Genomic DNA, 72,089 nt, shown 5'->3' with positions numbered 1-72,089 from the left:
AATGCAGAGACCGACATTTGAGCGACATGTCATATGTGACATAGTTCAGCAAACTGGTTTTCATCACGTAACTTGAACGGACCTACTGGCACTGGGAAAGGTTAAGAATGATTGTCGCTGACAGATGTACTTCTGTTGCGAAGGTAATGCTCAGAGTCAACCAAATAAAACTTCACATTATATTCAAGTCTTGATAAAAAAATAAGTCAAGTTAGAAAGCTCCTCAGGTGGCCAAATAATAAATTACTTCACCATACTTTATGAAGAAGTAATTTGCAAATAAATAATGCAACCGCTGTTTCAATGACATTCAATGACGTGACCGCAATCAACGGTGTGTCGTCGCCATAAAACGGGAAAGTTATATGTGGACACGATCGGGCGAATGCGGCGGAGAACGAATATGTCACGTAATAAAAGCGATGTGATGTTGCACATTTTCATCTTTACAACTCCGTGCCCTTTCGCTTGCTCGTGATGTGTTCGAAGGAGCTAGCCAAGTCTTAGGTAGAAGTCAAGCAGAGTAGCCGGGGCTGATAAGAGCAACGTTTATGTTCACTATTTACACACTAAAGGTAGCATCATGGAAGCTTGATGAGAGCTTCTGAGAGCTGGTTCAGAGCGTCTGGGTGCTCGCATTTTAAGCCGTGGTCTTCCTAAAATTCTCTGCAGGAGAAAACAATAGACAGTTTGCAATAATCTGCAAGGCAGCTTTCTGTAAGGTTAGTTTTCCAACCATAAACTCTCGTTCACAGACGGCTTTTCTCGCTCATTTTGTTTTTGCCATTCACCTTTTTGAGATCTTGTGCTCGCGTGCCTTTGCTGGAATTCGGAGAGGTGATATTTGTTGTACTCGCGTGCTCGCGTGCACTCGCTGGAATTCGAAAAGGTAAAGGCACAATGAGGGAGAAAAGCAGTCTGTGAACGAGAGTTTTTGGTTAAAAAATAAACCTTTAGGAAAGCCGCCTTGCATATCACTGTAAACAGACAGACTGCATGTCCATTCAGTCAAGGGCAGTCCAAAGAAATTGCCGTCTTCATCTCCGTCCCCCAAATGGTGGGGGTAGTGGTTAGAAGAAGGCGCCTAATTTCTGCAGCCCAGCAGGGAGCACGGCGCAGCGAATAAAGATAAAAAAAAACGAGAAGGAGAAAGAGAGAGAAAGTCAAACACTGCCTTCTTTTCTACCCAGGAAATAGAAAGGATGCACGTTCAGTTCGTCACACGGCGAGAGAGAAACACAACGTAGGTCATAATGCAATAATACGCACAACACAGCACAGTGCAATAACGTTGCATCGCACGTGCAGAATAGGGCCTGCAGCGCTAGGCAGGCTAGGGCCTGGGGGAGTGGAAGACTTGAAAGCACCACAGAGTGTGGGAAACATACCTGACGATGAATCCCAACCTCTCGGCTAATTATTCAGCGCGTCTCGTGGCACGTCGAAAAAATCAAGCTGCCTCGATTTCCGGCAGCTCTTCCTAGGCCTTCAGTCAGCCAGGCGTGTCCAAAGAGTTTTTGACGAGGGGAGCCAACAGCCCTAAAGAATTCGAAGTATGACTTTCGTGTTGTCGCCTCTTTTGGCGCACCTCGAGAGCGTAGACGCGGAACAAATCAGGGTAGGTGAGGTGACTTTCCGCGAACCTTACCTGCTTTCCAAACCAGTTACTGCATGCAAGCTTCCCCTGAATGGATGAATGTGTGGTTGAAGAAAGAGAAAAAGACACTATCTTTCCTTGCTAGACCACGGCTCAGTCCCTTGAAGGGAAAAAGGAGAGTGGAGAAAATAGTTTAGAAGTAGGTAGGAGGAGAAGGTTTGGAAGAACGTGACAGTCATGGCTGCTAGAGCAGAAAGAGAATAGGGGCCGTCGGCAGGGCACTCCGAGTCTTACAACTTGGAAATGTGGAGTTGCAACCATGTACGCAGATACCTATGGTCATTCCCACGAGAGAAAAAAAAATCTGGATCACCTTTCTTGGGCTAGAATACAGAAAACTAGCTAAACGAGAAAACTAAAATAGGTAAAGAAATAACCGATAATCTAACCACCAATTGTCACCACAGCTGCGGAAGGAAAGAAGCAAAAACGTAATCCGCGACCTCGGCACCAGCGGCTACACAGAAGCATTTCTTCGTAGAACCCTGTGTATAAGAAAAGACACGGGAAACACGACACCAATGGCGCGGCAACGACGCCACGTGTCGACCAAACTTGAGCTCACGGAACAGGGAACGAAGCACAATGGCAGAACACTGCGAGACCACTCGCAACATATTTGCGTCATGAATACCAGTCCCGACGGCACGGTGTACAGCTGGTTGGGTTGTATTGTAGTCTTTCTGAATTCCTTGAAGTGCACAAAGAGCGCGAAAGGTTTGGTACAAGGAACATGAACATAGAAAACGACTTTGCCTTCAAGCCTTTTGCAGTGTGTACTGGAGGAACGTAGCGACGGGTGACGAACGACAGGAATTCAGTTCTTATGCGCTTCAGAAATGACTATGAATGGAAAAGTTTTTGAATGGGAATGAAAAAAAAATCATCAAAAACATGGGTGTTGCTATGTCCGTGCAACAGAACTGCAAGCCTGTTGGAAAAAGATGGCAGCAATATCTCATAAATAGACTGGAGAATTAAAAGCCTCTCTGATTGCCGAGAAGTAACAGAATTCTTCAATCACGTTACAGCTTGAATAAATTGATTTCCACGAGTGATGAAGGATCACGTATGGCATGAACGGTGCGTTTCTGCCTCCTTCCTTCTTGAAATATGGCCGCGACAATTTTCATGGTAACCTAAATTACGCAGCCACTGTTTAATTGGTAGCAAATGACATGACAAAACCCATGATCTGTGTCATCGCTACATTTTAACAAAACTTGAAATCCTGCCAGATGGCGCATTGCTATCGGGAAATTTCGAGCGCTAACTAATGCCTCCACGCGACGTTCACAAGCACCCGTCCTGTCTCTCTCATTCTTGTTAGCGCCTTGTTTGGCGCTCACAACTTTCCAGATCGCCACATTTATTCAAAAAGAAATTGAAGTGGCATCTCAGGGCACAAGCAGTTCAACGAAATAGAGAGAGAGAGAACGGGCGCTCGATTGCTCGCGAATCGGGCTGCTTTCTCGTCTTTGAAGCCACATTAATAATGAATCCGGAGCTTAGCTCTTATTCTCCATTGATTAGGTACATAATCATAGATCAAGCTCAGTGTGGATTCCGATGTCATGTATTAAAGGTGACCTGGAGTGGCACATGTGTCACAACATTCTGCAAAACCCAATTCCATGCCTTCGTACCGTCATGCTCGTTTAATACGAACGTTTGTAGATTGGACTACAGAAACAACATGAAAAGGCCGAGAAATATTTAATTCTTCCGTTCGTTAGTAATGTACTTCGTTATGCGTTTTTCTGTTCTCTGGGAGCATATCACGAGAGTTGTGTAGCATGAATGAACATAAATTGCTTTTTCTATTTCACCACAGTCGTTGAACGGTGTACTCTATAAACGCATCATCTACAATAAACTTCGTGCCAGCACAATGCATAAAATGCTCAATTACATCGCCCCCAAAAAAAACGCGGATTTCACCGAAAAAAACTCGTAAACCTCATTAGATATTCAAACGTCAAATTTAGAAATAGCACTGGCATGAACGAGATTAACTCCATGGTCTAATTTCACTGCAAAAAGCGCTTGAATAACTGCACCTTGCAGGTATGCAATATACATTGCATGAGGTTTTAGAAGTGTGGTGACATTATTAGTTAAGGTTACAATGTTTTAGCGTTGAATTAGCTTTTTAGGCACGTTTACTGTGCTTTTAGTGTTAATATTTCACCTCATCGGTAATTTAGTGACGTCATTTCATTTCCACATATTTAAAGGAGAGTTATGAATAGTTGATATCCAAGCATTTTTTTAAAGATATGTGAATGGTGTTATCAAAGGACCAACCCTAGAACGAGTGCCGGGGAGGAGAGGGGGGGGGAGATATGAACAGTTTATAATTTGAAAAATAAAATTTTCGGCTTTACAAGCCAGAACGCCAATACGACACCAAGGCACGCCATAGTGGGAGGTTTTAAATATTCGAAACCATAGGTCGGCAAAATAAATGGAGCCTATACATAGACTCTCTCAGTAAATAGGCTTTTATCTTAGGACTCAATATAGGGCCCAGCCTATAGCTGAAATTTCAGTGACATATAGGCCACCAAAAATATTTTTCTCTCGGAAGAATTTTCGCGATAGACTGATTTCAATGGAGTAAATCAGCCCGACTTTTTTTTTTTTTCGAATACACCTGAGATAGTCGATAAAACGTTTAGGACGTTTGGCGGGGAACGACCGATCAAACTTTACGTGGATACCTATCACTTTTCGTCTCCACTGTCTCTTTCTAAGTTCATGTTCTTCCTTTCTTGACATTCAACTTCACAGTACTTTAACAAATCCGCATCATATTGGTTCTATAGAGGAAAATAGCTTGTGGTATACGCATCTTAAACAAAACTTGGCCGTGCACTTACGCCCCATCTCACTGTTTTGTATCAATCATTTCACCGTTCTCATTTCACTTACGGTATTGCCGCGTGGTTGCGACGTCAAAGAAGATGGTACGTGGGTTGCTCAAGACGACACTTTTTATTGAGTGAACATGTGCATAGGGAAGTTCAAAGTGCTCGAAAATCGCGCTTTACACAGATAGCGGTAATCAGAGCATTTGTCGCTGGTAATATGATCTGCGCGAAGGTACGTTGCCATTTATACACGTAGCATCCATATCGTAGGTGTCTCAAGCTTATCAGAAAATTCTAAAATAATCTAGAGTGTTCGAAGACAGCCAAGCGTCCTTTGCGCAAGGCAACTGATTAATATGTGGTGTTTAACGTTTCAAAACCACCACATGATTATGAGAGATGCCATAGTGGAGGACTCCAGAAATTTTGACAACCTGGGTTTCTTTAACATGCACCCAAATCGCAGCACATAGGCCTACAGCATTTTCGCCTCTATCGAAAATAAAGCAGCCGCAGGTGGGACTTGATCCCGCGACCTGCGGGTCAGCAGCCGAGTACCTTAGCTACTGAACCACTACGGCAGTGCCTTTGCGCAAGACTGTGACATAAAAATACAAGCGAGCGTGGCAGTATAATAATATTGCGATAAAATTTCAGCAGATGCAACATGTTTCACTGTGGATGTCATTTTCATACAGAACCGTCATCGGGTGGCCACGCGTTGCACGGTGGATCGACGTCTTTGGGTATTTTGAGTAGGCTAAATTTCTACCTAAAACATACGGCGTGACGACAGCACTCACGTTGACTGTAAATATTAACGAAACGAAGTGCACTCTTCGGTGGGATGATATGCATATCATTAAGAAGCTGTTGTGTATTTCTCAAAGGTCGAGATCATCAATGGTCAAGCAACCCTTCTGGATGAAAGGAATATATTCATTTAATGTTTACAGCCAGCCTGTAGACCGCAACAACTGAAGGTGTGGGCCGACATCACTCCTGTATGTCTATTTAGTGATGTATCCGTTACAATAAAAAGTAACTAAATACCTCACTAGTTACTCAAATAAGAAAAAGGGGAACGTTTCACGGCTCCACGTTGTATAGATACATAAAAAGGTAACGCATTACCGTTACCGTAACCGAAAAAAAAACAGAATGAATGTTACCTCTGCCGTAGCTCCGGAATCATCAGTTTTAATCAATGTGTCTTTGCTGCAGAAACACACAATGATAATTTTAAATCTCAAATTTATGTTTCACACATACTAACCCAAGCAGGGATTATACTCGAAATGTTCAATTAACGAGAATTATTTGTACAAATGTACTGAACCTTAGCAATGTCATATAGAAGCTTATTGATGCCTGCACATGTGATGGCTTCTGACTCTGCAGTGACACAGGATGAAACCATTTTTTTTTTCATTGGAGCATTATACACAAAGTGAGGTCCAATAATCCACGCTATTCATGAAGAAACTATCACTGAACTCTCAAGAAATTTACAAATATCGGCCTTTTCTTGATCCTTCAGCACCTCCAATAAAGCAAGTCTAAATCGCCACTGTTGGATCTAGCCACCGGATTGGCCCGCCGCGCGCCAGTAGGCAAACACGGAGGCCTACATTGGTGCCTTTTTATTAGAGGGGGGGGGGGGGGATCGGGAGATGTCGTGGGGAAAAGGGGGGGGGGGACACTTACAAGTTTGTGACACCAGATGTGCCTTGCAGAGACTTAAGTCTAGAAAAATCACGTCTTGCAACACACATCTTGCAATAGCAGCCTTTTTTAATATGTTGCAGGTTTTATTTTTGATTATATAAGAATTCAAATCATGCCTAGAAATCAAATATACAAAAGAACAAAGGTTCCCAGAACTCGTAATTGCATTGTTCTATTGTGTCTTTTCCGGAACAAGACGAGAGTGGCAGTTGCTATTTCGATTTCTCACACATCTGATGGGTACTGAGCACGTGAACACGCTTCAAAAAAGCATTGAAAAGTTGAATGTTTTATACATACTTATCAAGCATTCTTATTTGTGACGTTTTTAAGAGAAATTTTAATGGGGCCCACTTGCAAGGGTGTTCCCCTCCCCTGACCAAACACCAAGGGGTCGGGGAGTCAACGTTCTATGCAGGCGTGGTCAACGGACGCCCAGCTCGTGACCAGTATGGGCTGTCTATCTGAGCAAATATTGCATTTGCTCTCATCTGCACATATGAACATCGACAGGTTTTTGTCTTGGGGGGGATGCAAACCCTTTTTTCAACTTGCATCACGACTGAGGGAGTAGGTCTTGTTGGTGTCGCTAGAGTGGGTAGCAACTGCTGGTGGAGCTTGAAGGGTTCAAGTGCCCTTTTTGCACCACCCGCCTCGCCCACGCCCATGTCTACACTTCATTCATTGAACACCGCGCTGAGAACTAGTTGAATAAATGTGCAGATTTGTTTCCTTCCGCATCCTATACCGCTGCATAAAAAATTCTCACATTGCGAAAAGTAGGTATTTTGATTCGTTTGAAGGAAAGTTACATTCAAAGCATGACAGATACTCAAAAAAGCGGTTTCATGCAATCGTAATAAGAAAACTCGAAGCAGAGGTGCTTCTTCTTTTGTGCAGCGTACAATGTAAAAGTAAGATCAGATCCGGAAAAAGCGAAATGAGTGACGTGTGTCACTGCTTGCTCATTGTTCAATAAAAAAAGGTTTCATGAAGTATGACGTTGCCAACAACAACAACAACAACTTAAAACAACATCTTAAATTAAAAAAAAGCAAAGTGCTGCACATTTACCGTAGAACATGGACATAGATTGAGATACGCGTTATTTTTTCATGAAAGCGAAATAAAAACTATTTTACAAAACGCTTTGCATTCATCGGGATGTCGACACATCTGTGTAGTGTCATTTATGCTATTTCGATTAAAATTCCCGAATTTCAACTAATTCAGTAACCTGTGGCAGAAGAGCCTTTTGAATTTTCAGTTTCGGTTTCTACGCCGCCGACGCCGCCGCCGCCGACGAAAATTGGCCGCACGCCGCCGCCGATGAAAAAACCGGCGTGCGCCGACAACGCCGCCGCCGCCGACTCTGTACGACCCCCACGCCGCCGCCGGTCAGAATCGCCTCGGCGCACATCTCTAAGTGCAGCCGCCAGTGCTGGCTGGGGCCACCGTTTATACGTGACACTACACAGATGTGCCAAAATCACGATGAATGCAAAGCGTTTTGTACAATAGTTTTTATTTCGCTTTCATAAAAAATAACGCTTATTTTAATCTATGGCCATGTTCTACCACGAGTGTGCAGCACTTTGCTTGTTTTTTTTTAATTTAAGATGCCGCAGTTTGTTGCTGTTGTTGGCTACGTCATACTTCATGAAACCTTCTTTCACAGAGGAAGGCCTTCTTTCATGGAACAATGAACATGCACCACACCGTGACATGCACCGACGCACGTCACTCACTCTAGGTATACGTTCGCTTGTTCCGAATCAGATCTTACGTTTACAATGTACGCTGCTCAAAAAAAGTAGCACCTCTGCTACGAGTTTTCTTATTGCGATTGCATGAAATCGTCTTTTTTTTTTTTTTGAGTACCTGTCATGCCTTGAATATAACTTTCCTACAAACGAATCAAAATACCTACTTTTCACAATGTGAGAATGTTTTATGCAGTGGTTTAAGATGCGGAAGAAAACAAATCTGTGCATTTTGTCAACTAGTTATCAACGCGGTGTTCAATAAATGAAGTGTAGACATGGGCGTGGGTGAGGCGGGTGGTGCAAAAGGATCATTTGACCCTTTCAAGCCACGCCAGCACTTGCTACCCACTCTAGCGACACCAACACGGCCCCCTCTCTCAGTCGTGATGCAAGTTGAATGAAGGGTTTGCATCCCCCCCCCCCCTCAAGACAAAATCCTGTCGACGGTCATATGTGCAAATGCAATATTTGTTCAGATGCACAGCTACTACTCAAAAATATTTTTCATGATGCACAACGTAGTTCAACTTCGGTGCAACTTTCTGTGTCAGTCATACCAGATTTTTTTACGTGTAAGGGAGAAAAGTCAAATCAAGCAGACCATGCTGTGGATAATGTGGAATATTTATTTGGGAACCAAAGAAACTTGGCAAACAGGCATCAAACGAGCAAACAAACCAACTGGGCAGAAAACGGTGCACATGCTTATATAAAAATGTCACTCATAGGCAAGATTTGCAGTGTTTATCTACAGTTAGCGGGTGCAAATTGGCTCTTCAAAATCGAAGGACAAGGCCAGCCACAAAAAAAGACTCTTTCGCTTGGGGTGCTCGTGACCGGGATGGACAGTATTTTCTTAGCCAGGTACGAGAGCCACGGCAGCTCGTTCTGAGTGTCTTTCCAAAACTTCAGCACGTCGTTCACTTGGGCGCAAGGCTTACTTAACAGTGCGAGACATTCTGAATTGATCTCATTTGACCAATGCTGTGGTGCATTCGAATGACGCCGGGCTAAGGACGTCAAAGCGTCACTGTTAGGGCGCATGTCACCTTCAGTTGTCCTTATGACATCACATCCCTTAATATGGCGACGCACCTGCTTCGCTATAAATTCACGTTTTGATGTGTTCTGTGCCAGATACTCTTCAACGGCACGTAGGTTCTGGAACCTGGGATCAATAAGTGATGCCGTGACCATAGTATCGGTAAGGGGAAACCTGTGTTCAAACCTCTGCAACATCTCTCTCTCCATTTCTTGCACGTCGCTACGTCCCGATGTGTCTTTCAATGAAGTGAGAAGCTCGCTTCTAATGACTATGAGCAAATTGAACGTGCTGTATTTTTGCTGCGAAAATAGTTCCAATGCGCATATAAATTGGCTCAGAAATTTTACAACTTCTTCAATAAGACACCAGTCTTCAATGCCCGGGAACGGGTGACTTAGTCTACCCAGCAATCTTCTAAGCGCAGCCTTATTGGCTACGAGGCTCTCGAACATCGCCAATATGCTATGCCACCTGATAGGCGTGTCAAGCTTCATGGTGACTGCTCCTCCCCGTGCCACTGGAGCGGCATTGTACGAGTGTTCGCTGTTTTGATAGCCTTCGTCAAGTACTGGATCGTATTCGTCGTGTTCGAGCGTTTCCGCAGTGCTTACCAACGATTGTATTGTGGCATTCAGTTCAGAGTCCGCAATCTCTCGAAGCTCCGAAGCTCGATAATGCATAGTCTTCACGATTTTACGACAGTTGATCAACAAGCTGTGATGTTCTGGGACGCTCCCGAAGTCCCAGAACCATAATTTGGTCTTTGATGACCAAATTATGCAAGGCATGCCCTATATATAAGTGGTGTTCTGTGCGAGTGAGAGTCGCTGCGCGCCTCATGTTGGAACCGGCGTCAGTAACTGCGTACACTTCTTTTACTTTTATACCAAACTCTTCTATGCACCTTTGAAATTGATTCATTATTGCAGTGCCTGTGTGCCTTTCATTCATATGCCTGGTGCTCAGAGTCAACGATACAAGCTCGACGTTCTCTGAAATAAAAGCAGCAACACGAAGTATTAAAAACCTGGTCCAAATAACTTAAATGAGGATTATCACAGGAAATATTCTGTTGTCATTTAATCATTCACGGTTTACACCTCTCTCCACAACCAAGTTAGGCACATTTTCGTGTTCAGTACGTCCAGTAGAAATTCTACACCTCATGTTTGCTTCAAGGCATGGTATAGGTGGAACACTAACACTCAGGCACCAGCTTTCCACTCGTGACGTTGCAGTACTTAGAAACCTTCAATCCAATATTCAGCTTTTTTTTTTTTGCTTTGTAGTAGCACTGAGGTGTGCAGCCACATGCGTGTATATGTTTACACTCTTCGTATTTTATCCTCTCATGCCGCCACCAGCCAGCTTCATAATAATAAAAATGGAATTGGGTCGTACAAGCCAGATTAAATGGAATATCATCAGGGAAGGGTCTTTGTCATGTTGCATCAAAATAGACTGTAGAAGATTAAGTTAAAGAACAAGGTGCTTACTGGAATATAAAACGATGCGTAACCACAAGAGAAGAACGAAAAGATAAAATTGCCGTGATCAACAAAACACAGGCAACGTGTTATTCCACGTAAAATTTCACGACCTGGTCATGGCCTGGTCACGACTGGGATGTGAATATACCACGCACAAAAACTAAAGGAAGCATTCAATACTGATAAGGCATTCATCAACGAAAACAATATATATATCAAGGCTGCTCTTGCGACAGCTACAGGCGGCGAGCCTGTATCTATCGGTCCACAAGTCGTACATGACGGCACAGAACCTCGGTCTCTGAACCACGGTCTTTTTTACCTGCCCTTGCATTGACTGGTACACGTCATCCAGCGCTGACCTCGGCAAGGTGGTCCAGTCAGGAAGCTCTTGGAGCTTCTTTATCGCCCCATATTTCATGAAGAAGTCCTATAGAGGAGAAATCACTCTTTGTTCACACCTATAATATCATGAAGAAAAACGAAATGCAGCCACGGCGCTATTGTCTATACACCCACCTGTAATAATCCTTCACCGTTGAACAAGTTAAAGGCAGCAGGTCTCTGGCAATCAAAAGGACCAGGTCCCTGGCGAGCAAATTCTTCCTAGACGATGATGTCGTGTTACGCCTCAGAGCCAATTGGAAGTAATCTTTTACGTTCATCCTAGATGTACCCTTGCTGCCATCCTGCAGTTTCTGCTAATCCACCAAGTGTCTCTGCATGTTCGACTTGCTCACCGTTGACGCGTAGCGTTTTTTCTTGCAGCTGCAGCAGAAACAAGCGAATAATGAACTCTCACTATGAAATTATCAAAGGGCTAAGCCCAAACATTTTAGCAAAATAAATAACCAAAGACGCTTTACTCACGATTCGAATGGCTTTGAGTCGTCGTCATTTGATGATTTCGTCAAGCACTTTTCACAATAATAGTCGGTTCCGATTTTCTTCTGCTTTCCCCTGGTGAGATACGTCAGCTGCCCGAAATGTTTCCAGACATAGCTAGTCTTCGCCTTCGAGTTTAACGGCATTATGCGGAAATTACCAATCGGCATCTTACTGGGGCCGGAAACACTGAGACCAGGAATTTCCTGGCGTCAGCAATTTCCATCTCGTCATTAGCTTCATCGCTCGGGACGGGTGCGCTTTCAGACATATCACCTGTATTATCCGCACAGGCAGTGCTCTCGAGACTGCAGAAATCGCGATTACTCCCACGCTGCGAGTTCGCTGTTCTTGCTGTGCCACACTGCGTTTTTAAAGCATAAGGCCATTGACTGAGAGAGAGAGAGAAAACTTGTTGAGCCGATTATTACTTTCGATGGTGTCCAATGAATGAAGCGGATGCTCGTTCGTCTTTCCTCAACCAGCTAATCAGCGCGAACTGGGAGTGACAATAAGGTCTTTTAGCAGTAACACCTGTATGGTATTACTGCACCACTCCTCCTTTCTCACTCACTAGACTTTAGTCGCATCTTTTACCAATCAGCGGCGTTTCCTCCTCAAAAGAGGGTGCACACACGCCTGCACCAATGGGCGTGTACTCCAGAGTCCATACTGGTCACGCCTGTTAACCAAGCCTGCAGAGAACGTTGACTCCCCGACACCTTTGTGCTTGGTCAGAAGAGAGAGACACCCCGTGCAAGTGCGCTCCCTTGAAATTTCTCTTACAAAACGTCACAAATAAATATGCTAGATAAGTGTGTATAAAACATTCAACTTTTCAATGCTTTTTTTTTGTAGCGTGTACACGTGCTCAATACTCATCAGATGTGTGAGACAATTGAAATCGCAACTACCCCTCTCGACTGGTTCCGGAAAAGACTCAATAGAAGAATGCAATTACGAGTGCTTGGGAACCTGTGTTCGTTTGTCAATTTCATTTCTAGGCATGATTTTAACTCTTATATAAACAAAAATAAAACCTGCAACATGTTAAAACAAAATGACTGCTATTGCAAGATGTGTGCCCCCCTTGGTGTTTTTTTTTTGTACTTACGCCCCTGCTAGGCACATCTGGTGTCACAAACTTGCAAATGTCGCCCTCCTCCACACGACATCTCCCAATCCCCCCCCCCCCCTTAAAAAGGCACCAATGTAGGCCTCCATATAGCCTCCGCGATTGCCAACTGGCGCGTGGCGGGCCATTTCGGTGGCTAGGACTGACAGTACTGTTTTCGACATGCTTTATTGGAGGTGCTGAAGGATAAACAAAAGGCCGATCGTTGTGAATTTCTTCAAAGTTCACAGATAGTTTCTTGGTGAATACCGTGGATACTTTGTGTATAATGCTCCAATGAAAAAAAAAAATAGTTTCACCCTGTGTCACTGCAGAGTCAGAAGCCATCACCTGTGCAGGCATCATTAAGCTTCTATATAACATTGCTAAGGTTCTGTACATTTCTACAAATAATTGTATTTTTATGTCACTGTCTTGCGCAAAGACACCGCCGTAGTGGTTCAGTGGCTAAGGTACTCAGCTGACGACCCGCAGGTCGCGGGATTGAATCCCGGCTGCGGCGGATACATTTTCGATAGAGGTGAAAATGCTGTAGGCCCATGTGCTCAGATTTGGGTGCACGTTAAAGAACCCCAGGTGGTCTAAATTTCCGGAGCCCTCCACTACGGCGTCTCTCATAATCATATAGTGGTTTTGGGACGTTAAACCCCACATATCAATCAATCAATCAAAGGCATCTCTCATAATAATATGGTGGTTTTGAGACGGTAAACACCACATATTAATCAATTGCCTTGCGCAAAACACGCTTGGCTGTCTGCGAAAATTCTAGATTATTTTAGAATCTTCTTATAAGCTTGAGAAACCTACAATGTGGATGATGTTCGATGCCACGTGTATAAATGACGACGTACCTTCGCGCAGATCGTATTACCGATGACCAATGCTTTGATTACCGCTATCTGCGCAAAGCGTGAATTCCTAGTTCTTTGTACTTTCCTAGGCACACGTTCACTCAATAAAAAGTGCCGTCTTGAGCAACCCAAGTACCATCTTCTTTGCCATCGCAACCACGAGGCAATACCGTAAGTGAAATGAGAACGGTGAAATGATTGATACAAAACAGTGAGATGGGGCGTAAGTGCACGCCCAAGTTTTATTTAAGATGCGTATACCACAAGCTATTTTCTTCTATAGAACCAATATGATGCGGATTTGTTAAATTACTGTGAAGTTGAATGTCAAGAAAGGAAGAACATGAACTTGGAAAAAGACAGTGGTGACGAAAAGTGATAGGTATCGACGTGAAGTTTGATCGGTCATCCCCCGCCAAACGTCCATCAGGCACTCACCGCATCGATGTCGCTGACGCCGGCCGATCCCGCAGCTGCCATACACTGTTACAAAGGCGCGCCGCCGACGAGATTACGAAGGGCGCCACAAAACCCGCTGCTACAAGGACACCGGCCACGCCGACAGCGAAAGTGCTCGAAGCGACGAGGTGTCTTCTCCGAAGCGTACGTCGGCTTCTCTCTGACGCATAGGCCAACTGCTGGCGACGCGCCACTTGGCTTTTTGTTATAGGCACCGGGTGGATCTTTGCGTCACCAACGTCCAACCAGAAACGCCGCTGGCAGTGATGTCAGAATCCTCCAGTGGGGACCCGCCACTGGGCTGCATCATGATCATCGAATCAGGAGCCGCTGCACTTGGTTGCAACCAAAAACGAGTGATTTGTCCACGCATTGCGTAAGACTCGCCAGACTGGAAGGCGCCGATTGCTTCATCGGGCTCGTGGGCTGAGGGAGCTCGCTGTGCGTTGCGTAAGACAGACCGGCGGCACCGCTTGATGACGTCGTTGAGTTGATCGCGTCCAGCGGGCTTGATCACTGGCCTTGACACAGATTGCCTTTGCAGAGGCATTGGCGTTCGGTGTGGACTCCCAGGCGTAACACAGCCCGCCCAACCACCTCGCCGCCCGTTCCAGCAAATCGGCATGAACCTACCGGGGCCGTTTCCAACCTTGTTTTCCGGAAACAAATGCATCATCGTCACCACCGACTACACCTCAGCTACTATGCCGAGAGAAGGGCCCTGCCCAGAGGTAGTGCATCCAAGGTAGCCAAATTCTTTGTTGAAAACAAATTCTTTGTTGAAGCCACCATGACGGTGAAGATGGTCTAGTCTCGAGTCGTTTCACCGCGAAGAAAGGGAGCCATTCAACGGTCATTGCCACGAATCAGCGTGATCACAATCTATGTGAGGAGTATAGGACTGGGAAGATGAAACTTTAAGTCAATGTACTGATATTTCCCCGCCATCCCCTGATATATTTCTGCACCAAACTTGGTGTTTCACTGATCGAAGTCATTGCAACTTCTCGTGCTGTTGCACTGCTATTAGCACTGCCCCCGTGAGCGACGTACCTTTGACCAACCGACGATGCCATGTGATGCTATCTTATGACATTACGTTATATGGTGACGTCACAAGTTTTTTTGACCTGTGACGTGATGATCGACACCGTCATGTTGTGATTTCTGTCTTATATGGCAAGACGTACTGGTAGCTTGCGCTCCGTCATGCGAAACTCCTCCGGTGAGTATGCACCACATGAATTGGCCAAGCCTACCAGTTACCATGCACAGCAGTTGCGGGTGTCAAATGAACACGTGAAAAGAAGACAGATAGAGATCGAAAAAGAAAGAGAAAGAGGAAAATAAACGATTTGGGACAAATGGATAGAAAAAGATATAATAACAAAGCAAGCCAAACAGAAAGAAAGGGAAGGAAGAGGAGTAAATGTACCGAAAGTGAAAAAGAGGAATAAAAAATTAAAAAGAAACGTACAAAAATGAAACACAAGGCACAGAGAAAAAGAAAAAAAAAACAAGGAATTCCATCCATCTGCGCTTTTTTTTTTGGTTCAGCTGTCTAAAAGCTGCCGTAATCTTTTTTTTTTTTTAGAGTGTAGGTATAAGCAGCATATGCAATAGCACATATGCCTCCATCTCGAACACAAGTGCAGGATATCGTACCGTGAACTATAGTTTTTGAAGAAATAACAAGTTGGCGCGATATCGTCGGCATGGAAGTGATAATAATCTGGCAGTGTTGGAACGAGATCCAGATTCATTTCTTAGGGAAACGATGATTGTAAATGCTGATGATTTTTGCTGGACTCGCTCAATGGCGTCATTATTATTTTTAATAATATATTATCAATAATATTACAGTATAAATGAATTATAATAAATAAAGTGGAAGGTAGCAGGTTTGTTCTCTACTAGCGCCAAGTCTTCTGTTCGTCCACTTTAGTTTCTTCAAATCATATGACCACAAACATAGCTAAAAGATGCAAACTGAGTGCCCCAATACTTTTCTTGGATTCATTGTCTGTTGGTTTCATAGGTTTGCGTTAACATGGAAATTTGACGCTTTAGCAACAGAACCAAACAGCGGAGTTTCCGTGAGGTCTTTGTTCTATATACAAGCACATGCATGTATGGTTATGGGCCACGAAACACAAACACACTCTCATTGCAGATATGAGTGTGCATGCAGTGGCTTTGTGCTTACGGTTCTCAGCTTCTTCTTGTTCCTGGAAGAGGCCCTCATGCTCGTTCATCGTGTGGTTGCCAAATGACCGGCACTTGTACGACGACACCGTCACTGGCAGTGTTCCGTCGATAGAGCGAGCCGCGTAGCAGTTCCTTCTTCTTTCTTCTCTCCTTATGATGTTTATATACTGATTATGACGACTATGATGATGATATTCAATTCCTGATGGCCCTCACCCACAAAGGGAGATGGGCCAAGAACTGGACGGCTGGATGTTTTAAGGTGCTATGAAGCTAAAAAGCACTGAAAATTTGACTAAAAGAATAAGACAGCTTCGCACTTGGGGGTGCAAAGCATAAAAAATTTGCGTTGCTGGGCAGTTCCTTTTTCATTTTTTCTGTTTCTTCTTTCTCATTTGCTGTTTTTGTCGTCTCTTTTTGTATTTATTTTTTCTTCCTCTCTCTTAATCTATTTTTTCCCTTTTCTATTTGTCTTCCTAATTTTTTCTTTCTCGTTCTATTTCGTGCTTGCTTCCAATCTTGTTGCTATTTTTATGTGTGGTTTTGCCTGCGTTACGCCAAGCCCAAATGTTGTTTTTCTGCTATTAATCATAAATGATGATGATCTCGAAGAACAAACTATGGACCATCTTGCTGAAGGGAACCCTGATAGGATGCGAAGTAGCAGCGATGCGCACGGCGTTGACCCGGTTGAAACAGGCGTCGCCACGGGTGATGGAAGAGCGGTTTGAAGCGAAACTCGGTGTAGCGTTTACTGGAGTACACGTTTGTTTGAAACGCAAAGACACGAGGCGGAACGTGTTGAAGACGCTTGCGCTCGGCTTCCTTGAGTCACGTCTCAATGGTGTTACCTGCACGCCGTCTGTATTCTCGAACGCGGTCGGTGTTCTTGATTCGAACCTCGTTGGTGTCGCTGGTCTTCCACTTCCCACGCCTGCGTTTTGCTTGTCTGGCTCGCACTTCGTCGGTGTTGTCATCGACATTCACGAATGCGATCGGCTTCGCTAACCATTGCAACGCCGGCGACAGCCGGGAAGGGTACGCGCACACAGGCGGAAAGCATGCCTCAACGGCATCCCGCCCGTCGACAGATGGAGAGAGGTGGCGCCGCTGAGATGATGCCCACTTGAGGAGTGGGCTCGAGTGTTGTGAGCGGTGGAGAGGGTGAAGCAGGGGAGAGCTTACACGTGGCGAGCGCGGCTGGCGAGGGTGAGAAACGTCACCGCACACTGCTAGGAGGGCATGAGCTACTTGGCGCAGCTCCAACAGCTGCGGCGAGGGGGATTGGTGCGGACGGAGGGACAGTGGTACACAAGCTAGTCAAAGAGCTGCTTCGCACCTAATTAGCAAGAATACTTCTCCATGGTGAGGGCACGCTCAACATTATACTGCACATGAATCGTTACCCCACGCGACGACTACGACACGACAGCATACAGCGCGGTCCCCTAAAGTGCAGCTCACATATATTAGAGCATCGTCCCCGGCAGTGGCATAGCGATTATGGTGCTCAGTTGCTGACGCAAACGTCGCGGGTTCAATTCCGGCTGCGGCGGTCGCATGTCGCCTCCATGTACTGTGCCATGTCGGGGCACATTACAGACCACCAAATGGTCGAAATGTCCGGAGCCCTTCACTGTGACATGCCTTGTGATCTTATCGTAGTTTAGAGACGTAAAGCCCCAACGTTTATATAAGTCGTATTAAAAAGAGAACATTGCATGAATGAAAATTCTTAACGAGCAAGCAGTCACACTACCGGATGAAATTTATGATGGAGCTAGTTACGGATTTGGAAACAACAAATCGAAAAAATACAAATAGACCAGCGTGGTGTCTTTCCATTTCATTTCAGTCGAAGACAGTATAGAACACATAACCATGCGGTCATAGCGTATATGGTGCTGTTAAATGAACAGTAAAGCAAGGTACATTGATGGTCTGCAGATGAAACCAATTAAATTTGCACTAGATTTTCTAGTAGATGCTCTTGCGCACGTCTTCAATATTTGCATGTCTACTGGTTTGTTCCCGAAAAATATGGAACAGGCAAAGGTAAATGCTTTGTTCAAATCAGGTGACCAAAATTATATGTCGAATTATCGGCCGGTGTCAGTCAGTCCTCCCTGTCATCTCAAAGGGTTTGGAAAAGATTATCTGTAAAAGGATTGTGTCATTTTGTGAAAATATTGGCTATTAACTCCATACTAATTCGGGTTCCGTAAGGGCCTATCGGCGAAATTGGCTCAACGCATAGATTTAATATTGAATTGCTTTGAAAAGAAAACATTAACATTAGGTAAATTCGTTGATGTTTCCTAAGCATCTGACAGGATCAACCATGTTAATTTACTAAGAAAAGCTAGAACATAATGGATTCCGTGGATTACCACTGGATCTTCTCAGGTCTTGCCTGATGGACAGAAAACAATGCGTTTGCATCTCAGGTGAATACTCAGACCCGCTAAAGCTGGAAGCTGATGTTCCTCAAGGAAGTATTTTAGGACTCGTAGTGTTCAATATCTATATAAATGATTTAGTGAACATGAGCAACTTACCACATTATATAGTATACGCAGATGACACTATAGCTTTTTCTTCCAGTAGCGTATTATTGATTATTTATTTTAACAAGCTAACTCTGTTCTCGAAACGCTGTATTTGTGGGGCAAAGCAAAGTCTTTGCAGGTTAATTCTAAAAAAACAAACAAAAAAGTTGTTCTTTTTGCATGAAACCAAAAACACGTATATTGTAATCCAAACATATTCTATCGATCAGAACGAATTGAAGTCACGGCTGACGTGAAAACGTTAGGTGTAATCGTTGATCAGCACTTATTGTGGGACAAACACATTGAACGCGTAGCAACACGTACGGCGAAAACATGTGGGGCACAGCTTCGGAATGTTCTTCCATCAAAAATATGGCTATTGTTGTATAATACAATATTTATCTCTCATGATAATCATTGTAATTTAGTATGGGGAACAACGTCAAACAAGAATTACAGGACATTATTTATCCTACAAAAAAAAGCGTTGCGGCATGTTGCGTGTGTTCCTTATGACAGCCATACAAGATCAATATTTGCTCAGTTTTATGTTCTCCCATTTCATTAGCATTATGAGTTTAACCTGGCCATGAAGTTCAAAGAAAGCGTTAAACGAGGACACAGTGCACTTGTTCATCTTTGCAACTTAAACAAACCACATCAACTCAATTATGACATTAGAGAGCGTGAAACTTGGGCTGTCCCCTTTTCGCGAACCAATCATGGAAGAGATCGGCTACCGTACCGTATATCATTACAGCTTAACAATCTTGAGGGGGAAAACATTAACTTAAATATTACTTCGCGTCGAATATTAAAGCAGTATTTTCTTAGCCGCGCGGCCTCATGTGAGTGATTTTATGTCACATATGTGCTTGCTTTTTCTTTCGTGTTTTCTAGGTATGGTATATCTTTTATTTTTGTGGTGTGTGTGAAAGTCTTCCTACATGCCTTTATGTATACTTGAAAATCTGTTTGGTTTGACCATGATACATATTTTCTATGACTGTGTTCGTAAATGTTGTGAACTGTTCACTAAAAAAAAATTGGCAGCATATCCACGCAGTGAATGATGGAGAGTGGGGTGAAGCATTCGTCCGTCCATTCGTTCTTGCTTCCGCACGTCCATGCGTCCGTCTGTGTGACCGTCCATGCGTCCATCCACCCGTCCGTGCGTGCGTCTGTTCGTGCGTCCGTCCCTGCGTTCGCCCATGCATCCGTTCATGCGTCCATCCATGCATCTGTCTGTGTGTCGGTTCGTCCATCTATTCACCACTCCAAGTACCACCATCTCGCATCTTTTCATCATATATTCCCCATATAGAAGCACCGCCATCCAGCGGACATTCCAAGGACTAAACGAGAGGTGGCACACGCACTCTTTCTTACGGCTTGCGCTTCGGGTCTACTTCCCTCCTTTAACCACCTCGAGTTCATGGTATATACTAATTCACTGTATTCATGGCACTGCGGCCCAACGCTCGCTAAACCTTTCTAAAACCAAGGAGGTTGCGCCCAGCGAGTATAACGTAGCAAACTTTTCCTGTCAGATAGTGCTCAATGTACATGCCAATGGCTGCTAACGGGAAATGAGAGACAGAAGAATTCGGATTTTAATTTCTTACGGCTTGCGCCTCGTATCTATTTCCCGCCTTTAACCACCTCGAGTTCATGGTATATACTAGTTCAATGTATTCATGGCACTGCGGCTCAACGCTCGCTAAACCTTTCTAAAACTAAGGAGGTTGCGCCCAGCGAGTATAACGTAGAAAACTTTTCCTGTCAGATAGTGCTCAATGTACATGCCAATGGCTGCTAATGGGAAATGAGAGACAGAAGAATTCGGCTTTTACTTTCTTACGGCTTGCGCCGCGTATCTACTTCCCGCCTTTAACCACCTCGAGTTCATGGTATATACTAGTTCAATGTATTCATGGCACTGCGGCTCAACGCTCGCTAAACCTTTCTAAAACTAAGGAGGTTGCGCCCAGCGAGTATAATGTAGCAAACTTTTCCTGTCAGATAGTGCTCAATGTACATGTCAATGGCTGCTAATGGGAAATGAGAGACAGAAGAATTCGGCTTTTACTTTTTTACGGCTTGCGCCGCGTATCTACTTCCCGCCTTTAACCACCTCGAGTTCATGGTATATACTAGTTCAATGTATTCATGGCACTGCGGCTCAACGCTCGCTAAACCTTTCTAAAACTAAGGAGGTTGCGCCCAGCGAGTATAACGTAGCAAACTTTTCCTGTCAGATAGTGCTCAATGTATACATGCCAATGGCTGCTAATGGGAAATGAGAGACAGAAGAATTCGGCTTTTACTTTCTTACGGCTTGCGCCGCGTATCTACTTCCCGCCTTATACCACCTCGAGTTCATGGTATATACTAGTTCAATGTATTCATGGCACTGCGGCTCAACGCTCGCTAAACCTTTCTAAAACTAAGGAGGTTGCGCCCAGCGAGTATAACGTAGCAAACTTTTCCTGTCAGATAGTGTTCAATATACATGCCAATGGCTGCTAATGGGACATGAGAGACAGAAGAATTCGGCTTTTACTTTCTTACGGCTTGTGCCGCGTATCTACTTCCCGCCTTTAACCACCTCGAGTTCATGGTATATACTAGTTCAATGTATTCATGGCACTGCGGCCCAACGCTCGCTAAACCTTTCTAAAACCAAGGAGGTTGCGCCCAGCGAGTATAACGTAGCAACCCTTTCTTGTCAGATAGTGCTCAATATACATGCCAATGGCTGCTAATGGGAAATGAGAGACAGAAGAATTCGGCTTTTACTTTCTTACGGCTTGCGCCGCGTATCTACTTCCCGCCTTTAACCACCTCGAGTTCATGGCATATACTAGTTCAATGTATTCATGGCACTGCGGCTCAACGCTCGCTCAACCTCTCTAAAACTAAGGAGGTTGCGCCCAGCGAGTATAACGTAGCAAACTTTTCCTGTCAGATAGTGCTCAATGTACATGCCAATGGCTGCTAATGGGAAATGAGAGACAGAAGAATTCGGCTTTTACTTTCTTACGGCTTGCGCCGCGTATCTACTTCCCGCCTTTAACCACCTCGAGTTCATGGTATATACTAGTTCAATGTATTCATTGCACTGCGGCTCAACGCTCGCTAAACCTTTCTAAAACTAAGGAGGTTGCGCCCAGCGAGTATAACATAGCAAACTTTTCCTGTCAGACAGTGCTCAATGTACATGCCAATGGCTGCTAATGGGAAATGAGAGACAGAAGAATTCGGCTTTTACTTTCTTACGGCTTGCGCCGCGTATCTACTTCCCGCCTTTAACCACCTCGAGTTCATGGTATATACTAGTTCAATGTATTCATGACACTGCGGCCCAACGCTCGCTAAACCTTTCTAAAACCAAGGCGGTTGCGCCCAGCGAGTATAACGTAGCAACCCTTCCTTGTCAGATAGTGCTCAATATACATGCCAATGGCTGCTAATGGGAAATGAGAGACAGAAGAATTCGGCTTTTACTTTCTTACGGCTTGCGCCGCGTATCTACTTCCCGCCTTTAACCACCTCGAGTTCATAGTATATACTAGTTCAATGTATTCATGGCACTGCGGCTCAACGCTCGCTAAACCTTTCTAAAACTAAGGAGGTTGCGCCCAGCGAGTATAACGTAGCAAACTTTTCCTATCAGATAGTGCTCAATGTACATGCCAATGGCTGCTAGTGGGAAATGAGAGACAGAAGAATTCGGCTTTTACTTTGTTACGGCTTGCACCGCGTATCTACTTCCCGCCTTTAACCACCTCGAGTTCATGGTATATACTAGTTCAATGTATTCATGGCACTGCGGCTCAACGCTCGCTAAACCTTTCTAAAACTAAGGAGGTTGCGCCCAGCGAGTATAACGTAGCAAACTTTTCCTGTCAGATAGTGCTCAATGTACATGCCAATGGCTACTAATGGGAAATGAGAGACAGAAGAATTCGGCTTTTACTTTCTTACGGCTTGCGCCGCGTATCTACTTCCCGCCTTTAACCACCTCGAGTTCATGGTATATACTAGTTCAATGTATTCATGGCACTGCGGCTCAACGCTCGCTAAACCTTTCTAAAACTAAGGAGGTTGCGCCCAGCGAGTATAACGTAGCAAACTTTTCCTGTCAGATAGTGCTCAATGTACATGCCAATGGCTGCTAATGGGAAATGAGAGACAGAAGAATTCGGCTTTTACTTTCTTACGGCTTGCGCCGCGTATCTACTTCCCGCCTTTAACCGCCTCGAGTTCATGGTATATACTAGGTCAATATATTCATTGCACTGCGGCTCAACGCTCGCTAAACCTTTCTAAAACTAAGGAGGTTGCGCCCAGCGAGTATAACGTAGCAAACTTTTCCTGTCAGATAGTGCTCAATGTACATGCCAATGGCTGCTAATGGGAAATGAGAGACAGAAGAATTCGGCTTTTACTTTCTTACGGCTTGCGCCGCGTATCTACTTCCCGCCTTTAACCACCTCGAGTTCATGGTATATACTAGTTCAATGTATTCATGGCACTGCGGCCCAACGCTCGCTAAACCTTTCTAAAACCAAGGCGGTTGCGCCCAGCGAGTATAACGTAGCAACCCTTCCTTGTCAGATAGTGCTCAATATACATGCCAATGGCTGCTAATGGGAAATGAGAGACAGAAGAATTCAGCTTTTACTTTCTTACGGCTTGCGCCGCGTATCTACTTCCCGCCTTTAATCACCTCGAGTTCATTGTATATACTAGTTCAATGTATTCATGGCACTGCGGCTCAACGCTCGCTAAACCTTTCTAAAACTAAGGAGGTTGCGCCCAGCGAGTATAACGTAGCAAACTTTTCCTGTCAGATAGTGCTCAATGTACATGCCAATGGCTGCTAATGGGAAATGAGAGACAGAAGAATTCGGCTTTTACTTTCTTACGGCTTGCGCCGCGTATCTACTTCCCGCCTTTAACCACCTCGAGTTCATGGTGTATACTAGTTCAATGTATTCATGGCACTGCGGCTCAACGCTCGCTAAACCTTTCTAAAACTAAGGAGGTTGCGCCCAGCGAGTATAACGTAGCAACCCTTCCTTGTCAGATAGTGCTCAATGTACATGCCAATGGCTGCTAATGGGAAATGAGAGACAGAAGAATTCGGCTTTTACTTTCTTACGGCTTGCGCCGCGTATCTACTTCCCCCCTTTTACCACCTCGAGTTCATGGTATATACTAGTTCAATGTATTCATGGCACTGCGGCCCAACGCTCGCTAAACCTTTCTAAAACCAAGGAGGTTGCGCCCAGCGAGTATAACGTAGCAACCCTTCCTTGTCAGATAGTGCTCAATATACATGCCAATGGCTGCTAATGGGAAATGAGAGACAGAAGAATTCGGCTTTTACTTTCTTACGGCTTGCGCCGCGTATCTACTTCCCGCCTTTAACCACCTCGAGTTCATTGTATATACTAGTTCAATGTATTCATGGCACTGCGGCTCAACGCTCGCTAAACCTTTCTAAAACTAAGGAGGTTGCGCCCAGCGAGTATAACGTAGCAAACTTTTCCTGTCAGATAGTGCTCAATGTACATGCCAATGGCTGCTAGTGGGAAATGAGAGACAGAAGAATTCGGCTTTTACTTTGTTACGGCTTGCGCCGCGTATCTACTTCCCGCCTTTAACCACCTCGAGTTCATGGTATATACTAGTTCAATGTATTCATGGCACTGCGGCTCAACGCTCGCTAAACCTTTCTAAAACTAAGGAGGTTGCGCCCAGCGAGTATAACGTAGCAAGCTTTTCCTGTCAGATAGTGCTCAATGTACATGCCAATGGCTACTAATGGGAAATGAGAGACAGAAGAATTCGGCTTTTACTTTCTTACGGCTTGCGCCGCGTATCTACTTCCCGCCTTTAACCACCTCGAGTTCATTGTATATACTAGTTCAATGTATTCATGGCACTGCGGCTCAACGCTCGCTAAACCTTTCTAAAACTAAGGAGGTTGCGCCCAGCGAGTATAACGTAGCAAACTTTTCCTGTCAGATAGTGCTCAATGTGCATGCCAATGGCTGCTAGTGGGAAATGAGAGACAGAAGAATTCGGCTTTTACTTTGTTACGGCTTGCGCCGCGTATCTACTTCCCGCTTTTAACCACCTCGAGTTCATGGTATATACTAGTTCAATGTATTCATGGCACTGCGGCTCAACGCTCGCTAAACCTTTCTAAAACTAAGGAGGTTGCGCCCAGCGAGTATAACGTAGCAAACTTTTCCTGTCAGATAGTGCTCAATGTACATGCCAATGGCTACTAATGGGAAATGAGAGACAGAAGAATTCGGCTTTTACTTTCTTACGGCTTGCGCCGCGTATCTACTTCCCGCCTTTAACCACCTCGAGTTCATGGTATATACTAGTTCAATGTATTCATGGCACTGCGGCTCAACGCTCGCTAAACCTTTCTTAAACTAAGGAGGTTGCGCCCAGCGAGTATAACGTAGCAAACTTTTCCTGTCAGATAGTGCTCAATGTACATGCCAATGGCTGCTAATGGGAAATGAGAGACAGAAGAATTCGGCTTTTTCTTTCTTACGGCTTGCGCCGCGTATCTACTTCCCGCCTTTAACCACCTCGAGTTCATGGTATATACTAGTTCAATGTATTCATGGCACTGCGGCCCAACGCTCGCTAAACCTTTATAAAACCAAGGAGGTTGCGCCCAGCGAGTATAACGTAGCAACCCTTCCTTGTCAGATAGTGCTCAATATACATGCCAATGGCTGCTAATGGGAAATGAGAGACAGAAGAATTCGGCTTTTACTTTCTTACGGCTTGCGCCGCGTATCTACTTCCCGCCTTTAACCACCTCGAGTTCATGGTATATACTAGTTCAATGTATTCATGGCACTGCGGCTCAACGCTCGCTAAACCTTTCTAAAACTAAGGAGGTTGCGCCCAGCGAGTATAACGTAGCAAGCTTTTCCTGTCAGATAGTGCTCAATGTACATGCCAATGGCTACTAATGGGAAATGAGAGACAGAAGAATTCGGCTTTTTCTTTCTTACGGCTTGCGCCGCGTATCTACTTCCCGCCTTTAACCACCTCGAGTTCATGGTATATACTAGTTCAATATGTTCATGGCACTGCGGCCCAACGCTCGCTAAACCTTTATAAAACCAAGGAGGTTGCGCCCAGCGAGTATAACGTAGCAACCCTTCCTTGTCAGATAGTGCTCAATATACATGCCAATGGCTGCTAATGGGAAATGAGAGACAGAAGAATTCGGCTTTTACTTTCTTACGGCTTGCGCCGCGTATCTACTTCCCGCCTTTAACCACCTCGAGTTCATGGTGTATACTAGTTCAATGTATTCATGGCACTGCGGCTCAACGCTCGCTAAACCTTTCTAAAACTAAGGAGGTTGCGCCCAGCGAGTATAACGTAGCAAACTTTTCCTGTCAGATAGTGCTCAATGTACATGCCAATGGCTGCTAATGGGAAATGAGAGACAGAAGAATTCGGCTTTTTCTTTCTTACGGCTTGCGCCGCGTATCTACTTCCCGCCTTTAACCACCTCGAGTTCATGGTATATACTAGTTCAATGTATTCATGGCACTGCGGCCCAACGCTCGCTAAACCTTTCTAAAACCAAGGAGGTTGCGCCCAGCGAGTATAAAGTAGCAACCCTTCCTTGTCAGATAGTGCTCAATATACATGCCAATGGCTGCTAATGGGAAATGAGAGACAGAAGAATTCGGCTTTTTCTTTCTTACGGCTTGCGCCGCGTATCTACTTCCCGCCTTTAACCACCTCGAGTTCATGGTATATACTAGTTCAATGTATTCATGGCACTGCGGCTCAACACTCGCTAAACCTTTCTAAAACTAAGGAGGTTTTACCCAGCGAGTATAACGTAGCAACCCTTCCTTGTCAGATAGTGCTCAATATACTTGCCAATGGCTGCTAAGGGGGATCACAGCGTGCGCGTTAATTAAAAGCAGAATGCTCCTGTCTCTCATTCCCCATTCGCAGCCATTGGCATGTACATTGAGCACAACTTTTTGTTGTTCAGCAACGCACAGAAGAAATCTCCAACCGGCACCACCTTGGAGGTCAAAATGTAACAATTGTTACACACTACAACTACGAGAGACGAACGGGTGCCGCTATATAAAAAGCTTTGCCCCTAAAAAGTGTCTCCTATGTAAGAAAAAAGGAAAATTTTTGTTGTGCTGTGAATTTGCGACACACATTTCAGTGTTTAATTCGTTTTTTTTCCTCGAAAGGTAATCTGTATATCGATGTATTGCAGTTTTTGTGTACGTCTTTTGTCTCCTGCCAAATTCTGTAGGGGCAGGGACATTCGTCAAGCCGTTATGATTGCGGCTTTTGCTCCTGTCCTAGCATTTGTTTCAATAAGAATGTTAAAATAAATATTCTGAATCTGAAAGGACGTCAGCGTTTGTTGCGAATCCTATCTTCTGAGGTGGAGGTATGAGATATTTCCGTAGATAAGAACTCAGCGACAGAACGAAAAGAAGTCGTCCCTGCTTCGATTATGTTGCAAAGCAGGCACGACGAGAACGCGTTATTTAACATTGCAAACAAGTATATGTAAAATTTTAATTGTGCAAGCCGTATCTAGTAAAACCATGACGAGCATGCACTCGAAGATATTATGGCTAATGAAAGCGATGCAAGAAGGTGAGTTTGTGGTTGGGAGTTGGATTCTGGAGTGCGGTAACCTCCGTCCCACTTTCGAAAAACGGGACAATCTGACTTGAAAAATAAAAAAAAAAGAGGTGGGGGAGGGCGTGACACAGCATGATTGGAGAATAACTACAAGAATTTACGTTTCAATTCTTACATTAAATCTTGCGTTTCGATACTTTGCATTTATGGAACTAGGAAATATGGTAACTTGTACAAGGGGAACACGTACCACCCTCTTCATGGGCATGCGTGTGGTATGTGTTCCTACGTGCGCAGAAGCATTCCTAGCTGCCAGGAACCACGCGACAAACTCACTTAGTCGGAAATGTAGTGTGTTTGCAGCTAAAGCCAGTCATCAAACAGGGTAGACAGATGCATCGAAACAGCAGCTATTCATTTTTAATTTAATTTCATTGACCCTAAGAGCATAAGAACGGGCATTAAATGAGTGGGGCGGGTTGACAACATCAAACTTTTCCTGCCAATAAAAAAAGTAATCAGTATGGAAAAAATATAAAAAATGGAAAATTGCAATACAAATGCAAACACACTGCATTAATGCGAGGGTCATTGCATGCCAAGTCATCCAGCGTTTTTCCCACCGTCACGAATATGGCTGAAAAAAATTCCACATCTTTCTAGAAAAGCGAAACTTGTCCTGGTCATTTATTTCCGCTGCCAAAAATCTTCCTCTCTATTTATGAAATTCTGTAGTTTGGCGCCGACTGAGCTGGAAGGCGTCAAACAACAGCTTTTTTTTTTCAAAAATCGTTTTTGGAATGGACTCGATAAAATGGTATTCGCGGCAAGGTAAACAAGTGATGATGCTGTAAAAGCTATGGCTTATTTATGTGTACCAATTATTCGAGGAATTTTTTCACGAGCAAAATTGAATAAAGTTGCCAAACTTGGGATTTTTTTCAGAGAACATGGCAAGCTCCAAGGCCACAAAAATATGTGATGGTGGCCTGTTTGACATTGTACAAATTAAAAATAATTCAAGCACTGAATTTATAGCAGATAATCTGTAAAAAAATTGTGATATTCAGTATTTTTGAAGAAAAGCTCTCTAGTCAGCATAAAAAAACTTGCCTCGGTGGTCAGACTAAAAATATGCACAATATCTAATTTGAAAGCTCTATGTAGTAGTTAAAAATAGATTAAATTACTAGACGGTATTATTTTTGGTCCTTGAGAAACATTTTTTGTGAAATTTTGTATCTCCACCAGCTTTTCGCTTACGTAACTCAAGTGGCATTGCGCGCTCGAGAGGACCATCTTCAGCAGAAACCCACTGACCTGGAATACAGATAGCAAACTCGGTGTTCTTTACAGAGCAATCGAAATGGGAGTGGGATTATCATCTGCCTTCCATTGTCTAAAGAAGTGCACTACAAAGAATGGGGTCAGTGTGGTGACTTCCAGATGAGCGATGCAGCTTTGGAGAGTTAAAGTAACAAATTCTACTTACCTGGGGAGTTCTGAAAATGCCGATGGTGTGTTTTATTTACTTAATGAAATATTTATTCATATTCAGTACATAGGTCTTACAGCCTGCTATTAGCATTGACGCAGTACACTGATAATCGCTATCGCAATCCAAATGCTCCATTTTTCCCGCCTTTCAGGAGAGCATCCTTCTCCCTGAGACCTAAAGTCTGCCATATGACTGCACAAGTGAACCGCAACTTTGTATTGAGAACTTGTAGCTTAGCCGACCGTCTCGTTTATATTGCGTGTAACGAATTATAGTTACCGTGTACTATTTTTAACTGCTTGATGGCTCATCTGGGAGTCATCAGCATTGGCGTAACCAGGAAGGCAGGAGAAGTTGCCTAATTCCTCCCCCCCCCGTCAGTCCTGGTATTTAGTCGTGCACACATACGCTCACACATACAAACACACATACGAACGGTATATAGTATGACTGAAATAACTTCCACCCTCGCACACCACCCCCACCCGAAAAAAAGATTTTTTTTTTTGCAGCGCTACTGGTCTTCCCAATCTGGCTACACTCATTGTAGCGTACCTCTGTTGGCAATGGAACGGAGATGATAACCCCATTTCCATTTTGATTGTTCTGTAGAGAGCACCAAGTTGGTTGTCTGTATACCAGGTCAGTGGGCTTCTGCTCAAGGTTGCCCTTGCGAGTGCGTCATGCCGCTTGAGTTACGTTGAATCTCCAACAGCTGGAAAAGATGGTGGAGATACATAACTTCAAGGAAAAGTAATTACCAAGTTTAAAAAATAATCCCCTCTGTAACTTCATCTATTCTTAGCTAATACATAAAGCTTTCAAATGAGATAGAGTGCATGAGATAACTTGCCTTGGTGTTTGAACACCAAGGCAATTTTTTATGCAGATTATAGAGCCCCCCCTCCAAAAAAATGAATATCACATTTTTTTTTCAAACCATTTGCGCACAACTACCGTGTCTAAATTATTTTTTTACGTGTCGCATGTCAAACAGGCCACCAGCACATATTTTATTTGAGTCGTTAGAGCTTGCTTTGTTTCCGAAAAAATCCCAAGTTTGGCAATTTATTTCATACTGAAGTTCGAAGTTTGAAGTTTATTTTTCACGACAGTGTTACAACATACAATGTTTGGTGTGGAGTGCGGGAAAAAAGCTGCGTTAAAAAACGCAGCTTTACTAGCCCCACATCCCATCAATACAAGGCAGAAAAAGTGACAGCATTCATAAAGTCCTCGAAACAACTAAACGCACACAAATACATAATTTAAAGTGGCACCAACAAGAAATATTGCATACATAAAATTTTATGAAATGTTGACAGGATCGCACCCTTTGAGAAAATACAAAAAAGAGAAATAAGCAGGCCATAAAAAACAAATCTTTGGAACTGCCTCAATCTCTCTTGCGTCATGAAGGTAAAAAAATATTCGACATATGCTGTCGCGAAAGAAGGCGCAATTGCTCCAATAAAAAATTGAATTTATTTAGTATGTGGGGGAGTGAATGTTTCAGCATTTGTAGACCATAGTTTGTTCGGCAACAAAGAACCTTTCAATAATCACTCTGTCTAGTAGGTCGAGACAAGGTGCTGCGCTCTAAGCATGCTATGGAGATAAGATTGTTACTTCCTTTATTAATTTCAGTTTTTAAAGACGCTAGTAAACAATATTCATACATGCTGTCAAACATGTATGAATACATGTTGCTCATGGAATACATGTTGCTCATTCATACATGTTGCTCGTGGGAAACGTCCTATATATATTTATATACATAAGTAAGTCAATATTTTTAGTTAGATTTCTTCATCTCCTTGCCGCAAATACCATTTCATCCAGTGCATTGCGAAAACATTTAAAAAAAATTGTTTGACGCTTTTTAGATCAGTCGGCGCCAAAATGCAGATTCTCATAAGTAGGGAGGAAAATTTTTGACTACGGAAATAAATGACCATGGCGAGTTTTGCATTTTAAGAAACATGAGGAAATTTTTTTTTCAGCCATATATTCGTGATTGTCAGAAAAACACTGGATAATTTGGCATGAAATGACCCACATTGTAGGTATGCTTCAGTAGCATAGGTGGGAATAATAAACACAAGACAGTGTAAGAAGGTAGCAGCAAAGAGATAAACAAGAAATAAATACATGAAACAAATTCCACGTTAGAATGAAACAAATCTCGGCTAGCATGGCAATACTGCTGGCAGGTAAAAGAGCAGAACTGGCAGAAAAAAGTTTATTCCTTAATACTTGCAATGGTACACGGAAGGTCGTTCCACACGTTTATCGATAACACTAAAGGCCACTGTAATTTTTTTCATCTTGAACCAGCAGTCAGCGTACATTCTGATCATGGTCACTTTTGGCGGAAATGTTTACTGCTGAATGCAGTAATTATCCGAAGCTTTACGTGATCCTTTAGGGTTCACATTTTTCCAGTAAAAATTATTATCCTAGCGATACTCCTAAACCGATTATTTACTAGTAGCTGCTACACAGCTAGTCCGTAAGTGCCCATTACACATCTGTTTTATATTTCATTTGCTGTTCATGTATACTATATAGTTCGCCTTTCGGTCACACACTTGCATCCCTGGTCTAGATTATTCCGAATACCAGGAGGCTGCTTCGATTGCAGTGACCATGGTAACGCCGACTGCCATGTTAGGGTGATTGCAAGGGCAACCTTTAGAGTAGCGGCGTTTACGTTATCTTTCTTGCGAAGCTTGATACTCGATCACTGTCGCACGCGTCCGCCTCAATGGTCAGGTTCGAAAGTCGATACAGTATACTCACAACGCCCATAGACTGTCGCGCCGCTGAGCGGGATCCCGGAGCTCCCTCTCAAGGAGGTTCAGTAGACGACACAATGGTAAGCACTACGCAAATGCTCCCTTGTTCGGCAGGGCTAGCCCCAGTGTTAACCCGTTTGCGAAAAATGAGCACTAGGACTCTGCATGTTTCCTGCATCTGCGAACAAACCGGGCTCTCCTTGGCTCAATAGATATGATTCGTTCTTGCGAGACGCAAAGTTTTGCGATGGAGATGACATGGCAACTTGTGCTTATGTGTACGCAACAGCGTGCGCATATCTGATTGGCAAGGTTTTCTGATGTCACGTGGGTTGTTAAATAGTATCGCCTGACCTTTTAATTTCAACCTCCTTTGTTATAGCATTCGCCAGTGCTGTTGTAGTGCACGAATCCCATCATGTTGCATGCGGGAAGTCATGCGGCTTCAAAATTCGCTGTTCTTTCACTGAAGTGTAAATTTAAGGCCTCCTTTTCTTTTTTAGACACAATAATAATGAGACTAACGGCAGGAATTTTAAGGAAAGTATGGTAGATAATATTAGTAATAACTATAACGTAAATGTGGACACCACTTCCTGCTAAAGTGTAGACGTGAAGCAGCGGGCGTTAATGCTTACACTGGCGGCGGCGTTGACGCTGCCACTCATCGCGGCGTGGCGCAAGAGAGAAACCCGTGGAGGCCCAAAACAAGAATGCAGATGAACCAGTTAGTTTCCTAGTGGAGCATGACAATCGCTGCTAGTAGGCAATGAGAGACAGAAGACTCCGACTCGACACAAAGACCCGCAGTTTGATTTTAGTTAACGCGCACGGTGCGAATTTTCATCGTTCAACAACGCACAGGAGAAATCTCCTAACAGCACTACCTTAGAGGTCAAGATCCAGTGCCTTTATATACGGGATGGCCAGTGAACGGTTGCGCAGCGCCAGAAGTCTGTTTTCACATCGGTCGGTCTAAACATGCGAAGCAGCTCTTTGACTAGCACGTGTAACGCTGTCCCTCCATGTGTTCCACAACGCGCTCCCCTCGCAGTGCCAGGACGAAGGAGCAGATTTCAATGAGATTGATTGAAAACTTTATTGGGCTATGTACAATGTGCTCTCGCTTGTTGGCTTCAGCACCATAGCATATATATATATATATATATATATATATATATATATATGTGTGTGTGTGTGTGTGTGTGATGTATCAAGTGATGGTTAGTAGAGGTCGAGAAGGAAGAAGTGCAGAGAAGAATAAACATGGCGTATGAGCCAGGCCACGTCTCCCATTCGTCATAGCGTCACATATATATATATGACGCTAGATATGGGAGACGTGGCCTGGCTCACACCCCATGTTTATTCCGTTCTGCACTTCTTCCTCATCTACTTCTCCCAAGAATCCCCTCCTTCTTACGTCACAGAATTCCCCCTCCCCCCGAAAGATGGCACCGGTTACAAGCTACAACAAATTGAAGAAGAGAATAAACAAAACAATGGCCAAGTTCACAGCTTCACGTCCCGATGGAGTTTCACAATCTCACTGAATCTTCAAGGCTGAGGGAGCAGTCCGGTGATTTCTATGACGACTCTGGTGGACGAGCTTGACTGTTGCGTCCTGAATGGCATAACCACACTTTGGAAATATGAACTGGTGATGACATCGGTCGAGTTTTTGTGAGGAACGGACAAGGTTGGGAGTGCCTGTAGCATTTGAAGTTCGGATGTCGTCGGGGTTGTATTTTTCGTCGTGAATGGTGCCATCCCAGTGCTTCTTGCTTTCTTGCTTTTTGACTGACTGTGACGAAGTGCCTGAGTGTTTGCGGTGTGCAAGCAGTGCTTCCGCGTCTTTCTCGGCGTTTTCTGTGGTGGTACAGTCGGTGTAATAGCTGAGGCAGGGAATGTCTCTGGTGACTTTTCTTTGTGCAAAAGTGTCTGACGCCTAAAATTGGTCTTTGGTTTCGAGATCTTATTTTCCGATGTTCTTCAATTGGTGAGTGCACTTACGTTGAATTTTGCGTTCTTCGATGCCCTCGTTGCAGTCTCTTTCGTTGTCTCCTGAGTTTGTGTACTTGGCTTTGCTTGCTTTGCTGGTGCTGCTCAGGAGATGGCTGTAGTGGCGCCCCTTCTGGAATTGGGCATACATTTCCTTCGAGGTTTGATGCGTCCTGTAGACAGCTGATGCATGGTGAAATGGTGTCTTGCTTATCGGGCATAGTTGGTAATGCGCCATCATTGCTAGCATGCTCTTCAAATGCTTCGGTAAGGTGGTCCAGTATGAACGCTTCTGGCAGACAGCTGCGTGTGAGGTTTGATGTATGTGCTACTTCTGCATTGTTTCAGTTCTTGGAGCTGTGAGCACTGGATGGGGATACCATAGGTGACGTGGCATTATTAGGTTCGGATTGCACAGCCTGCTGAGCCATAGACATAAAGTCTTGTGATGAAAAACACCTTTTCGAGTCGTCATGGCGTGGTTGGGTATTTTCCCGATGCGTCGATGGTTCACCTATTGTGAACACGGTGTCCTTACGAGGTAGACGGTTAGCGTTGCGAGCACCTGAGGAGCCACGTGATGTAAAACCGGGTGGCGGGCCATGTATGTGAGACGAAAAATTGGGAGCATCAAGTGGTTGAGCAACGTCTCGTGTCATATGCTGAAGCGATGACTTCGAAAATGCCAACTTTCGCGCAGAAGGGCGGCGCGCTTGACGGTTGGGTTTTTCCCAATATACGCATGGCCTTCTGTAAGTAAACTGCTGTGCCCCTTCGTATTGAGGCAGTTGTCGATTCGTGCTGGGCTTTCGCATGTTTGAGGACTGCTTAGGAAATTGACGATAGTGTGCGGTTGTCTCTAGATGGTTGACAATGAGTAGGTCTTGGTCATAGTCGTTAAAACGGGTAATCATCTCCTCTTTGATTTTTTTTTGCCATGACTCGTCGTTCTCGAATATATGGGTGAGGTAAAATTTAAATTCCTCACCGGTGACGTAGTCGCTGAAGTTCGTAACCATCTCCCGTTCCGACCAAGATGCAGCGGCAGCATGAAGCTCGAACAGGTTGAACCAGTCCTGTACGGGTCCGTTGTCCGCTGATCCGGTGTACTTAGGGATGCCAAGGTCGTCTGATGCTGCTGTCATGATGCTTGGTGGCCTTGGTGGTTCGCGTTCTTCTGTGGTCCGCGTTCGGTCACTGCGTCTCGCTGAGGTCTTCGATGATAATGGCCGGGCGATGAAGTGGTTGCGAGGTCTTCATCCTGTCGACTCGTGTGACGCTACGATGACTGGGTGACGTGGCCTGGCTCATACCCCGTGTTTATTCCATTCTGCACTTCTTCCTTCTCGGCTTCTACCAACCATCGCTACCTTCATACGTCATATATATATATATATATATATATATATATATATATATATATATATATATATATATATAAGGGAAAGAAGTGTATACCTAAGGGCTCGTTTTTCCGTGTTTTAACACAATATTAATGAGATATAACAGACAGTAATGCCAAGGAATGTACAGGGGAAGTTATTAGAACCAATGGAATGTAAATAAGAAGAAAGAAAAGTGGATGAAAAAATTACCAACTGTGAGCAGGAATCGAACCTACGACCTTCGAATTACGCGTTCGATGCTCTAACCACTGAGCTATCACAGCGGCCCTCCCTCCATCCACTTTTATGGGTTTATCTGTGAATTTTAGAAGTAGGAGCGACAGTCAGCGCCATCTATAAGCCAAACAACGAGTGTGAAAACACTCGTTGTTTATATATATATATATATATATATATATATATATATATATATATATATATATATATATATATATATATATATATATATATATATATATATATATATATATATAACATTGGTGGTGGTACAATGAAGAATCGTGATCAAGAAAAAGAGCGGCACGTTTTTGTTATGAATCAGCATGAACCGAGACAAAAACCATTAGTGGGTCCAACAGCACAGCTACAGTTTCGTTGTCAACTGGGCAGGGATGCCTTTATCTCGATCTCGGTGCGCGTGCTTTCTGGCAGCTTGCCTCGCAAAAGCGCGGTCACTGCGAGCCAGAAATCCAACTAGCGTGGGCAACAACAGCGGCTGGGGACACCGGGCTTGCTGAACCACCAAGAAAGTGCTGCGAACGAGCTGCCGTAATGACTGTCTCCGTAGCGCATTAAACAAAGTGACGATATTGTCATATAAATATGACTGTTGCGAAAGACGACGCATGCTATACCCATATGTGCGCATAAACTCCAGCTGTTTCAAAAAAAGATGTTCAAAGTAATAGAATTGCGATATTCACTCGTCACCGTCACCCTATATATTTCTGTGGCAGCAGGCATGTTAAGACGATCAGGTACATTAATCAAGAAAGCAATAATACAAAAAATGGCAGATCCCACGTACAGTGGGAAACGATGATATGCGAAGCATGAATGAGAAATGTTGATAAGTAACTTTAAGATGAGCACAACGTTACGAGGTGGAAGTAAATGATTCCGTACATGACTTCCGTGTCATGATTATCATGTTTGGATCTGTCGTTTACCTTCTTCATCTATTCCCGGCACGCGATATCAAATTTAGTATATGTGGAGCGTGCGAAACAGCCGCGAGCATGCTATGAGCGTGGTGTGTTGTCATGTTCTTATATGAGTGCTTGTCAGGATTATCATGTTTGCACCAGTCATATATTTTGTCATCCATTGATGTCACGTAACACCCAAATTTGGTATATGTAGAGCTAGCAAAACGGCCGCGAGCGCATCATGAAGGGTCCAATATACTCCAATGTACCATTGACGCGTGCGTACGATGGGCACAGCGACGCTTCGTTAGCAAAACTCGAGCCAGGCGCGACCAGCGTCCGCCGGCGCGGCCCGACGGCAACCGGCGCGAAATGCGACATGCTGCATTTCACGTCGATGCATTACACAGAAAACACTGAGTCTCCCTCTTTTCGTGATGGAGGGACGCCGGATGAGCTGAAATGCACATGCGTCAAAGCAACGACGTGCAGCGCGCGCGTGCGAGTATATGGCGGGACCGGCGCCTGGCGTGGCAACGCCGGCGTATCGCGACGAAATGAATGCCGACGAGTACGCGCACCGCGTCACGTCGAAATGTATCGGCGCCTTGACTGAGGCATGTAGTCATGTTCTCACATGACACGCACCTCATGATTATTATGTTTGCACCAGTCACATACCTTCGTCATCCATTGACGTCACGTAATACCAAGTTTGGTATAAGTGAAGCTAGCGAAACGGCCGCCAGAGCATCATGATCGTGGCATGTAGTCATGTTGTTACATGACACGCATCTTATGATTATCATGTTTGCACTAGTATCATACCTTCGTCATCCATTCACGCATGGTACTACCATATTTGGTATATGTGACGCTAGCGAAACGGCCGCCAGCGTATCATGAGCGACGCATATAGTCATTTTTTTACATGACATGCATGTAGTGATTTTCATGTTGGGGTCTGTTTCTTGTGTTCGCCATGCAATCATGTCACACCATGCCAGTTTTTCGACATGTCATGTCTACGAAACCACCGCAAGAGCTGCAGAACAATGACATGTAAATCATGACATTCATGACATACATATCATGATTTTCTTGTTATGACTAGTCAAATATGTTCTTCATACAGTCATGTTCTGCCACATTAAGTTTCGTAACGATACCAATATCGAAACGGCCAGGAGATCTAAAAGTCGTAGGCGGCTAGATAGATAGATAGATAGATAGATAGATAGATAGATAGATAGATATATAGATAGATAGATAGATAGATAGATAGATAGATAGATAGATAGATAGATAGATAGATAGATAGATAGATAGATAGATAGATAGATAGATAGATAGATAGATAGATAGATAGATAGTCGGGGATTTGCGGCCAGGCAACTGATGCTAACGAAGTCTGCTCGCTTCTTTTAGGCACCGGAATCTTTGAGGAAAGATCAGCGTTCTGCTGATACTGACGTTACCAGGTGATTGCAAAGTGACCAGTCCACACGTGCTGCTCCCGGCTCGTGGCAAGGTCCCGACCGCTTCTCCTGCGCAGACGGTCGACACCGCTCATCGTCGCCATCGCAGCGGTGCTCCTATCGCCTACTGGAGCGCCCTCAAGCCTCTTGCCTATAAGAAGCCGCGTTAACCACCAGCAAGTGGGATTTGCGGCCAGGCAACTGATGCTAACGAAGTCTGCTCGCTTCTTTTAGGCACCGGAATCTTTGAGGAAAGATCAGCGTTCTGCTGATACTGACGTTACCAGGTGATTGCAAAGTGACCAGTCCACACGTGCTGCTCCCGGCTCGTGGCAAGGTCCCGACCGCTTCTCCTGCGCAGACGGTCGACACCGCTCATCGTCGCCATCGCAGCGGTGCTCCTATCGCCTACTGGAGCGCCCTCAAGCCTCTTGCCTATAAGAAGCCGCGTTAACCACCAGCAAGTGGGATTTGCGGCCAGGCAACTGATGCTAACGAAGTCTGCTCGCTTCTTTTAGGTGAGTTTTAGTCTTGTAACCGACTTAATCTTATGCTTTTGGTCGCAAGTCCCACCAAGTGATTACTCTGTAAATAGACATGGGTATTGATTTGTGCACATACCGTGTTCGAATCGGTTGTTTTGTAGGATTAAGAAGACATGTTCGAACAAATTCACCTGTTTGGCTCCGGCCGAGAAAAATCTGCGGTTCTTTGGGTGTGGGTAGTAGGCTCCTTGTTGTCCTGTTCTGCCTATCACATCTCATTGTTCGCGCTGGAGATGTTGAGACTAATCCAGGGCCGGATAAGGTAGATCAGCTACTAACGTTCGTGAAGGAGTTGGTGTCTTCAAACGAGAAATTTCAAAAGGATGTCATAGGTAGGCTGAAGGATATGCAATCAGGCATCACAGATGTAAAAAGACGAATGGCCAGTCTAGAAAGAATACCCAAAGATATAGACACCCTTCGGGAAGGCGTTGCTGTTCTAACCTCAGCACTAGATGATGTAAAAACTGACCTCAAGAGCTCCGCCGCACCGGCACTTGGCCCAGTCCTTGAAGAAGTTAAAACTCATCTTCAAAATACTGGCACAAAACAGTTTGAACAAGCTAGTATTGTAGTTGACGATTTAAGTAACCGGCTGAGACGAAATAACCTGATATTCAAAGGAGTGCCAGAACAAGGAGGCGAAAAATGGGACCAAACGGAAAAACTTATAAGCGAGTTCGTTTTGCGTAACCTTGGTCTTAACATCGGTGAAATTGAACGTGCACATAGAATAGGTCAACAAACACCCGGTAAGAATCGCCCAATCATTGTGAAATTCTTGAATTTCAAGGACAAGAGCAGCATCTTGCAAAATGCATCAAAACTTAGAAATCTTACATCTCCGTCCGTTTGGATAGAAGAAGATTTCTCACCACGAATTCAACTTATTAGAAAAAGACTTCGGGACTTTGCACGTGCTGAACGTAAACCTAACGAAAAATACAGATTGCGGTTCGATAAACTGTTATTGGGAAACAAACTGTATACCTATGATAACTTCAACAACACGGTAGTCCCACTTTCGAGGCGGGACGCTCCTGCGTCAACTACGTGACGCAAACAGCGTTGTAGAAGTAGAACCTTATCTTTGATTGTGTCGAACTTCAGAAGCGTTTTTCATAAACAGGACCACCTGTGTTCTTTTATCGAGGGCTGCTCTGCCGACATCGTGCTTGGTACAGAGACATGGCTGTCCCCGGATGTGGCTAACTTTGAGCTATCACTGTCGAATAACTTCTTAGTCTTTAGAAAAGATAGAACGGCCTCTCGGGGAGGTGGTGTGTTAGTTGCTGTAAAAAAAAACTTCCATGCTCACATAATTGAAACAGAAGTTAACATTGAAGTTTTATGGGTTGCACTACAGTTATCGTCATTTGTAACTTGTGCTGTCGGAGTATGTTACCGTCCGCCAAACTCGCCAGCCGACTTTAATGAAAAACTGAATGATTCGCTCAGCCTCATACAATGCAATTATCCCCGGTCCCCTATATTTTTGGCAGGTGATTTTAATCACCCAGGCATAAACTGGCGGACGTGTACACCCGAAGGCGGTGCAGGAAGGTCTGACCGTCAGGAATTTCTTGAGGTACTTGCTTTGTTCAATTTGACACAGATGGTAGCCCTGCCGACTCGCGGTGATGCTATTCTAGACCTTGTATTGACTACCAAGCCCGATCATGTACTTGTGAATGTTTTAGATAATATCAGTGATCACAATGTGCTTCATTGTGAATATACCTTGGAGAACGAAAAGCCAGAAAATCCAAGGAAAACAATCTACAACTACACGCGGGCTAATGTTGATATGATTATAAATCAGCTGTCGTCTTTTTCTTTAGAATTTTTGCGCACCTTGTCACTGCGCACAACTAATGAAAACTGGCATCTCGTACAGTCTCAGCTCACCGAACTAAAGGAAAAATATATCCCTAAAATTGAAGTGATAGCGTCAACTCAGAGCGCTTGGTTCAACTTGCATGTCAAACGCTGCATAAATAAAAAAAAAAGACTTTACTCGAAAGCAAAGCAGTCTGGGTCCGATAGTGATTGGGAACGTTACCGTGAACAATCCAAACAATGTAAAACAGTAATCGAAGCAGCCAAAGACAAATTCTTTAACAATGATATAAACACGCTCTTAAGGGAAAATACAAAAAAGTTTTGGAAGGTAATCAACCCCAAACCATCTTCGTCATCACAAGTGTCTATTTCCAAAGATGGTGTACTTCTTTCGCCATCATGTGTTGCAACGGAACTAAATGATTTTTTTGGTTCAGTATTTACAGAAGAAAATCCCGTTCCATCTGAACTTAATTTCACGACTCTAGATTCGGTCATGGACGATTTAAATATTTCACATCAAGGTATTGAACGAGCTATTGAAAGGCTCCCAAACAGTTCAGCACCTGGCCCGGACGGCATCTGCACTAAAATACTAAAAATAACAAAGCCTGTAATTTCTCACATTCTAGCTGCTCTTTTTCAGCAATCTATTGATAGTGGTAGCGTACCAGACGCCTGGAAAATTGCCCACATCACCCCTATCTTTAAATCAGGTAACTCCTCTATGCTTTGTAACTATAGACCAATTTCACTAACAAGCATACCATGTAAGCTTTTAGAGCACATTATATCATCTGCAGTTATGACATATCTCACTAAAAACAAGTTCTTCTTACCAAGTCAGCATGGTTTCCGGCACGGCCTTTCATGCGAAACTCAACTATTTGAACTAATAACCGATATTCACGAAGCGATACATAATAAAACAGACATTGATGCTCTATTTATAGATTTCGCCAAAGCCTTCGACAAGGTCCCCCATAACCGTCTAAATATGAAACTGAGCGCCCTCAACATCAACCCTAAAATCTGTAAATGGATTGCTAACTTCTTGTCTGATCGCTATCAGTCTGTTTTTGTTAATAATACCTTGTCTCCATTAGTAAAGGTTAAATCAGGTGTTCCGCAGGGTACCGTGCTGGGGCCCATCCTATTCCTAATTTACGTTAATGATATAAGTAACCAATTGTCGTCCTCAATCAGACTTTTTGCAGACGATTGTGTAATTTACAGACAAATTACTAACCATATTGATGTGAGTGCGCTGCAGTCTGATATTGACAAAATTACCCGCTGGTGCTACCAATGGCAAATGGAAATTAATGTTTCAAAAACGAAGTACATTCAATTTACAAGAACTACGAAACCTGAGCTGCATTCTTATATGATAAACAATAGGCTAGTCGAAAGTGTGACCACAATAAAATACTTAGGCGTTCATCTTACACACAACCTCTCATGGAATGCTCATGTTGAGGCAATAGCCAGTAAGGCTTTAAGAGCTCTAGGATTCATTAAACGAAATTTGCACTCTGCCAACCAGTCCACCAAACTTCTTGCTTACACAACTTTAGTTCGCTCAAAAATGGAATACGCCGCCCTAATTTGGAATCCTAACCAGCAATACCTTATTCATAAACTTGAGGCCATTCAAAACAAAGCAGCCCGCTTTATCACAGGAAAATACTCTCGGCTATACAGCATAACAGCAATTAAAACTTCATTGAAATTACCTACTCTAGAAAAACGTAGGCTTATCGCACTACTGTCTCATTTCCACAGGCTTTATTTCAGTGAGTCATCTTTCCTACATTCACACATTAAACCAGCTCATCGCATTTTTCCACGTGTGGATCATGCTTACAAAGTGCAACCCATGTTAGCCCGTACTAACTTCCTTCGTGACTCACCATTGTTTCTTGCAATTTATCACTGGAATAAACTACCAAGAGATGTTGTAACTGTGCGTGATCACGACATATTTGTTAGCAAATTAAAGGAGTTGTGGAATGTAGAACTGTGATATTTTGTGGCTTTCTTTTGTTTATTCTAGTGCCAATAATACATCAGTTATCGCAAACTTCGTTTTATGCTTTATTGAGTGTTGTATTATTGAGTGTTGTATTCTTTGATCCGAGATTTTGCTTTCTGCATTTACCTTTTTATTTTTGCGTGTTCTGTGTAAATATTTCTTTTGTGAACATAACCCTGCTGTATTGTTGTATTATGTTGCTTTATTGTAACTACCCCCCCCCTATGTAATGCCCAAATGGGCCCTTAGGGTATATGAATAAATAAATAAATAAATACGCTCAAAGTCGCTGAAGTTCGCTAAGAAATGCTTCGCATTTAAAAACTAGAATAATTGACTTTTAAGTGTGGAGCATTTTAGTGGCCTGAGCTGACGTAGGCTGTCGTCCCACAGGGAAAACCACCAATAGCATAGCAATCGGTAGCAAACTGAGCACGCACTCGCACCTATAGGAGAATCACCCCGCCACGGTGGTCTAGTGGCCAAGGTACTCGGCTGCTGACCCGCAGGTCGCGGGATCAAATCCCGGCTGTGGCGGCTGCATTTCCGATGGAGGCAGAAATGTTGTACGCCCGTGTGCTCAGATTTGGGTGTACGTTAAAGAACCCCAGGTGGTCGAAATTTCCGGAGCCCTCCACTAGGGCGTCTCTCATATTCATATGGTGGTTTTGGGACGTTAAACCCCACATATCAATCAATCATTTTTGTTCACTTCTTGATTTCAACCGTGATGTCCTTAACCCCCGTTTGTTCCCTGACTCACTCTGCTGTCTTCCCGTCTGTGAAGGTGTTTATGGTATCGGGTATCTACATGCGTGCAAGCATGGGAGTGTTAATCGGCGCCACTGGCATCCATGACGGCGATTGCGAAACACTTTCTTTCAGCCAGATGGCGTTACGCCGCGTATGCAGCTCGAACAAACAGACAGCTGACCGATAAGCCTGAGCATTTTTTTAGAAATAATCAAGTCTGTCGCAAAGCGATCCTCGCTGTGAATGAAGGAAAGAAGAGGAACATTAAGGGCTCGTTAATCATTAGGCTGGTGTAAAACAAAGTATCAAGACCTAAAAATTCTCATTCTGCATTGGGCGACGAAGCACACATTAGTGGAGGGCTCTGCATAATTTTGACTACCCGGGATTCTTTACCATGCTCAGAACTCACTTGGAACACGGTGTTTTATAATTTTGTATCCACCGAAATTCTACCACCATGGCCGGGATTGAAACTTCGGGTCAGCAGCCGAGCATAGTAACCCCTTGGCCACCCCGGCGGCGAGGAGATCACTTTGAAAACATACAATAGTTGCAGCTCTTGGAGGCTCGTTAAATAAGATGTCATTTGGTGACGCTGAATGATGATGATCTCGATTATGCAGCTCTCATACAGCTGTAGTGTAAGCGCTCTCATTTCGCGCCGGGATATGCGCGATGCCCATAAATGGAGTCGTGAAGCTCGGTCAAAAATAGATACGACGGCGCGTGGCGCACATGGGGGTGGCGGGCCTCCCCGTCTCTCGCCTTTGCGACGTTGCTTGGGAACCTCCGCATAAAAGCTATTATGTTCGTGCTCCTTGACTCGGCATCCAACGGGCCATTCAAAGAAGCAAATCTTTATTTCCACCCCGTATGCCTGCATAGAAGTAATACAAAAAAAAAAACACTGCCAATAGCTAGCTCGAGTAGTCCAGCTATAGCGACTATATATACTTTTAGCGAATATATTGACTAGAAAATATCAAGTCGCACAGACGGCACACGCACTTGACTGTAAACTGGCAGCGAGATGCTCCGTGATTTTTTCACGGGTATGGCAGAGCATCCTTCAATTTATGAGAGTATCGTGCACCCACCTATTAGCCTAGCCGATCGGAATCCACACCTTTAGCTGGTGTCACGAAGAAGCAGTTTGACAGGACGTGCATTCTTAAAGAGGGGCAAAAGTGTTCAGGCACTCCATCTCATGCATCGACGACAAAGAACTCGAGCCACCATTGTCGTTTTTGTTTTGTAAAGTTAGTATTTACAGAACAACCATTCACTGCTGTCCCGCAGTCAAGCCGCATGGCAGCCCAGTTTTCGCCTTACGCATTCCTGTTAGGAGCCGCACCCTTTGTTTTCTCTGCGCTGCTGAGTCATTTTAGCAAAGAAAAGCTAGTCTATGTTCCTTGCTTAAGCGACAGTACTTTCTTTGGTAATACAGATAGTTGCAACCGGCCAGGCATCGTCATGATTATCACTTTCGCATGTGTCGTCATCGTTAAAATTACATGCTCTGCCGGTGGGGGGCAACTCCCAGCTATCTTGAATTACATCTTTCTGGCACCATTTAACAAAAAAAAACATATATTCATTGATTATATTGTACCTTAGCACCTCACTTCTGCTGAACTCGTGGTGAAGCCGCACTCCACTGCGCATGTCTTCATCTAAGCACACACTGTGGGGCATTAGGTGTTCGACCGTGTAAGATCTACCTGTTCACCCCCCCCTCCCCTCTGCCAATGAAAGCAACAACAAAAACAAAACACACACACGCACACACGTTGCACACCAGTGGACAGCGAAGCTGTAAGCGTGCAGGGTGATGGCTAGAGACCACGTGGTGTCGCAAATGCACCACCAGGTTCGCATTTCAAGGATCATCATTATCAACACTTTGTTTTATTTACTCAATATTCGTGCCATCCTTTCGTCACGGCACCAGCGTTACGCCCACTAGCACTGTGCCGTCCCCTCTCGAAGAGAGTGGCCAAGAGCCATGTTTGCCTTTCAAGTGCCGCCAACGAAAGTCCGGGTGACGCTTAAGCCCTTAATAGGGGCTACTTTTACGTCTTGAAAATCCTTTTTCCTTTGTTATGGCCAGTTTAAATGGGCGCCGCAAACGACCTTGAGAGCGTCATTTGTCATCTTCTCTGTCGGCTCACGGAGAGAGTGAAAGCACCGGTCGGCGACGGAAGAAGAAATGCCAGGCGGCGGGCAGACTCACCCTACCAGCCCGAGCAACAGCACCGCTTTTTTTACGGGGACTTACTGAGTGCTGGTGAATCCTTGTTAAAATGTGACCCCAATTCCTGTTAATTAAAGTTACTTTTGTTTAAATGTTCACAAGTGTTCGGCCGTTAACTGGCTGGATAGCGGACGCTTTGACCCGTCAAATGCGAGCTGCGAGACCAGCATAAGCACTACTACTGCTTGTATTACTACGATGCAGACAATGGCGGCGGCATAGGGTAGGCCACTGCAGCCTCGCTGTATAATATAGAATTCTTGAAATCTGTGCGCATGATAAGCATCTAGTCATCCTTTGCGCCCAGTGATAAGCACCCAGTGATTCAATGGAACTTAACGTTTACAGCGAAAGCTGTTATAAGATCAACACTCAGGTCACGCACGCCGCCGTAATTGTCCACCGCCACCACCGCCGCTGGTGTCCGTAACCACTATCGCGAGATAAGAAGAAAAAAAAGCCCTAGTACCAATTATACAGTGGGGCGCGAACCCGTATCTGCTGCCAAGTAATGTACCACTGAGCCATGCCGGTGCTTGGGACTTGTTCGCAAACTTGCCTTAGGCAAGCCTGCTATCGGGAAAGGAATCACGTTATTATGAGTAATAAAGCGTTTTAGAACAGCAAAGGAACGACGAGGCGTCACACATTGCGAATAGCATAACGAGTGGGTCGTCCCATGCTCCAATCCATTACAAAAGCTCGTTTTTTTATTACCTATTTACTGTGGCGCATACCAACTTCAGGCGTAATTCCTCATCGTCGTCAGCCACTGCATGAACAATTGGCCAAAAATTATTTGCAAGTGTTCAGCGTATGCAACGCTTCTCATGAGAATGAAAAAATAGCATAGCGAATGCTACTACCTAGAAATTATTATTATTAATGCTGTAGTGAGTACCCAGCAAGTGTGCTTGCAGTACATTCTCAGTCAGGTGCCGGATAACGAACGGCATATACGCGGCACGCTCCTGCGAACTGACTAAAATCCTGTCTATAGGGAGTCCAGCAATAAAAAATACCAGTGACCGCCACGCGGCGCGGAAGTCACGCCTATGGCTGGCGAGAGCAGGCGTAAGAAGAAAAAAAGAAGAGGGAGAGCCACCGTCTCCGTCACACCAGCCTGGCTCGAAGAGCCGGCATGAAATTACGCAGAACCATTCAGCGACAAGCACGAGAACGCAAGAAAAAAAAAAGGAACGCCCCCCCCCTCCCCCTTTGCCGCCTCCTGGCCAGCTCGGCGCGGCGCCTGCATCACGTTCACCGTCACCTGCATGCCATGGTATTAGTGCGTCGCCGTTTGGTCTCGCTGTCTTGTGATGGTCGTTTTTCTACAGGATGGTCCGGGACGCAAACATTTCTCAGTGCTTTACGGCACACTTTATTCAAAATATCTCGCGGGTTAGAATCCCGGCTGCGGTGGCTGCATTTCCGATGGAGGCGGAAATGCTGTAGTCCCGTGTGTTCAGATTCGGGTGCACGTTAAAGAACCCCAGGTGGTCGAAATTTCCGGAGCCCTCCACTACGGCGTCTCTCATAATCATATGGTGGTTTTGGGACGTTAAACCCCACATATCAATCAATCAATTATGTCGACATTGTGTCATGCACTAAATAAAAGAGTACTAGTGCATGCGTGGCAGCTTAGTGAAACATTGGCCTATGTATGTTGATGTTCGTGTTCAACGAAACAAGTCGTACTGATGATTTTAGGAAAGCATGGCAAAAAAGAAAGAAACCAAAGGCAGCGAGACAGAGAAAGATCGATATTGAAAATAGATTGGTTGATGCTTGATTAGTAGTTCCGTAATTCGATGATGATTATCAAATACAGAAGTAAAAAGTCAGGTGCAGAAGTCAGCAGGAGAGCGTATGTCACCCACATTTGCTCACTCTTTTGAATATTAAGTACAGTTCTCATATTCCAGCATGGATTTGTAACAGTGATTGATTGATATGTGGGGTTTAACGTCCCAAAACCACTATATGAATATGAGAGATGCCGTAGTGGAGGGCTCCAGAAATTTAGACCACCTGGGGTTCTTTAACGTGCACCCAAATCTGAGCACACGGGCCTACAACATTTCCGCCTCCATCGGAAATGCAGCCGCCGCAGCCGGGATTCGAACCCGCACCCTGCGGGTCAGCAGCCGAGCACCTTAGCCACTAGACCACCGCGGCGGGGATTTGTAACAGTGAACCACGACCAAAACAACCAGTGTACCGCTGCGGAGATAATGTACCAGCTATAAAAAAATTCCCATTTTCTAAAGAGCCACTGCATGCAGTAACAATAACGATTTTGAGGTTCGTTCTGCAGCATTTTTTTGAACCCTACAGCATGCGGACGTTCGCGAAAGAGATGTGCAGAAGCCTTATTTATTTGAAAGGAGATCGACCTGTCCATCACTAATTTGTGTACGTCATACTTGACCTTGGCACGTGTTTCGGCATTCACTTGTATAGCGGTGTGATGCTGAATAAAGGTAAGAGTAGCCACTCCCCTTAAACAGATCAGTTAAAGACTGAAAATGAGTAAAAGCCCCGCCGCGGTGGTCTAGTGGCGAAGGTACTCGGCTGCTGACCCGCAAGTCGCGGGATCGAATCCCGGCTGCAGCGACTGCATATCCGATGGAGGCGGAAATGTTGTAGGCCCGTGTGCTCATAATTGGGTGCACGTTAAGGAACCCCAGGTGGTCGAAATTCCCGAAGCCATCTACTAGGACGTCTCTAATAATTATAGGGTGGTTTTCAGCATTCAACAATGTTTGGTTGCAGGAGAAAGAAATGCAGAATTTTTTTCCTGCGGGAGGCAAAGACTAAAGGCTAAAAGCCTGGCAAGGTCTCACCCCCTATTAGGACGTCAAACCCCACATATCGATCAATCAAATGAGTAAAAACCACTCTATATTGCGAAACAATGCGCATATATTTGAATTGCAGAAATAAGTAACCATCGAAATGCTAAAAACGCGCTGCTGCCCCAGCGTGCAGCTCAAGGCAGTTTATGCGTACGAAATGCAAATATTAGAGTAGCACACTAAATTACCCATGCAACGTTTACGTGTGAAAGCGCATTGTCTTCAAACAGCTGAGCATAGGCTGCTATCGCTGACACGTGTCTATCAAGACACAAATAAGCGAAATTGCTCACAGCATATGCACGTGCGAGAAACAAACGTAGGTTTCGACAGCCGAACACAGCCTCGTTCGCAAATTTCGGTGAGCGTAACACCCGCAGTTCACGGAGAAGCACTAAAACGACGAACAAACGCACTATAATCGTTCTTGCGGAACGGCGCACCATGAACCGAAGTCGGAGCCGAATGCGCTCACCATGGTTGTCTCGAGTTAATGAAGCCCTACAAACTGTTCGCTGATCAAATGTAGGCATATAGAACAAAAACAGCTCAAGGTACCGCCGACAGTTTGCAAAAAGCCACTCGGTAGCTGTATACCCCCGCAAAAAGGCTCGTCCTCATGCGGTGGCGCTGTGGTGCAATCGGTAAGACATCTATCTGATTCACGTAGTACTTGCGGTCCCGAGTTCGATTCCAGGGCTGTGTGTGCTTTGCATGTTAATCTCGCAAATGTAGATGATTGTGGTAGTAATGACTTTCTAATTACCGGTAATCCGCCGCATTATCGGCGAGAAGTCGCTAAAGCATAAAATAATGCTTTCTCTCCGCCACCACGTCAAGGCCGGGCCACATGGAAATTTCACGCCTAACCACAGGTCTTTTGACCTAGAATCCCGGCTAATCCTTTTCTCGGCTATACCGAAGACCACTTTACATCGGGCTGGTTTCTCTGGTACACGGCTACGGAGTCGCCTAGAAGCGGCAATAATTTGACTTGATTACCCACCTGCAGGCGTGTAGTCTAGTCAAGATTAGATTAAGAGTGTAGTTACCCAATGAGTGTTAAGAGAAGACTTTAAATTGCCACTCTTCAAGCTTTCTCTGTTATTGTGCTGCGCCTTGAAGGCAGGCCTGGCGTTTTTTTTTAATTGGCATTCGTGTATTAATGGTCAAATTTATAGCGAGTGCCAATGCTCTTCTTACAATGACTCATCAAGTTCTTACATTGCCATACCGACCATCATGCAGCGCTAGGGTGCCGAGGCCTCAGGAACAAGGTATATTTATAAAAAGTATTACATCACGCATGCGACTTTATTCATCCGTTTGAGGTGGGACAAATACACGCAGCACGTAATATTCCTTTGTTCGTTGTACAAAAGTATACCGTGGTTTGGTGACGTCACTGCACACCCTGTGGTCAGTAGCACCACAACCGAGATGGGCGATCATGTCTGTTTGAAAAGTAAGCTAGTGCGCCATCTTTTTGTGCTATCACAAATGATTATTGCAATGTACATTTTAATGGCCCTCCAAAGAAACTGCCAACATCTGTGCGCGTATCGGCTACACTGCGACAAATGAGGATGCCATTGTGCATCTACACACACACAAAACAAAACTGGAACAAGAACACACATATGCAAGACTATGGTTTCCGCAGTGAGAGCCAGTTCTATAAACGTTGGTGAGAGCCGGGTGCTGTTTCAGAAATCCCAGCCGAATCCTGAAACCACCACACCAATTAGCATCTTGACGTTACGTCTATGCAGAACGAAAGCTAAATAGATGGGTGAACTTTATGATTGATTCGCATGAAAACAGATGACCGGTGTCCTACATAGCTACATTTCTTTGACCATGGAGTCAGTCGTCCATGATAACGCACTGCTGAATGACACAAACTATCCGAAATAAAAAAAGAGATATATACGCTACATTTTTACGCACTCTTAATTGGCACACAGAAAAAAAGCCTATTGGGTCTACATTTTCAGTTTACTGATTTTTCCCTAATAAATATCGACCCGTATCGAATCGGTACAGATGCCTGAAAGAGGCTTATACTTCAACCAAACTTTCCGAATGCACCATCAAAGAAATGGCGTCAGTCTGTTTATATAGGACATTGGTAGAACGGGGCCAATTTTTATTTGTGCTTTTGCAAACGAAACTCCGCAGTTTTAAAACAATTTCCTTGAGTATGAATCAATAGCATTTCAAGGCTCTTAAGTATAAGCGGCACTACCATAAAAATCCACACCATTTTCCCAAAGGAAACTTCGATGGCATGTGCAGGGTGATGATGGGTGCAACGCTGCTGGTTCCAAAGCAGCAGCGTTGCACACGGGGGGCGTCGTGGGCTGAACGGTGCTTTCGCGGGTGCTGCGGTGAGCGCTGGAAGATTCGCAATCAGCAGTCGCGGTAGCAGCGGGTCTTGCGGGCGAATGGACGAGGTGTCAGCTGCACGCCCCGCGGTGAGCGAGAGAGAGAGCGACGTCAGCACGCACTGCGAGGGGAACGTGACGTCAACGCGCAGATGCGGCGTAACCTACTTGGAACCGCTTCAACCCTGCGGCGAATGTGGCGCGTAGCGGTGTGTTAGTACGTATTCATGGAGGGACAGTGTTGCACAGGATAGTCAGAGCTGCTTCGCATCTAATATCGAAGTTCTTAACTCTCCGCTAATAAAGGGAAGCACAAGAGAGAAAGTATGGAGGTTTGTTGAGTGGTTGAAATACTCCCGGGTGAGGACTCCTGCCTAGGTCTCAGTATGTGCCAATGACCGGCAACTCCCGCGCCACTAATTCGGGCTATTTCCTTTCTTCGAAAGCCTACTCCTAATAAAAAAATCCCACTCTTTACATTAAAAGTATCGCCTATTGCTACAAGGAGGAGCACCGGCGCTATCTGGACCCTTGTGAGAGACTGAAAGGGGCCCTGCTCGGCTCCTGGTACTTCAGAATCCAAAAGGACCTAGTGGAATGGATGCGGGAGGCACTGCTTGCCGATGGAGCTTCGAAATAGGGGCTCTACATTCACCGAGAGGCGAGAAGGCCAATATGGCCCACAGTGTAATAACCTTATGGTAACCATTTAACTAGTAAATGGTAATAAATGTTTTCCCCACCATTAACCAACTTCGACTGGCAATGGCACAGACGGTCAGTCGGCCATGCACCCATAAGAAAGCCTGGAAAGTGTTGGGAATAGAATGAGCGGAAGAACTTGCCAGCCTGATCATATGAAAGAAAGAAAGTTCCTACTAAGTGCCCACAAAGTAGAAACTTAAGATGATTGAGGGACAGTTGGAGGTAGGTGTAGAATTGCCAAAAAACATCTGCTTGTCATCGGGACAAAGAGAGACGCGAAGGTCCTTGAATAAAACTCCTCTTGGGCCTTCATAATTCTAAGGCTGAAATTGAAATAAATAAATAAATAAATAAATAAAAATATCGAGAGAAAGAGTGAAAAAACCAGGCGCAAATAGGTAGGTGTCCCAATGACGAAAGCACTTGTTTGGGCCGTGTCTTTTATCTGTGGGGCACCTGGTATGTTTGTACTGTCAGTTAAACCTCGGAAAAGGAATCTTGCACTTTCTGATTATGACAAGTTCCTGGGATAAATTAGAGCAATACCAGGGTATATAAAGTTCGTTAGGAGAAGCCGTATGGTGTGATAACAATACTGATAATTATTCGATGAATTTCCTTCACTGGAGTTTCTTCTCGGTGGCGTGTGGTGAGCCACACGCGTGGCGCATGGCTGGCTATTGATCTGCGCATGGGTGAGGAGTCTTGACTTAACAAGCACTTGTGGCCGTCCCAGCTGGCTGTTTTGCAAGAGGGCCGCTGAAGAGAGCGTTTTTGTGAAAAGGCCTTCGTGAAAACGAAGTTGACGCCGTCCAGCAGCGCAGTACACGAAGTACACGCGCACTTTCAGGCTCGCTGGTCAGAACAAGATGCGTGTGCTCCCAGAAATACACGCCAACATTCTTTTTGTCACTTGGAATGTTGCTCGAGGTACCTTCCGTGTACCATTCATATATATCTGTTGCAAAATACAGTTGACACCAGCTTATTCAAGGAAAAAAACAACACTCAAGGTTTCCTACACTTCCACCTAAAACGAGTCAAATGCGAAGGCTATCCTGTTTTTCTAAGTCGATATGCATAGCGCGTTAAGCTACTCCTACTCCACCTCACTGATCCCTCCTGTTACATTTGTCCCTTTAGCAGAATCTGTGCCTCTTCCGCCGCAGAGCTAAATCACACCATAAGGGTGGGACCTGTTCCCCCTTATATAGCGGAACACCCCCCTTTCCTAAACCCCCCGTTTATAGAAAGGAGCATTGGGAGGCTGCTTTGTTGGCCACGTTGGAGGGAACTGAGGGAGTAGGGGAGGGCTGATTGAAGTAGTTACTCCTTCCACCCACCATCCCATTGCCACCTTCCACATAAACAAGAGTACATACGTTGTTCGTTCAGAGACCACGGCTGTTGGACTAATTCATTCAGACAAGATAAGTTTTGTTGGTCCATATCAAAGCACATGAAAATCCACCGCCTTCTTCCCGAAGCGCTAATGGCCGAGACGAATCAGTTCTTGCTATCACCCAGGGGTTTTTCTGAAGCAACGTTCACTTTACATTCCTTACTCTCCATGACTGCACAAATGTGTGCTACTATGATCGCTTTATACTATCGCGCTCAGCATGAGCTACACCATGCGAGCGCGTGGCCAAGCGCGCTGCAAGGTTGTAAAGTAGCGCCGTTCGTGACATATTTTCGAGTTATCGGGGTAGAGCTTGGTTATACTGCGAATGTACATCACCCCCGCATGCTTGCTTTCACCCTCGCCCTTTTGTATTTGGAAGAACCTTTTGCGCTTCGTTTTGCGCGCTCATTCAGTCTTTACTAAAGAAATTGAGCACAATGCCGTGACTTCATCGCCCACCAGACAGGTCGTGCGAATCTTATCAAAACTTGAGCGTTAACTTGACGCAAGAATGGATATGAATGTGCTGTTTTACTTGAATTGGGTACTTTTATATTGCGTCATGCTTCTCGAGAGAATAGAGAGCCGGCGACGACTCGGGCTTTGCACTATTTTCAGTAATAATTTTTTTAGTAGAGCTGTGCTGCCAATGTACAACGTGTTGCCGTTATTACTGTTTCGGGGATCGCTAGCAGCATTTATTCTATAGGCGCAGCAGCTGTTACTTTGCTTGTTTAGAACTACGCTGATAAAACGTTTTAATAACACTAGTTATGAACATATACCACTCTCCAGTCAATTCGCCAAGGAAATGGGGAGGCCGGAAGCACTTTTTATGGATACATCAACGTGAAATCGTGTTCAATGTTCTCGAATAATAGACTTACCTGGCTTCCCAAAATAGTCGTATGGTCATCAGAAGAGAGCAAAACACTGCTAGAATAAAAAAGGTAACTGATAATAAGGTCAGAACAAAAGCTGTGCTGTTTATTTTTTATTCTTGTCTAATATACATTAGGTGTTGCTTGAAATGGCCAAGAAAAGTGAATTTCTTGCAGTCAAAGAAATTAGGAACAGAATAATAGTATGAGTACTGTAAAAAGGTAGAATTGTGCACAAAAATGAAACGAAGTCAAGTTACACTAAGATGCATAACATAAGAAGCAAGTACATGGGAATTTCTATTCCGGCCAGTAACTTCTTCGATGGCGCTTGGCTGCGGACCCAATACTGAACGGCTGCAGTTGAACCGATGACGCGTCGGCACTGATAGTATTAAGATGCAAGAATGCGACTGACGGGAAATAAAAGCAGATGAAGTGGTCGCCGTGCCTTAGTAGCGGGTCAAGGGTCTTGCACTGCAATCACATCATGCATTCTGGACGATAGTGACTCGGAAAAATTGTCAATGAAACTGCGTTCATTCTGGAGGCGTATTCATTCTTCTTCGACAGTGCTCCAAAGCTCATCGGCAGATGAACTGTGTAACCCTCGTTTATACAGCCTGACATTCATTCTGCCCCATACGGCGTCAATGGTGTTCAGGTCTGCCGCTTTGGGGACCCACTCACGCACCGCACCCCTATAATGTTCAGGAGCTCTTCAACAGCCTTTTCAGTGTGAACAGGTGACAAGTCTTCCTGTAACAGGAAGTCATTGTCAGGAAAAGGCCCGTCCAACGCGTAAGGTATCTTGACATAATCGAGGATGTCGCAGTAGTTTACCGATGTCCCTCAATGCGGTGCAAAACACCAAGCCCATCACGGGACACAGCCCCCAAACATTCACAGCCGTGCATCCACTCGATGCTACTTCTTGCACGTAGAGGGTGTCGTAGCGGGCATTGACAGGGTGCTGCACACGTTGCTTTTGATGCCAGCGTGTGGTGAACGTGTACTCGTCAGAAAAAAAAATGGCAGCATATCCATGGAGTGAATGATGGAGAGTGGGGCGACGAATCCGTCCGTCCATTCGTTCTTGCTTCCATCCGTCCATGCGTCCGTCAGTTTGACCGTCCATGCGTCCATCAGCCCGTCCGTGCGTGCGTCTGTTCGTGCGTCCGTCCCTGCGTTCGTCCATGCAGCCACCCCTGCGTCCGTTCATGCGTCTATCTATGCATCTGTCTATGTGTCCGTTCGTCCATCTATTCAACACTCCAAGTACCACCATCTCGCATCTTTTCATCATATATTCCCCATATAGAAGCACCGCCATCCGGCGGACATTCCAAGGACTAAACGAGAGTTGGCACACGCACACTTTCTTACGGCTTGCGCTTCGAGTCTACTTCCCACCTTTAACCACCTTGAGTTCATGGTATATACTATATAGTTCACTGTATTCATGGCACTGCGGCCGAACGCTCGCTAAACCTTTCGAAAACCAAGGAGGTTACGCCCAGCGAGTATGACGTAGCAAACTTTTTCAGTCAGATAGTGCTCAATGTACATGCCAATGGCTGCTAATGGGACATGAGAGGCGGAGAATTCGGCTTTTACTTTCTTACGGCTTGCGCTTCGTATCTACTTCCCATTTTTAACCACCTCGAGTTCATTCATGGTATATACAAGTTCATTGTATTCATGGCACTGCGGCTGAACGCTCGCTAAGCCTTTCTAAAGCTAAGGAGGTTACCCCCAGCGAGTATAACGTAGCAACCCTTTCTTGTCAGGTAGTCCTCAATGTACATGCCAATGGCTGCTAATGGTGATCGCAGCCTGCGCGGTAACTAAAAGCCGAATGCTCCTGTCTCTCATTCCCCATTAGCAGCCATTGACATGTACATTGAGCACTATTTTTTATTGTTCAACACGCACAGAAGAAGTCTCTCACCGGCACCACCTTGGAGGTCAAAATGTTATACTTGTTACAAACTACGGGAGACGAACGGGTGCCGTTATAAGGAGTTTCGCTCCTAAAAAGTACTATTTTCCAGTCGCCCATGGTCCAGGAAACCAGTTCATTTGCGAAGTTAAGACGAACCGACCTATTAGACAAGGAGACGCGCGGCTTCTGGGCCGTAATGTGCAAGGCTCTTCAGTTTACCTTCTGCTAGCCGTCGTTTTATTAGAGAGTTTTAGTACTGCGTACGCTGCGTACGTGGCGGCGTTGCGTACGTAAGGACGCCGCGTTTTGCGTAGTGCGCATGCGCAGACCGCAACGCGCACGTATCGCGTTACGTACGCAGCCGCTACGTACGCACGCATGAGATGCGTGCGTGCGTACGTATGAGGTGATCGCGCCGCTCTCGAACAAGTTCGCGACAGCGCGATACTTCGTTTTGCAAAATGGCGGCATCGAAGGCAAGCACACCTTTTCTTCCTCCGTGGCAAGCACCGACCGGCGCTGTGGCTTAAAATATGGATATAATCTGGCTATAACACTTGGATTGGCTCACATTGGCTGTCCACAACTCGTGCTTCTATTTTGATCTACCAGATGGCGCAGCACGCTCCACGCTCGTTACGTACGCGGGTACTACGGCGTACTGAAAGCCGATTAGTGGCAAACGACGCCACGTAACGCAAGGCGCTTGCGTGATGCGTACGTAGCACCATTCCGCAGTACTAAAACTCTATTGTCGACGCACTTGCGGACACTCCTGCGGCCGCACCGATCTCTCTGGCAGTAGTGAAAGGGACTTGCCTTCGCGGCGTCGCGGATGTCGGCGTCCTCAGCAGCAGTAGTTGCACGAAGGTGCCGTTTATGTGGAGCGTCGCTTATGTGACCTTCTTTCTTATAAGCTTGGATGATCCGATTTACAGTCTCATTAGACTACCTCGTCATCCCTGTTTTGCGTTGAGTGTACTGCTTCTGGGACAAATCAACTATTCGCAGGCGCTCACTGTTTATTTATTTTATTTATTTATTTATTCGAGTACCTACAGCGCCCAATTTGGGCATTACAGTAGGGGGGAGGAGACATAAAACTTGAAATTGATACAGGGTATGAATACCGATAACAAAACAAGTAAGCATGCTCAGCTTATACAGTGTGTACACATTCTCGGGAACACGAGGCAATCGAGGAAAAGTAAAACACAAACAGAGATGCAGACAGAAATTGGCATCTTTCATTTCAACAAAAATTGTGACAGAGCATTTTGAAATGAGGGTGGCGGGGTGGATACAATATATTCTGGTAGGTTGTTCCATTCGTGTGTGGTTTTCGGGAAGAAGGAGTTTTTGTAAGTATTTATGCGACATCGGTATTCGCGAACTTTGCGGGAGTGATCTAGGCGAGAGGATACATAAGTGGGATCTTTAATGTACACGTCTTTATTTAAACCAGTGCTACCAATATAAATATTATGAAATATATTTAATCTTAAGAATTTGCGCCTGTCCTGCAGGAGAGGCCAAGCCAAATGTTTACGAATGCACGAAGAGCGGTTAGTGAAATCATAGTTACCAGACACAAAACGCGCTGCTCGTTTCTGAACCCTTTCTAGCGCATTAGTACATATTTGAGTATCTGGATCCCAAGCCACACAACCGTACTCTAAAATTGAGCGAACGTTAGAAAGATAGAGCGTTTCCTTTAGCTTAGGTGGGGCCTGTTTAAAGTTACGCTTTAGGAAGTTCAATACACGGCTCGCTTTAGCACCGACGTACTCAATGTGGTCGTTCCAGGATAGGTTGCTCGTAAAGAAAACGCCTAGGTATTTAGACACAACTTCCAAACGATTGTCTCCAAGAAAGTAATTCGTATTTAGAATGTTCTTTTTGTTTGTGAAGTGAACGGTATTACATTTTGAAAAGTTAAGTGTCATGTTCCATGTGGTGCACCATGATAACACAGCATTTAGATCACTTTGTAGTTGAGCAGAATCTTGAGCAGACGTGACGTCACGATATATGCAGCAGTCATCTGCATACATGCGCATGCGGCTGGATACTTGTTAGGCACTCGGGACATTTTTCAAGGTGATGAAGCTTTCCATGTTTCATAGTGCGCGCTATACACAGCCACTTTCACGGGATGCGGTAAGCGGCGCATTAGTCTGGAATTCGCAATTGAATAAAACGAAGCAAACAAAAAGAGCAAGGCTAGATATCACGTGTTTTGTGAAGCTCGGCTTGTCGAGCACAAAATTTGGTCTTCAGGACACGGTGGCCGTTATCATTTTTTGAAGCTGATATCACCGCAGGGCCAAGTGAGGGCGAGCGTGAAAGCAAATAGGGACGATGTGCATTCGCACCAACAGTCAAACTCTCTCCCATTTATTCGAAAGAATGTCACGATCGGTGCTACTGTACAACCTTGAAGCGTGCTTGGCCACGCGCTCGCATGGTGTAGCTCATACTGAGTGCGATAGTACAAGCTGTTTGTTTGAATAGGACTGAAACATAGAAAGAAAAAAAATTGTCTTGCTTTCGGAAGGATGAATGCCATTCACTGAAGTGGGAAGGGCATTCTTCTGCCTTGTGCAATCAGGTCCTACGTTTTTATTTCCGAACAGAGAATAACTCGGGGTCAGGTAAAACAAAAAATGGCCCGATGCACAAATTGTACAAAAACTATGCAGTAATTAGACATGTACGGTAAATGTGCATCCGACACTGTTTTAAACTAACAGTAATGGTGTGAAAGACAGGCCTCCTTTAATTGCAAATCGGGATACGCCCGTATGTGCTGACCTATATACATGGTTACTCACTTATCAAAATCAGAGTAATATACTCTCGTTATGAGTATAACTCCCATTGAGGGACGTGCGAGGTTCAATCATACGAGCATGCTGCGCAGGTATGGTGAGAAAATGATCGGAGAATTCGTGGAGGTTCAAGAAATCTGAACCTAGAACGCAGATGCGCCACCCCTCGTTAGCCCTTATCAATGAAAGGTTGTGTTTCATAACTGGGGCTGGATAACAATGGTTAGTTCTCGATGCCTGCCAAAAGTGAGTATCTACCGGGTTTTACTCCGTTTTGTTACTGCTTCTGTTCTTTTGACACCTAGTGTAATGTTCGGACACTTTTTGACACCAGTGTGTCCGAACAATAAGGCCTCATTTGTTCACTCCAGCACCTCGTTTTTCTTCCCCACTTCTTGTGAGTGCTGTTCCATGCCTTGTGATGATAAGCAGAAATTATTTTCTCCTTAACGCAAAATAAAATTACAGAGGCTGCCAACTCTAATATGCACTCGTATGTGTGGGGGTCTGTTTCAGCCTAAAGCGCCTGTTTTCAGCTGGCCGCTTCGCTGGCCCATCGCCAACCAGTTGCCTTGGCAGTTCTTCAACATTTTTCGAACGTTTATCGAAGCCGACGCCTTCACTTTGAAGGCACTTCGCTTTTGAACCACGGTTGCGCTTGCCACGTCTGTCAGTGATGCGTCGCTTGACTTGTGATTCCATCCCGCGTATACATTTTTTTCTGCTTTTCGCCCAGCAAGTTAGTTGTTACTTTGGTGTTTTTGCACGTGCACTTGGGAATGCATCTGTCGCTACCACGCTCCACTGTATGTCGCAAAAGAATATATTTGTCCCCGTCCTTCGCACGTTCCAGAGTTCCTTGAACTTCTTCATGTCACCAGCGGTAAGCAAGCTTCCAGCAGCGCTACCAAACCTCCACGGTTCCCCAGCGTTTGCGACACAGAAACGCCCAGCGACTCTCATGCCAGACTGCCCGTTGTCGGAGCTCGCCCACGCCATGATGAGAGGGCGAGATATACCAGCGTCCTTTTTTTTTTACTGCTTTAACTCTGGCCGTCCAAGAGTTGGAAGAGACAGGTTGTGTGGTCGATGAAGTGCACCCTGGCGAAGCCCGAATGTGTCAGCGCAATAAAATGAAACAAGGAACTCAAGGAAGAAGACGAGAAGACAAGAGGCTCTTGCTTTCGTCTTCTTTACTGTAGAGTGATTGAGCGTGACAGTAAGTACATAGAAAAAAAAACGACTAGGACATTCATTCTTCCTGGATGCAAACAATCTGTGGGAAGTGAGATGTGAGTATTATGCTCACACAGATGACAAGCTGTTCTTTCTTGGCCATACTTTTATTTGATTCATTATTTAATCATTTCATAAACAAGTAAAAGCTCTTTTCTTCTCATTTTTCGTTACACATAAAGTTGTAAGAGACGAAAATTGGGTCCGCAGATTTTCCTGACGTACACTATTACCCTGAAGTATTCTCGTAACTTGTTGCCGACCTAGTGAGTAAAGCCCACGTGGATGTATAGATAGAGGGCACGTAGGCCACGACACTGTTTTAGGAATGTCTTCTTATATACGCTACTTAAACAGTTTTATGTTACTTATACCAACTTGAACAAGCACACGTAATATCGCGCAACATGACTTGGAAGCTTCAGTGCCAGCAAACAATAATAATAATAAATTCCGCATAGGACACCTGCACGATGCTGAATGGCCTCATTGCTTCAGATTGGTCCAAGACGCACAAGAATTAGTGGCTCAGTCTCACTTCGTCATAATCGTCATAATTCACATTCGTCATTCATATTCGTCATAATTTATTAATAATCGTCATAATTTATGACAATTATGAATCGTCATAGTGTACACGCAGTATCTCATCATTCATCAGTGTGCGGGGAAAAGGTACCCCTCTGCGCTTCAATAAGACATTACGTAGACAATTTGTATGTACTGTGGCTGATGACACTCAAAGTCCCCTTGTAATGGGGCGAAATGCTTTAAACCACCTATACTCGCTATGCAAATGGTGTAATGCTCCGAGACTATCCGATTGCCTGACCGCTAGCTCGTGTGGCATTTTCATACATTATTTACGATGTGTTTTTGTTTTTACTGAAATTAAATTGGATGCTTTTAAATACATAACCAACTAACCTAAAGATCTTGCCACCCAGTTCTTGGCCTATCCCTCCTTGTGGGCGGCTGCCAGCAATATAATGGGATCATCATCATCATCATCATCATCATCATCATCATCATCATTATCATCATAAAATGGTGTTGTGTGACGCCTGACGTTACTTCCCTCTTCCACCACACTGTATCACATCTTTAAACGCAATTCCTTGCTTGAAATCAAGACTGTGTAGGATCTTGTTAAGAAGGAGTTTCAAACAGCGGCGTGGTTTTTCGGTAAAATGCTCAATTGTCACGGAGAGTGTCTGGAGTAAAAGTCCCTCGAACCCCCCTTCTTTCTTTTTATCTCTTGCATAGCGAGAACTGTTATGAAATCATGAGAGGAGCAGATTTTGGGGGCGTAGTTGTTCATCGACTCTGCTGGTGTCCTTAACCGCTGTCGCGCGCAATAAGAGAGAGAAAAAAAAATGGCAGCATATCCACGGGGTGGATGATGGAGAGTGGGGTGAAGCATCCGTCCGTGTATTCGTTCTTGCTTCCGTCCATCCGTGCGTCCATCCATGCGTTCACCCATGCGTCCATCCGCCCGTCCGTGCGTGCGTCTGTACGCGCGTCCGCACGTCCATCCATGCGTCCGTCCATGCGCTCATCCATGCATCCACCCTGCGTCCGCCCAAGCGTCCATCCGTTCGTGCAGCCAGCCGTGCGTCCGTCCATGCATCTGTCTGTGTGTCCATTCGTCCATCTAGTCAACACTCCAAGTACAACATCTCGCATCTCTTCATTATATATTCCGCATATAGAAGCACCGCCATCCAGCAGACATTCCAAGGACTAAACGAGAGGTGGCACACGCACACTTTCTTACGGCTGGCGCTTCGTGTCTACTTCCCACCTTTAACCACCTCGAGTTCATGGTATATACTAGTTTACTGTATTCATGGCACTGCGGCCCAACGCTCGCTAAACCTTTCTGAAACAAAGGAGGTTACGTCCAGCAAGTGTAACGTAGCAACCTTTTCTTGTCAGATACTGCTCAATGTACATGCCAATGGCTGCTAATGGAGAATGAGAGACAGAAGAATTTGGCTTTCAGTTAACGCGAACGCTGCGATTTTTTTTTATTGTTCAACAACGCAGAGGAGAAATCTCCCACCGACACCCCCTTGGAGGTCAAAGCGTAAGACATGTTTCGTACTACGAGGGACGAACGGGTGCTGCTTTGAGGAGCTTCGCTCCTAAAATCTTTATAATACAAAAATCAATCTAAGGCATTGGCCATCGCCCCTAGTCGTCGGCCGGAGTCCCTTGAGACGCGGCAGCAGCAAGGGCTGGACTGATGATGCCCTGCTGGACGTTGTGGTCTGGGCTACGGAGAAGGGTTTTTGAGGATACTGGAGAAAAAAAAAATATCCTGGTTCGATTGGGAACTGAACCCAGGCCCTTTGCGTAACAGTCGCGTATTTTAACACAAAGCCATGCCACTGCTGTAAACCCTTATGTAAAAAAAACACCCTATAGTGACGTAACTCTGGGCAAGTAATGAAGTTAACTTAAGTAACATAGCATTATATAAGAATGAAATAACTAAGCGTCACGCACAGCAAATTGCATAACGAGTGGGTGGTTTAAGGGTTCCCGCTTATAACAGAATATTCAGCCATAATTTTTCACATGTAGTAAGAAGTTAGACTCGAGTATTGCTCAGTAACAAGTGAGCCAGATATAGGTACTCACTGAAACTGACTTACAACTTCGTGAGTGCCTGGAGATAAGTGAACCGTCTTCTACTATTTTATTTTGAGAAGCTGTGTCTATTTCTAGAAGTTAAGAGGAGCACCTGGACGTGCTGACGAACGCTTCTCCGAGCAAGGTGATGCTATGAATATGCATGCGAACGAGCCAAGCTTCCAGCAGTGCTCACTTCCTCAACAAGCGTGTTTGAATAGAGAGGCGGCGTAAATCTTGAACGCACTTCGATCGCCAAATGATGAATGTCTAAGTCCGCAAAGAAAAAGAAAAAAAAACGGTGGAAACATTGCGAGGTCTCGTTCAGAAGCGGACTGGGCGCAACGTCGACTAAACTCGGTTCAGCCGATGTGTCACTGCCTGCTTCCTCGGCATGACTGATTGCTCTTTCTCCCTCTGCGCACGTTTTTTTTATTTAACCTTGGCTGGTGCAACACCGGCCAGTAACAAACTATAGCGTTCTTTCCCAAGGACCCTTTCCAGTGCCACCCAAGTCACGGCCTCATTGCTGCAGTGACGTACTTAGCACTCGGTCTCTAGTCATGGAAGTGAGTGGAGATGGAGATCCAAGTTCTGTGATACAGGCCATAGCCGTTCTATCACAAGTCCCCTCTTTCCTTCTCTTTTTGTTCTTTTCCTCTTTCTCTTTTCTGTCTCTCTCTCACGCCATCTCCGAGCCAAGCTCTAACCACTCACCTCCAAACGACTCCGAAGAAAACATTTGTTCTTGGACATGCAAGTTAAACAATGATACTGACGTCCGACACATTTTTTTCGTTACTCTTTTTCTCCCTCCGTAATTTTTATTCGCGATTTTTCTTATTATAATTATGCGTCCCCGCAGTGCCATCGAGAATCTGTAGAGTTCGCTTGTTTATTTGTGGACTCTCGTTACAGCTATAGTTTGTGAAAACCAGATTGCAGAACAATATACACAGTTGGCAGTTGGATATAGATTTCCCGGGTGCCTTTACACGAACTCGTTGTTGCGAGGTAATATGAGCCGTTGTGTATGGACGTAATCACCTCTCGATCATATATTTTTGGTATCAGACTAGATAATATTGGCCCGGATATCAGGCCCTGTTTCAATACAGATAGGTGTAGTAAGGGAGTCATGAAATTTTCATTCATAAATCTGAAGTACACTTGTGCAGGTATAAGAAAACTTTGGGAAGTTCACATTTCTTGCACTGTAAGAAAATTATGAATAAGATTTTATTTTAGTTTTTGTTTTACATTTCTTTTCTTCTGAGCTGTTTCCGCATGTCCTGCCAATCATAGTGCGCATTTGCAAAATTCGAAAGGCTGAAAATCACGTATACCTATAACGTGTCTACCTGTTAAGAGTCTTCTTTTGTAACACATTATAAACAGAGCTCTGGTCATTACACTCAGGGGATTACAAACAAGAACCTATCCAAACCCGCTGTTAATTAACAGGATTTATCCGGAGTTATGTGTTCCTACAACATGCGATAAATGACACGACACCATAGATATCGCTCATATGCTTTGGCGTTGCTCCGCGTTACGCAGCATCAAGGAAAATATTTGAGAACTATAGGATACAGCTTTGCGACGTACTACAGTAGAGGGGCAATTATGGGAAGCCCAACGGGCCTGCGAAGCGGCTGAAAGGCTACGTCTTTCGGTCCCAACGTGGAAGCGGCCCGCTTGGGGCTAGGACACTAGCATGACCTATTGGACCTTAATAAAGTTCTTTCGTCCATCCATCAACAGCTTTTCATTGTTAGACCTGCCGTATCGATTCTATGACACGCAATCCCGTGAAAACGGCTGCGTTGCCACTTAACTGCTCGCACTGACAAAGGCCACGCCACGGCCGAAGCGCTATAGCAGAGATAAATCTTGTCATACACGAGATGCCCGGATTAATCCGACATGCACTAATTTCAGGTCTTTGCTGGGTCAGACTAAAGAAAAGCGAAGAACGAAAACAAATACGTGCCTTTTGTTTGAACGAGAGTGCGAGGCTCACTATAACAGCGTTGATTTAACCTTCGTGTTTTTCTTGCTGTCCCCCCCCCCCCCCTCGGTGTCTGGGCCCCGGATCTCAGCCACGGTGGAAGGTGTGCAGCCCTTCTCAAGAATAGCACCCATTGTTCCTCCTGTCTGGGCGCTCTGCCGGCTGCTTCGGGGAACACTCGTTGTTTTCTTTTTATTTACACGCTTCGCCCTACTTTACACCAGGCCAAGCGGTCCCACCCGCTTTTCTCTCTCGGTCGTTCCCTGTCTGCGTCTGCGGAGAAGTTATAGCTGATGGGGTTCGAGCACGGCCCCGAAAGCCCTAGAATGACTGCCTGAGCCCGTTGAATCATAGTGATGGACCGTCACGCGAGGGAACGTTTTGTGCAGTCATTTCGACCACCAGTGCTTGCACCAGTTTTTGTTCTAACAGACCTCCATGGCTGTTATAGGCAATGTGGTTAAAAATTCTTACAATTTTTGGGGCGAAGCTCCTTACGGTCTGCGGCAGTCCATCTCTCCGGTGTAGCGAGCAGATGCATACATACATACATACATACATACATACATACATACATACATACATACATACATACATACATACATACATACATACATACATACATACATACATACATACATACATACATACATACATACATACATACATACATACATACATACATACATACATACATACATACATACATACATACATACATACATACATACATACATACATACATACATACATACATACATACATACATACATACAGACGGACGGACGGGCAGACAGACAGACAGACGCACGGATGGACCGCTGGACGCTTCGCCCCTCTCATCATTCATCATTCACTCTGTGGATACTCTGTTTTTTTAATTTGGGTGTTCCTTTTAAGGTAACGTCGTGTTCGTTGGTTCATTCAGTCACCCACTCACTCACTCACTCACTCACTTCCTCGCTAATTGTCTGGCAAGTTGCTTCGCGATTCCGGTTCAGTCATTTGAAGAAATAAAGCTATTACTCGCAATAAACTTCACTCACTCCCTGACTCACTCACTCACTCACTCACTCACTCACTCCATGTGTGGTGTGTTCCTTCGTGATTGTGGTTCAGTCATTCGAAGAAATAAGCAGAATGACTAAAATGATGTAGACTACATTCTGTGAGCACACCCAGGCATTGTGCATGATGTAGAAGTAGTTGGCAAGATCCGATGCAGTGACCATCGGACGCTTCATAGCTGACGTTCACCTAGATTTAAAAAAAAGCAAAGACAAAAACTGATACGCAAGAAGCCAATTAATGAACTGGAGGTGAGAATAAAAGTACAGGAATTAAAAGAGTTTTGCTTCAGAATCAATTCAAGGCACTAAATAAGATAACCGACGTTAGCGTTGACACAATGAACGATAATCTTACTAGTATAATCAGAGAGGGTGCAATTGAAGTAGGAGGCACAGTCACTATACAGGAAACTAGAAAACTATCTCAGAAGACAAAAAATCTTATTAACATACGGCAAACGATGAAAGCCTCAAATGCAACCTACAACATGGAGCTAGCGGAGCTTTCGAAGTTAATCAATAGGCGTGAGGTAACCAACATCAGCAGGTATACCATGGAGAGAATTGAGCAAGCTGTAAAAGCGACAGAAGCTTAAAAGCTGCGAATGCAAACTTGTGCACAGGTGGAAATCTGATGTATGCATTAAAATACGAGGAAGGCAATGTCATAACCAATACGGATAGGATAGTTGAGGTGGCGGAGGAATTCTGCAGAGAGCTGTACGGAAGCCGAAACAATCAGGATGATATCGTAGGGAGCAATATCAGCCAGGAGGAATTCGACATTCTACTAGTAACCACAGCGGAAGTAAGGAAAGGCCTAGAAGAAATGCAAATAACCAAAGCCACTGGTGAGGATAAGGTAACAACGGACCTGCTGAAAGATGGCGGAGAAGTTGTGTTAAAAAAACTGGCCCTTATAAACGATGTGTCTCTTGAAGACAAAGGCACCAGTATATTGGAAAAGCGCCATCATCTTAATCCTTAAGAAAGAAGATGTCAAGGACTTGAAAAATTACAGGCCGATCAGCTGACTGTCTGTTTTCTATAAACTATTTACAAGAATTTTTGCTAATAGAATTTAGGTGGCATTAGAGTTCAGTCAACCAAAGGACCAAGCAGGATTTCGTACAGGCTACTCCACAATCGACGATATTCATACTATCTAGCGAGGGATATAGATATGCGCGTGATACAACCAACCCCTATACACAGCCATAATAGATTACAAGAAGGCGTTTGACTCAGTCGATATATCAGCAGTGATGCAGGCACTACGAAATCAGAGTATCGGCGAATCCTATATCAACACACTCGATGAAATCTACAGCGTATCCACAGCCATCATAGCTCTTCATAAAGAAAGCGACAGAATCTCAATAAAAAAGGGTGCAAGGCTAAGAGACGTGATCTTACCATTGCTATTCACCGCGCGTTTACATGAGTTATTCAGGACCCTAGATTGAGAAGAGTTAATGGATAGTACCTTAGTAACCTCTGTTCACTTATGACATTGCCTTGATGAGTAACTCAGGGGACGAATTATAGCTCATGATTACTGAACTGGGCCCGGAAAGTAGAACAGTAGGTCTCAAAATCAGTATGCATAAATCTAAAGTAAGGTGCAACAGTATTGACAACACAGCGCTTTCTGATAGGCGGAGAGACGATGGAAGTTGTAAAGAGATACGTCTATTTACGGCAGGTATTAAACATGGAGCCGAATCATGAGAGAGAAATAACTAAAATATTAAGGATCGGGTGGATCACATTAAGCAAACATTCTCGAATCATCAATGGTAATTTGCCACTAGCCCTCAAGAGAAAGGCATATAACAGCTGCATCTTGTCAGTATTTACTTACGGAGCAGAAACATGGAGGCTTACAAAGAGGGTACAGCTTAAATTGAGGACGACGCAGCGACTGATGGAAAAGGAATTGATAGGTGCAACTTTAAGAGACAAGAAGAGAGCAGAATGGGTCAATGAACAAACCGGGGTTAAGGATATCATAGTTCAAATCAAGACGAAATGAACATGGGCCGGGCACGTAGCACGTAGGTGCTACGTGCTACGTGCCGATGCATGAAGGGGGGACAGAAAGTTAGGGGCGCTGATGATATTAAAACGTTCGCAGGTATAATGTGGCAGCAGAAAGCACAAGACCGGGTTCGTTGTTGGATCATGGGAGAGGTATTTGCAGTGGGCGTAGTCAGGCTGAGGATGACTTTTGCAGAACTTATTTAGTTTCGGTCACTTATGCTATTTCTTATTTTAATTGTGAAGTTGTTTAAGCTGTCGCAATATACCTGCCGCATCGTGATTCATTGGCTCACCACTGGTGCACTCATTATGAAAGGGCATGTGCCGCCGAAATTGGGTAAATCCAACCAGTAACCACTAGTTCACTAAAAATCTTCTCCCGGTTCTAGTTACGACAACAGAGACCTATACTCCGTGGTGTGTAACTGTCGTGTTTGCCCTGAAGTAGCAAAGACAATTATTTATTGGCCATAGGTAGTCACTGGGTTATGCCACACAAGCTCAGACTTGAAAAGGGCAACGACAAAAAATGCTACTGACTGAAGATGAAAGGAAGGTAGAAGTTTTTCATGGCAGGGACGAATTCGACGAGTTCCCAAGAGCCAAGATTTGAGGAGATTTATCTGATGATGATTATGAGGAATATGACGATTAAGCTTGTACAATTAAGATCACATACCGTTATAGTAGACGTCTCTCTAATTCATACTTGCCGTCACCCTTGGGGAAACTATTTGGCCTGGAACTGCGCCTACATATGACGTCGCAGTAATTAGCGAAAACGTTGTAGTACTTGACTGACATCGTATCACTTGGCTAACATCACAGTATTTGGCTATCATGTTGTAGTACTTGGTTGAATTTGGCTATAGCGTCATTGCACGTAGCACAAGCCCAGGAATGACCTATAAGCAACCATATTATTCTTCCAAATCGCCCAGCTTTGCTGTTTCAAGGGTCGCGCGGCTTAGTGCTTCGCAAATTATTATTATTATTTTTTTGCCGGCACGTTGGCTTGTTCCTTTCATTTTGCGGTTGGGCTGTTCTTCAATCTTCATGCACTCACTTATTTGCCAACCTACTCCAGTCCTTTTCAGAAGTTCTCGTACAAACTTGAAAGCGTGCTACGGAATGAAAAAAAAAAATCTTCTTAATCATGACGAGCCACGATGCGCCAGTTATCATAACGAAATATCACGGGGCTGGAATGTCTTAGTGCTGCATATGACTCATAATCATGATCGTAATCGGAACATACGCGCATATGTTTCGACTATAGCGATGCTTTACTGTAAACCATGACAACGGACAGTGACAGCCGACGATAAAGCTAGTTCTCAAGGTCCTTGGTTCCTACAAGAGTAAATATTGACCACCACAAAACTCATGTAGTTATAAAAGGGAAAAGAAGTGAAAAGTGAGCCCCGTAACTGTCTGCATCTGGTGCGACACCCCAACAGTAGCTCACAATAACTGAATTAAAACGTATATATATATATATATATATATATATATATATATATATATATATATATATATATATATATATATATATATATATATATATATATATATATATATATATATATATATATATATATATATATATATATATATATATATATATATATATATATATATATATATATATATATATATAATGAGATCTAACAGACAGTAATGCCAAGGAATGTACAGGGGAAGTTATTAGAACCAATGGAATGTAAATAAGAAGAAAGAAAAGTGGATGAAAAAATTACCAGCCGTGAGCAGGAATCGAACCTACGACCTTTTTCTTCTTCTTTCTTCTTATTTACATTCCATTGGTTCTAATAACTTCCCCTGTACATTCCTTGGCATTACTGTCTGTTAGATCTCATTAATATTGTGTTAAAACACGGAAAAACGAGCCCTTAGGTATACACTTCTTTCCTCCTTTATTTCATTGAACGAGAGTCTCGTACTGGCAGACTTGGTGTGTTTAGGTTGTATAAGAGGGACAATTATTCAGCTGCCCGCTCATAATAAGTTCACGTGCTACGTTCACATATAAACCCAAAAAAAGTGGATGGAGGGAAGACTGCTGTGATAGCTCAGTGGTTAGAGCATCGAACGCGTTATTCGAAGGTCGTAGGTTCGATTCCTGCTCACGGCTGGTAATTTTTTCATCCACTTTTCTTTCTTCTTTCTTCTTATTTACATTCCGTTGGTTCTAATAACTTCCCCTGTACATTCCTTGGCATTACTGTCTGTTAGATCTCATTAATATTGTGTTAAAACACGGAAAACGAGCCCTTAGGTATACACTTGTTTCCTATATATATATATATATATATATATATATATATATATATGACGTATGAAGGTAGCGATGGTTGGTAGAAGCCGAGAAGGAAGAAGTGCAGAATGGAATAAACACGGGGTATGAGCCAGGCCACGTCACCCAGTCATCGTAGCGTCACACGAGTCGACAGGATGAAGACCTCGCAACCACTTCATCGCCCGGCCATCATCATCGAAGACCTCAGCGAGACGCAGTGACCGAACGTGGACCACAAATGTACATCCCAACTCTACACCAAGACCAGCCTCATGACAGCACCATCAGACGACCTTGACATCCCCAAGTACACCGGATCAGCGGACGACGGACCCGTACAGGACTGGTTCAACCTTTTCGAGCTCCACGCTACCACTGCATCGTGGTCGGAACGGGAGATGGTTACGAACTTCAGCGACTACGTCACCGGTGAGGCATTTAAATTTTACCTAATTCACATATTCGAGAATGACGATTCATTGATTGATTGATTGATATGTGGGGTTTAACGTCCCAAAACCACTGATGATTATGAGAGACGCCGTAGTGGAGGGCTCCGGAAATTTCGACCACCTGGGCTTCTTTAACGGGCACCCAAATCTGAGTACACGGGCCTACAACATTTCCGCCTCCATCGGAAATGCAGCCGCCGCAGCCGGGATTCGAACCCGCGACCTGCGGGTCAGCAGCCGAGTACCTTAGCCACTAGACCACCGCGGCGGGGCATATTCGAGAACGACGAGTCATGGCAAAAAATCAAAGAGGAGATGATTACCCGTTTTAGCGACTATGACCAAGACCTACTCATTGCCAACCATTTAGAGACAACCGCACACTATCGTCGATTTCCTAAGCCGTCCTCAACCATTCGAAAGTCCAGCGCACATCGACAACTGCCTCAAGACGAAGTGGCACATGAGTTTACACACAGAAGGCCATGCGTATATTGGGAAAAACCCAACCGTCAAGCGCGCCTCCCTTCTGCGCGAAAGACGGCATTTCCTAAGTCATCACTTCAGCATATGACACGAGACTTTGCTCAACCACCCGATGCCCTTCACCCTTCGTCTCGCATACGTGGTACAACACCTGGGTTTTCGTCACGCGGTTCTTCAAGCGCTCCTAACGCTCCCCACTTGTCTTATAAGGACACCTTGCTCATGGTAGACCAGCTGACGCATGGAGAAAATACCGAACAACGCCATGACTACTCGAAGAGTGAAAATCCTGGTTTTACATCACTTGGCTCTTTCATCGCTCACAACGCTCACCTTACGCCTCACTCGCCCACTACGGTTGGGATAGAGCTGCGGAACTCCGAATATACTCAGCCAAGCCTTGGGCCAACAGTCCTCATTCATGCATTAGAACAGCTTATCTCCCAAGGTGCCGACACAGAGAAACAGCCCCAAGTAAAATCTGACCAAACCAATCCTCTCGCAGTGTCGCCATCGAGTTCCCAGCCACCTGAGAGCCCAATCAACACAGGAGGCTCGGAAGGATCAACTTTCAAGCACTTCCCTGTGCCAGGAACGTCCATTAAGAATGTCGTTGCAAGAGCCTCAGCAGATTTTTCTGTCAATTCTGGCACTCTATCTCCATTGCCTGACACGAATCGCGACATCCTAACAAGCATCGACTATTTACTGATCAAATCACCATGCAAAGAAAAGCATACAAATGTTCCTGAAAGATGCCCATCTGACCAACTTTCGCAAAAAGACGAGCAATTTCAGCAAAGGCAACTCCACAAACTCCAGGAACTACAACGGACACACCAACAAGGACGACGACGCAAAGCAAGCGTCTTAAAACAAATTCAAGAAGCAAAACATCTTCGCATAAGGGATCGGCGCCAGAAACGCATTTGGCACAAAAGATCAAGACTGCGCCTAAGATTACAGCTCCGAAACCTCAGGAAACACCGAACAAGACAAGAAGTCACCAGTTCCACCACGCAAGGATTCAGGCACCATCCCATTAGTTTACGACAACGAGCACGCACGCAGCAAAGACAGCGACGCCGAAGACCGATCTACTGCAACGCTTTCAAACAGCGTCCACTCTTCGCAATAATGCCAGCTATTTCATCAGTCTCCACGTCCAAAGCATTCTTGTGTTATCCAGGACGCAACCATCAGCCTCGCCCGCCAGGCGATGTTCGCTACGCAGAAAGAGGAGGCTATTGCATTCATCCCCGTCTATATATACATACATATACATTTACGGGAATGACGGTGGCGGCAGCAGCGATGGCGAAAACCAGCTGAGACTGTCCATATGATTGCTATCTCCATAAAAGGTGCGTGGTCTTTTTGGAAACTCTTCTGGTCGTGGATAGTCGCAACGCATATCAACTCGCACACAAATTTTCACTGAGTCCTACATCAGTTGCACTCGGAACGTCCTGGCGCTCCACCGCAAGGCTTATGAAAACATTTGAGAAGCACGGAATACTGGGCGAGTTGGTAACTCGTGTTAACAGCGGTGCGGCAAAAAATGGAGCGAAAAAGAAGGAAGCCTGCACAAAGCACATACTAACAACTGAAAATAATTGCAATGAACTTTCAATAAATTGCAATGAATTTACACTTGCTAGCTTGCGCTTTCTCTATGTTTTTTCTTTTGTACTTCTTTTTTGGCGCATAACCACTGGCATAAA

At 44.6% G+C, this 72,089-nt stretch overlaps 1 long non-coding RNA gene and 1 other non-coding gene across 2 annotated transcripts; one reads left to right on the top strand and one right to left on the bottom strand.

Annotated features, from left to right (window-relative positions):
- Positions 1 to 35,227: 35,227 nt before the first annotated feature.
- Positions 35,228 to 35,300, bottom strand: TRNAT-CGU (transfer RNA threonine (anticodon CGU)). Its single transcript has one exon. It is a non-coding gene; the product is annotated as a tRNA-Thr (tRNA).
- A 2,244-nt stretch (positions 35,301 to 37,544) lies between these two features.
- LOC142814672 (uncharacterized) lies at positions 37,545 to 59,820 on the top strand. The gene is made up of 2 exons (XR_012895019.1): positions 37,545 to 38,181; positions 58,964 to 59,820. It is a non-coding gene; the product is annotated as an uncharacterized LOC142814672 (long non-coding RNA).
- Positions 59,821 to 72,089: the final 12,269 nt, after the last annotated feature.

Source organism: Rhipicephalus microplus, chromosome 4, assembly GCF_043290135.1.
Source record: "Rhipicephalus microplus isolate Deutch F79 chromosome 4, USDA_Rmic, whole genome shotgun sequence".
Classification (NCBI taxonomy): Eukaryota; Metazoa; Arthropoda; class Arachnida; order Ixodida; family Ixodidae; genus Rhipicephalus; species Rhipicephalus microplus.
Note: the sequence above shows the minus strand (reverse complement) of the source record. Positions and strands in the feature narration are given on the sequence as shown.